Below are 72,089 nucleotides of genomic sequence, written 5' to 3'. Positions count from 1 at the left end.
TCTCGTCCACGGAGTTCTCGGTAGACAGTGTCGATAGATGCGGGGTCTCGAAGATGGCTATTGAGCTCTGCAGTCACTTTAGCCACCATAGTTTTGTATTGATTTGACACACTTTGTCTTAGCGTACGACGATCTCTGTCATTTAGTTTTGATTTCCGCCCAATACTACGTCTACACGATGGTGTCTTTTCATGCTCTGTGTAGACTGTCCTGACTGCTGAAACAGTTGCTCTTCATACATTCAATAAGTTGGCTGTCTTGGTTAATGATGCTCCAGCTAGTCGGGCCCGCACAATCAGTCCTCTTTGGAACTATGTTAAGTCTTCCATTGCACGTTGACCTCGGCCTCTGAATGCAAATACGAAGTGTAAATAACCTTCTCTGATGCCTAGTCCGTACTGAACACGTAGAGTCCAGTGCGACTCGTGCCGTACCTGCGTTGTAGACCATCAAACACAAACATCCCATTAACAACCCGGTACACATTATTTTGCCTATTCCCTGTACATTCAAAGATCGTCGCACGGTATGAACGAAGACGTCCAGGATCGGAGGATGGAGTACTACTTAGGGTTTGAAGGCATGCTTCGCGAGGTTGTTGACGCAAACACACATGAACTCGTAAACTCAATACAGCAGTAAGGGTGCATATCACCAACTCCCATTGACCATCATGCTCATCTGCACCTACGATGGGTAACTCGATACAAATACTTTCAGAAAAAACTTCCTAACTGAAATCTATATTCAATGTTAACAAATTTTACCTCTTCGAAATGCATTACTTGCTATTGCCAGTCTACGTTTTATATCCTCTCTACCTTATCCATCATTAGTTATTTTGCTGCCCAAATAGCAAAATTCATCTACTACTTTACGTGGCTCGATTCCTAATGGAATTCCCTCAGCATCATCTGATGTACTTCCGCTACATTCCTCTACCTTTTTCTTTTTTTTCTTTTTTTTCTTTTTTTTTTTTTTTTTTGATGTTCAGCGGATATCCTCCTTTCAAGGCACTGTCCATTCAGTGCAACTGCCCTTCCAAGTCTTTTGCTCTCTCTGGCGGTGTACTGGGGTTGGCAAAATATTGTCCTTTTGTATCGGCCAGGGACGAATCTTCCCGCTAGTGCTGGTATAAGATCCACCACAAATCTTACAAAATAAACAACAGGAGGAAAAGAAGCAAAAATACACCCCTGTAGCTAGGATGGAATGTCTGTTGTGCATGACGTTGTACACAATGGTAAGGAGCGATGGGCTACAGACAGATAGGGGAAATGTCGTCGTCGGAAAGCTGGACAGGTGCAGAAGTGATTAGCGAATAAGTTAACACAATAAACAGAAGATATACTTAACTTTTATCTCTCGAAGTGTATGATGAATCATTACAAATGATGCAGCCGGCTGCTGTGACCGAGCGGTTCTAGGCGCTTCAGTCCTGAATCGCGCTGCTGCTACGGTCGGAGATTCGAATCCTGCCTCGAGCATGGATGTGTGTGATGTCCTTAGATTAGTTAGATTTAAGTAATTCTAAGCCTAGGGGACTGAAGACCTCAGATTTTAAGTGGGGCTTTGAGCACTATGGGACTTAACATCTTAGGTCATCAGTCCCCTAGAACTGAGAACTACTTAAACCTAACTAACCTAAGGACATCACACAACACCCAGCCATCACGAGGCAGAGAAAATCCCTGACCCCGCCGGGAATCGAACCCGGGAACCCGGGCGTGGGAAGCGAGAACGCTACCGCACGACCACGAGATGCGGGCAGATTTTAAGTCCCATAGTGCTTAGAGCAATTTGAACCATTTGAACAAATGATGCAGCAAGAAACACAGGGCTATTACAAATGATTGAAGCGATTTCATAAATTCACTGTAGCTTCATTCATTGACATATGGTCACGATACACTACAGATACGTAGAAAAACTCATAAAGTTTTGTTCGGCTGAAGCTGCACTTCACGATTCTGCCGTCAAAGCGCTCGAGAGCGCAGTGAGACAAAATGGCGACAGGAGCTGAGAAAGCGTATGTCGTGCTTGAAATGCACTCACATCAGTCAGTCATAACAGTGCAACGACAGTTCAGGACGAAGTTCAACAAAGATCCACCAACTGCTAACTCCATTCGGCGATGGTATGCGCAGTTTAAAGCTTCTGGATGCCTCTGTAAGGGGAAATCAACGGGTCGGCCTGCAGTGAGCGAAGAAACGGTTGAACGCGTGCGGGCAAGTTTCACGCGTAGCCCGCGGAAAATTGGCTCATGCCACAACTGGAGACCGACAGCGCCGACTTCATCTTTCAACAGGATGGTGCTCCACCGCACTTCCATCATGATGTTCGGCATTTCTTAAACAGGAGATTGGAAAACCGATGGATCGGTCGTGGTGGAGATCATGATCAGCAATTCATGTCATGGTCTCCACGCTCTCCCGACTTAACACCATGCGATTTCTTTCTGTGGGGTTATGTGAAAGATTCAGTGTTTAAACCTCCTCTACCAAGAAACGTGCCAGAACTGCGAGCTCGCATCAACGATGCTTTCGAACTCATTGATGGGGACATGCTGCGCCGAGTGTGGGAGGAACTTGATTATCGGCTTGATGTCTGCCGAATCACTAAAGGAGCACATATCGAATATTTGTGAATGCCTAAAAAAACTTTTTGAGTTTTTGTATGTGTGTGCAAAGCATTTTGAAAATATCTCAAATAATAAAGTTATTGTAGAGCTGTGAAATCGCTTCAATCATTTGTAATAACCCTGTACAGTCCAGCTGATACAACGACAACAAGGATGATGCTCTCTCTGAACTAAAGCACAAATGATGGTATTGGAGCCATGACTAGACAGTGTCTGCATACCACCAAGTAGCGAAATGGCTCCAAGTGGGAGTGGGCCATGTGGCTGCCGCCAACTGTCCTGTACCACGGCGGCAGGCTGCGCTCGTAGTACGGAACTGCTGGAGGTGTGGCTCAGTGGACGTACACCAATGGTTGTCTATTCTTCGGCGTCTCGACTCTATCCACCACCGTAGATTACGTTTAGTGTCTGGAGCTTTTTACACCAGCCCTGTGGAAAGCCTATATGCTGAGACTGCTGAACCTCCGCTGTCCAATCGGCGAGCTGTCCTTCTGAGTCGTTATGCTAGCCATCTGTCTTCCATGCCTGCAAATCCTGCCCATGACATTTTTTTCGACGCCTCCTTGGATTTAGAGTATGCTGGCTGCCCTTCCTCCCTGCTACCTACTACCTTCCGTCAACTGCTCCATTTCCCAAGGATGGTACGTACCCCTTCTCTTGTTTATCGTCGGGCGTTTGCTGCTCTATGCGCACAAATGAAGGATGCCACATTTATTTACACTGATGGCTCAAAAACATCGTTTGGTGTTGGGAGTGCCTATATTGTTGACAACACCCCAAATCGATTTCGGCTTCCCGACCAGTGTTCGGTGTATACTGCGGAGCTTTACGCTGTTCTCCAAGCTGTCCAATACATCCGTCGCCATCAGCGGATACAGTATGTTATCTGCTCAGACTCTCTCAGCTCTCTCCTCAGTCTCCAAGCTCTCTACCCTGTCTACCCTCTGGTCCACCGGATTCAGGACTGCCTCCACTTGCTCCACTTGGGGGGCGTCTCTGTGGCGTTCCTCTGGATCCCAGGACACGTTGGTATCTGTGGAAATGAGGCGGCCGATATAGCGGCCAAGGCTGCAGTCTCTCTTCTTCAGCCAGCTATTCGCATGATTCCCATCGCCGATCTACAGAGTGCTTTATGTCGTCGTGTCGCTTTTTTATGGCATGCAGATTGGTCGACACTTCCCAATAATAAATTGCGGGACGTGAAAGCTCTTGCCTGTGCTTGGACCTCTTCCTCCCGAACGCGTCGTCGGGAGGAGGTAATTTTAACTAGACTCCGGATAGGGCACTGTCTTTTTAGTGGTTTTAAGCTTTCCTTCTGTTTTTGGTTTCCCCACTTTTTTCAGTTTTGCTCCCATTGCTGCTGGTTTCCTGTTTCGTTTTTTAGCTTTTCCCCAGTCACAGACGGGGCGCTAATGACCGTAGCAGTTTTGCGCCCTAAAACCATAAAAAAAGAAGAAAACCAATGGTTCCGCTGAATCCCGCACGACCGCTATGGGAAACTTGCAGTTCCAGTGCCAACTTTGAGAAGCCTGTGGGGTGGTATCGATATGTGATATCATAGTGTGTAACACCACAGCCTTTTTTCATGTAATATACATAAGTAATTGTAAGCTTAAAATCATATGTTTCTATATAATAATAATTTTCAGTTGGAATAGTAAAAGATACCTCTGAAGATAGCGTAAAGTGGTGAAAAATGTTTATGTAAAGACAGTGTCTCGCATGAGACGGAATTTTTCTCCAGCTTCTGTGTGTGAGGTGTACTTCAGAGCTCTCGCTGGATAGGACATCGGATTTAACAGAGCAGTGGAGAGCTTCAATGGAGGCTTTTATTGTGTCAGCGAGTGTTGCCAGCTACGTTGCTTGGGTCTGCTGAAAGAGTAACCTCATTACGGGAAGTGGACAGCGTTCCTGACGGCGGAGTACGCGGCTCCACGCGTTGCGGCACGAACTGAATTATTTTTACCTGCCCAGCCGGCCAGCCGGTCAGCGTATGCGAGGCGAAAGAGGCCGCCGCGCCGGCGGGTCGGAAGCGCCGCCGGCCGGATGCGAGGGACGGGGCTGCCCGGCCGATAATCGAGTTGTCCGCCCGAGCGAGCACCGCCCCACCAGTGGGCGCGCCGCTGCCGCCACCAGAGGGAACGGTAGCGGCGCCCACGGTTACCCTACTTGTTATTGTACACGGCTGTAGCAGTTGTCTATCGTGGACCCGAGATACTGCAACTGAGGTCCTGAACGACAGGAAAATCTGGTCGCGTTCGAATATCATGACTACAAATACACATTAAAATTGCTACACCAAAAAGAAATGCAGATGATAAATGGGTATTCATTGGACAAATATATTATACTAGAACTGACATGTCATTACATTTTCACGCAATTTGGGTGCATAGATCCTGAGAAATCGGTACCCAGAACAGCCACCTGGCCATAATAACGGCCTTGATATGCCTGGGCATTGAGTGAAACAGAGCTTGGATGGCGTGTACAGGTATAGCTGCCCATGCAGCTTCAACACGATACCACAGTTCATCAAGAGCAGTGACTGGCGTATTGTGACGAGCCAGTTGCTCGGCCACCATTAACCAGACGTTTTCAATTGATGAGAGACCTGGAGAATGTGCTGGCCAGGGCAGCAGTCGAACATTTTCTGTATCCAGAAAGGCCCGTACACGATCTGCAACATGCGGCCGTGCATTATCCTGCTGAAATGTAGAGTTTCGCAGGAATCGAATGAAGGGTAGAGCCACGGGTCGTAACACACCTGAAATGTAGCGTCCACTGTTCAAAGTGCTGTCAGTGCGAACAAGAGGTGACCGAGACGTGTAACCAATGGCACCCCATACCATCACGCAGGGTGACACGCCAGTATGGCGATGACGAATACTCGCTTCCAATGTGCGTTCACCGCCATGTCGCCAAACACGCATGCGACCATCATGATGCTGTAAACAGAACCTGGATTCATCCGAAAAAATGACGTTTTGCCATTCGCGCACGCAGGTTCGTCGTTGAGCACACCATCGCAGGCTTTCCTGTCAGTGGTGCAGTATCAAAGGTAACCGCAACCATGGTCTCCGAGCTGATAGTCCATGCAGCTACAAACGTCGTCGAACTGTTCGTGCAGACGGTTGTTGTCTTGCAAACGTCCCCATCTGTTGACTCTGGGATCGAGACGTGGTTGTACGATCCGTTACAGCCATGCGGATAAGATGCCTGTCATCTCGACTGCTAGAGATACGAGGCCGTTTTTATCCAGCACAGCGTTCCGTATTACCCTCCTAAACCCACCGATTCCATATTCTGCTAACAATCTTAGGATCTCGACCAACGCGAGCAGCAAAGTCGCGATAGGCTGCAATCCGACCTTTATCAAAGTCGGAAACGTGGTGGAACGCATTTCTCCTCCTTACACGAGGCATCATAACAACGTTTCACCAGGTAACGCCGGTCAGTTGCTGTTTGTGTATGAGAAATCGGTTGGAAACTTTCCTCATGTCAGCACGTTGTAGGTGTCGCCACCGGCGCCAACCTTGTGTGAATGCTCTGAAAAGCTAATCATTTGCATATCACAGCATCTTCTTCCTGCCGGTTAAATTTCACGTCTGTAACACGTCATGTTCGTGGTGTAGCAATTTTAATGGCCAGTAGTGTATTTCTTTACTTCTTCCTTTGGAATTCGGAACAAGTGTGCTTCACAGTTTTTCTGTTCCAGTGTATGTATTTTCTACGTTAGAAATTCTGAGAATAAGAAAATTTAACACTGGACAGAGGTTTCGAGGCAACCAGTTCAAAGCAACATCGGATAATAGACTTCATGTGGTTCAACAGTCACCTAGAGAAATTGGATGTACATGCCTTCAGTACACTCACAAGCATTCCTTGCCTAGGTGAAGCCTAAATAAAGGGATCTGGCAAATACAGATCATCTTAGGAGATATCGCCAGCGTCTCTCACAGAATCCCGACAAAAGCTGTAACAGGCGTATTGGGTAGCCAATACTAGAAACAGTATTTTTTAGGCTGACGGTATTGAAGGTAAGTGTAACGGATACAGTAATAGCATCCAATGATGGTGCAGTTTCTACGATTCATGTTCTCAAAAAGTTATATGAACAAACTGGAAAGAATATGATTCCTGCTACAACTGTTATTGTTCGTATATGAGTAACCAAAGTGGAGAGATTTGTAGAAACTGCAACCAAGGATACTAGGATTTATAATAGTATGAAGAGAAGGAGGATGGAAAATAAAGAAGCTTATGACCAACAATAATAAGCGACTGAAATGTTTTAAAACTGCATAGTCCTAACCTAAAACGTTCAAAATGCTTTCCCGAATAAACCTTTTAGTTTGTACAAATTTTGAGCTACCTCTGCTTCATAGATTAGTAATACTGTGAGGAGGAAGATAATGTCAGACATGCAGCCCATGCAACATTAATAAAATTTGTCAGCTGTATTATAACACATTTATTGTGTAACGACGGTTCGTTCTTAGGGCACCTTTAGGTTGCTTTTATTTAAACAAAATAGGAAATTAGGCTAAAAAATTGTTCAAATGGCTCTGAGCACTATGGGACTCAACTGCTGAGGTCATTAGTCCCCTAGAACTAGTTAAACCTAACTAACCTAAGGACATCACAAACATCCATGCCCGAGGCAGGATTCGAACCTGCGACCGTAGCGGTCTTGCGGTTCCAGACTGCAGCGCCTTTAACCGCACGGCCACTTCGGCCGGCCAATTAGGCTAAAGCCGCAGCACCTTAACAAATAATTGAAGCCACACACAATGCCACAGCCTGATACTAAATTCTCGCCGAGTTGTAGTTAAGACATTATATAAATGGTCTGGTTGTCGTACGTAATGTTAAAGACCAAACCCAGAAACAATTATCTCGAACATACTCCCGATCGTCTTGCGGAACTATGGCGAGCAGAGACGGCTTGGTGCGTACACTAGAATGTCCATACACGGCCGGACCACGACGAAGGCGAATGTAAATATCGTACGTGGCCTGTGTCAAATGCGATTATCGATCGTGTGATCATAATCGTTACAAGTGATGATAAAATTGTGAGTACATAACTGTTATTAAAGGGTAAAACACCACTGCCCAATTAATCAAAACAGTTGAAAAACTGATGCGAACAAAGGTTAAAAAACAATTATCGACAACAACAAGAGAACAGGTGACAGTGCTACGCAAAGCTGAGCCGTCATTCGGCAGGTATGGCACTAAATGAATAAATTACGAAACACAGAAAGTGATTATGTAAAATTTGTCAGGAACGATAATTACGATCTTACAGGAAGGTCATGACTCATGATTAAGGTAGTTACAACTGATTTTGCATTGTCACTGAACATGTAAAACGAACACTGTCCCACATATCTCTCCTCTACCTTAACGCAATTATCTGAGCAATATGGCAGAAATACCCGTTCACGTCATTGCAAATTCCTTTTTGTCCCATTCCATCGTTGAGCCACTTATCGAAGTCCTTCTCAGTAGCAGGAACCCGACTCTGGAATAACCTCCCGCATTGTATTAGAGAACTGAGTAACGTCTCCAGCTTCAAAAGACAATTAATAACAAGTCTAGTAAAGCAACAATAAGCGTTACCATTGCCCCTGTACGCACTCGCCACCCTTACTCGGTACATCCTTCTTCCCTACCAGTTCTTCCTCTTTACCCGGTGTTCTTAGGTGGTACAGTTTCCTTAAATTTCCTTTCCCCACGACTCGCTACATCAGAAGAGATCTGTCTAATACAGCTACGATTTATTTTTATATCTGCCCCTATCATTAATACCATTATTATTACTATCATTATTATTATCATTATTAGTGACAGCAGGTGCAGTAGTACAAATACTGCCATCATTTACTTTATCAGTTCACAGTGAGTATAATTTACTCAAATTGCCATTTCGGAGACTCATATCATTTTAATAATATTTTTATATTAAAATTGTTACTTATGAGGAAACCATGATCTATAAAATTACTCTATGTGTAAAATCCTGTTTCGATGAAGGAGAATGCCTGATTGCCCTAATCAGGTCAGATTACATAAATAAATAAATCAATCATTACAAGAGCTAAACCAACCAACCTGACGACATTCATTGAATGTTGTTAGTAAAATTATGAGCGATCTGTGTAATACTTACTACACTTATTTGCAATGAAAGAGAAGAAATTTCTGTGGTTAGACAAAGCTTTATAATCATTAGGCTGATAAAAGCTTGAGCGACTAATTGTACAGTCAACTGAGAGGTAATTATGTACAATATAACAGAACAAGTAATTGTAATCATATAGAATGACCGTGACTGCAGAATAAAACTGTAACCACCAGACAGTCTGCAGAATGTTTGTGATAATTGTTCCTGGATTTGGTCTTTAAATTACATGTGACAACCTGGCCATTTATAACATGCCTTTAGCAAACTCGATAATGATAAAATATAGGATTGTTGTGAGACTGAGTTGCTTATTTTATTTGTCAAGGTGCGATTGGTTTAGAATAACTTCTTGTTTTGCGTAACTGCAGGGATCCTGAATATGTTATAACACAATAAATGCTTAATAATACAGCTGACACTGTTTTCATTGATAATTGGAATCAGTAAGAGAACAATGCTTTACCTCGATAAGTTACAAATTGATGGACAATAGAGAAAGGAAGAATGTGACGTGGGCTGTTTGTCTCAATCATCTGTAACATATCCTTCCCTGGCCGCTCATTTGTGGTCTTCAAGGTGGCCTTTGCGTTCACCAGAACCAGTATCCGGGAGAAGGAGGTGTTCTTCAGCCTACGGGTGAGAGACAACTCTTTCCCTAAAAGCGTGTGTCCACTATTATGTAAATTTCCCGAAATTACTTACAGAACGTATTTCTGCAGGTTCTTCAACGTGGAAACACTCCTAGCAAGATGACTTCCAAAAGTTTCGTCAACTTCCAGCAATAGCTTCCGCAAGTTAACTGAAACAGTTTCCTGTATCTTGCTGCAAGCGCTCGCTCAACTGTGTAGTTGCAGGAGACATTTTTCAAATTTATGGAAATTTTGTGTGTTCAGTACCGGTACAAATGGTTCAAATGGCTCTGAGCACTATGGGACTTAACATCTATGGTCATCAGTCCCCTAGAACTTAGAACTACTTAAACCTAACTAACCTAAGGACAGCACACAACACCCAGTCATCACGAGGCAGAGAAAATCCCTGACCCCGCCGTGAATCGAACCCGGGAACCCGGGTGTGGGAAGCGAGAACGCTACCGCACGACCACGAGCTGCGGACGGATGAGAAGTCCTGTGCCCTGTGGGGCGGAGATGGCGTTTTCGCAGTGTATTGCAGATGTTGCGAGAAGCCGATCCTTTGTGTTCAACCGAAATATTTTTCCTATTACCGAAATTGCGATAGTGTGTTCCAGTACGGAGGAGTGGACTTAGTTTGCTACTTCCCGATGTTATCGTAGAGTGTTGCCTTTAAGTGAACGTGCACGTTCTCAATAGGCACACCCCTTAAATCAGATCCAGGAGCCAGTAGTTAGTTGTTCGGTAATGGTCCTTCAGTGAGCGAATTAAACTCCTGACAGACACTCTGATACAAAAAATCCCACGCTCCACGAAGGAATTATGCGAACGGGACGGAAATCGGTAGCTGTGATGTACGCACACAGACAAACAAGTGATTTCAGAAATAGTTGGTCATTTATTCATTTTATAAACTGAACAAATCAGTAATGCGTTGGTCCATCTCTGGCCCTTATGCAAGCAGTTACTCGGCTTGGCGTTGATTGATAGAGCTGTTGGATGTTCTTCTGACGCGCATCGTGCCAAATTCTATCCAATTGATGCGTTAGATCGTCAAAATCCAGAGGTCGTTGTAGGGCTTGCCCTTATACTCCAAACGTCCTCAGTCGGGGACAGATTCGGAGACCTCGCTGTCCAATGGCTGGTTTGGCAAGCACGAAGATAAGGAGTAGAAACTTCAACCATGATTGGGCTGACATTTCCTTACTGAAGTGTTACCTCAGGATGGATTACCATTAAGGACAACAAAATGGCGGGTAGAATATCGTTGACGTACCGCTGTGCTGAAGTGGTGCCGCAGATGACAAGCAGACGGGTCTTTCTAGGAAAAAAATGGCGCCCCAGACCATTACGCCTGGTTGTCGGGCACTAAGGCGGACGACAGTCAGGTTGGTAGCCCACCGATGCTTGGGGCGTCTCCAGACAGGTCATCGACCTGGAATCTCATTCACTGGAGAAGTAACATCTTGATCGATGAGTCCCTCTTCGAATTAAGCCCCGATGACCACTGAAGATGACAGCCTTCTATGGCAAGCCATAAGATGTAAGACATTTTAGCAAGGAACGTCCGTTCGCACACGACGAGAGTTTCTCCCATATATCTCCCATATATCTCCTCAATTGAGAATGTTTGGAACATTCTGGGTAGGGGCCCTTCAACCATCTTGGGATTTTGGCCATCTAAGTCACCAATAGGACAGAATTTGGCACGTTATCCCTCAGAAGGACATCCAATAACTCTGGAAATCAATTCCAAGTTGAATAATTGCTTGCACAAGGGCTAGAGGTGGACCAAATTTCTTACTCTTGAATAATTTACTCAGTTTTCTGAGATTCGAAGCATTTCTTTGCCTTTATATGAACATCACATTTAATGATGTCCATTCTGTTCGGATAATTCCTTCATGGAGCGTCTTTTGTGTGTGTGTGTGTGTGTGTGTGTGTGTGTGTGTGTATTTTGCGTTTCCATAATATGGAATAAATTTTTGGGGTAACTCACTCTTAGGAAAATAAATAAATAAAAAGATTTGATTGCACAAAAGCGAGCAGTAAGGATAATATGTGGCCTTCAGAGAGATCATGAAGGTACTTCTTCGAGGATCTTGGTATTTTAACTACGTCGTCACAGTACATATATTAGCTAGTGAAATTCGTCGCAAGTAGTCCATCACGATTTGATAAGAACAGTGTCCATACCTACAATACTAGAGGGAAAACTGACTTTTATTCTCCATTATTAATGTTGTCAGTGACTCAAAAAGCAGTTAGTATATGCAACAAGAAAATTTTTCGATCTTTTCTCCAACAACACAAAATGTGTAACATCTTGTTATTTCTCGTAGTTCATGTGTAGGACTATGAAATACTCTGTTCATACTAACATTAACACTAATCACGTATGCATATATAAATTGACCCGTTCCACATCTCTTTGATAAAAGAATGGTTGAAATTATCTATGGAATATGTAACTAATTAACGACACGGATTTGACGAGGCTGAATTGGAGCCAATAAATGGTGTTTGTTTCAGTGCAAATTCGAGAGTTAAGTTTTTGACTTTGAACTGTACTATGTTTTCTTGTTGTGGTGATTATCTTCCTAGTAAACAGTTGGAGGATATGTACTGTACAGTTAGCGGCAAACAGCGATCGAATCTCTGAATCTTTCCTGAAATTAGTTCGATAGTAAAAGCGTTATTAGTTAATGATATTGGAACAGTTAAAAGTTAAATTATGCCTTGTGATTTAAAGCGAGGCCGCCTGTCCTTATTGATTTGATAGTGTAGCAGAGGTGATAAAAATTTATATTTAAATCATGGGAACAGTAAGCCTTGTAATTTGTCTCGGATGCCACAAAGTTCTGGGTTCGAGACCTGGTCCGACACACACACACACAGTTTTGATCTCCCATGCATTTTAAAACAAGCTTACATTTCAATGTAGAATGAAATATTCATTTCGACGCTTTCAGGTTATGTAAATCTACATCAACAGTTTCGCGACTGCGCTTCCCAGTACTCGTAAGAAAACCACAGTGGTTGATTCAGGTGCAGCAACAGCAGTGGCGTAAATAACGTAACTGGTGATAAGGAAAATCTTCAGCTTTGCTCAACTCCACTGAAATCAACTCCACACAATTTCAGCGGCTTGCATGTCCATCGTTTACCACAGTTTTTCGTCAGGGGAGAGGGCTTAACAGTTTAACGTGTAATATGAACCAGGTGTCGTCCCGTTGAGACTTGAACTCTAGATGAAAGGTAGACTGAAAATTTCTACGGTCCGACTGGGATTCGACCCCATGACTTGCCGATTTCCACCCTGCGCTTTATCACCCCGCAACCAGACGTGACGTTTTACAACGAAACTACAGGCATACATAGAAATAACTTTTTTATATGATACTGTGGTTCATGGTGTGGGTTCCTGTAGTCATGTCCTAATTCATGAACCACGGGCAACGTATGAGTGGCCAAGTAAGTGGTCCCGACAGTCGGGATACCAGCTACTTTGGAATAAGGCTGGGCATCTCGGACATATTCTGAGTTGTGGTCACCTTTGTGCTCATACGGCAAAGACTACCAAATCCACCGGTTAGTCCCTCAGCCGTTAGGGGTAAAACCCAATGGGACTCGGGGCAAGTAAGGCTAGCAACCTGCTTCCCTGGTACTTTAAATATGATGCTGGCAACAATAAGAGCAAAATACCTCGGACCTTTGGAGGTGACGGAGTCCCACCTCTAACTGACAAACCAGGGACTCCTAAGATACGACTTGGCAAACAAATGGTAATGAGATGGGGAGCTATTAATATCAATGGGGGCTACTCTGGGAAGAAGGTAAAGCTGGCAGAGGCTGCAAGTAAGATGGGGCTGGACGTTTTAGCTGTTTTGACATTCGGGTAAGGGGTGAGAAAGAAGAGGAAGTGGGAGAATACAAGGTCTACCTGTCAGGAGTCAAAGCAGGAATAGCACAATGGGGTGTAGGGCTTTACATCAGGAAATAAATGGAACCCAGCGTAGTTGCAATAAGGTATGTAAACGAACGACTGATGTGGATAGATTTGACAGTGTCTAGCAAGAAAATTAGGATTGTGTCAGTATATTCGCATTGTGAAGGGACAGATCAAGATAAAATGGATATTTTTTATGAGGCACTCAGTGATGTAGTTGTTAGAGTAAAGGACAAGGACAGTGTTCTGCTCATGGGTGATTTTAACGCCAGGATTGGAAATCGAACAGAAGGGTATGAAAAGGTTATGGGTAAATTTGGAGAGGATATGGAGACCAACAGGAACGGGAAACAACTCTTGGATTTCTGTGCCAGTATGGGCTTAGTAATCACAAACTCCTTTTTTCAACATAAGAAAATTCAACGGTATACCTATGAAGGCAGGGGAACCAGATCTGTCATTGACTATATAATAACAGATCAGGAATTCAGGAAGGCTGTGAGGGACACACGTGTATTCAGGGGATTCTTTGATGACACTGATCGTTATTTAATCTGCAGTGAAATTGGGATTGTGAGGCCGAAAGTGCTGGAGGTCAGGTCCATATGTAGGAGGATAAGAGTGGAGAAACTTCAGGATAAGGAAATCAGGCACAAGTACATAACAGCGATCTCAGAAAAGTACCAGTTAGTTGAATGTAGTCAATTACAGTCATCGGAAAGGGAATGGACAAGGTACAGGGACACAGTACTAGAAGTGGATAAAGAATGTCTTGGAACAGTAGTGTGTAAAAGTAGGATGAAGCAAACAGCTTGGTGGAATGATACAGTAAAGGCAGCCTGTAAAAGGAAAAAGAAGGCGTATCAAAAATGGCTACATACCAGAACCCAGATAGACAGAGAAAGTTATGTTGAAGAAAGAAACAAAGCTAAACAGATAATTGCAGCATCCAAGAAGAAATCGTGGGAAGACTTTGGAAACAGGTTGGAGACTATGGGTCAAGCTGCTGGAAAACCATTCTGGAGTGTAATTAGCAGTCTTCGAAAGGGAGGTAAGAAGGAAATGACAAGTATTTTGGACAGGTCAGGAAAACTGCTGGTGAATCCTGTGGATGCCTTGGGCAGATGGAGGGAATATTTTGAAGAGTTGCTCAATGTAAGTGAAAATGCGATCATTAATGTTTCAGATTTCGAGGTAGAATGGGATAGAAATGATGATTGAAATAGGATCACATTTGAGGAAGTGGAGAAAATGGTCAATAGATTGCAGTGCAATAAAGCGGCTGGGGTGGATGAAATTAAGTCGGAACTCATCAAATACAGTGGAATGTCAGGTCTCAAATGGCTACACAGGATAATTGAAATGGCCTGGGAGTTGGGACAGGTTCCATCAGACTGGACAAAAGCAGTAATCACACCAATATTTAAACATGGAAACAGAAAAGATTGTAACAACTACAGTGGTATCTCTTTAATCAGCGTTGTGGGTAAAATCTTCTCAGGTATTGTTGAAAGGAAAGTGAGAGTATTAGTTGAGGACCAATTGGATGAAAATTAGTGTGGGTTTAGGCCTCTTAGAGGTTGTCAGGACCAGATCTTTAGCTTACGGCAAATAATGGAGAAGTGTTATGAGTGGAACAGGGAATTGTATCTATGTTTTATAGATCTAGAAAAGGCATATGACCGGGTTACTAGGTGGAAGTTATTGTCTGTTCTACAAGATTATGGAATAGGAGGCAAACTTTTGCAAGAAATTAAAGGTCTTTACATGGATAGTCTGGCAGCAGTTAGAGTTGACGGTAAATTGAGTTCATGGTTCAGAGTAGTTACAGGGGTAAGACAAGGCTGCAACCTGTCTCCACTGTTGTTCATATTATTTATGGATCATATGTTGAAAACAATAGACTGGCTGGGTGAGATGAAGATATGTGAACACAAAATAAGCAGTCTTGCATATGCGGATGACTTAGTTGTGATGGCAGATTCGATTGAAAGTTTGCAAAGTAATATTTCAGAGCTTGACTATGGTATGAAGATTAGCATCTCCAAAACGAAAGTAACGTCAGTGGGAAAGAAATATAAACGGATTGAGTGCCAAATAGGAGGAACAAAGTTAGAACAGGTGGACGGTTTCAAGTACTTGGTATGCGTGTTCTCACAGGATGGCAACATAGTGAAAGAACTGGAAGCGAGGTGTAGCAAAGCTAATGCAGTGAGCTCTCAGCTACGATCTACTCTCTTCTGCAAGAAGGAAGTCAGTACCAAGACTAAGTTATCTGTGCACCGTTCAATCTTTCGACCAACTTTGTTGTATGGGAGCGAAAGCTGGGTGGATTCAGGTTACTTTATTAACAAGGTTGAGGTTACGGATATGAAAGTAGCTAGGATGATTGCAGGTACTAGTAGATGGGAACAATGGCAGGAGGGTGTCCACAATGAGGAAATCAAAGAAAAACTGGGAATGAACTCTATAGATGTAGCAGTCAGGGCGAACAGGCTTTGATGGTGGGGTCATGTTATACGCATGGGAGAAGCAAGGTTACCCAAGAGACTCATGGATTCAGCACTAGAGGGTAGGAAGAGTCGGGGCAGACCGAGGAGAAGGTACCTGGATTCGGTTAAGAATGATTTTGAAGTAATAGGTTTAACATCAGAAGAGGCACCAATGTTAGCACTGAATAGGGGATCATGGAGGAACTGTATAAGGGGGGCTATGCTCCAGACTGAACGCTGAAAGGCATAATCAGTCTTAAATGATGATGATGATGATGATGATGACTGTGTGCAAAGGTCTCGCGTTCTATGCCTGACAAGTATTAGAATTTTTATATGTCCCGTAATACTTTTTCCACCTCTGGCAGTGCTTATTAATGAGAAACGTCGAGTTGCACCGTGGTAGGGAGTCCACATATAACTGTGGGTCTACCCAAATAGATGGCTGGGTAGGTCACATCAAAGGTCAGCAGAAGGCAATGACATCCCACTATCAATAATATGAAGCTTAGTAATACACTGTCATATTCAAACCAACCTATGACTTGCGACTACCGTAGATCCCTTCTTCAGTGTGGAATGACACCAAGCCTGATCTGCCAAAATACGAAACGGTTAGCGAGGGGATCATGGGTAGGTGACGGTACGCTAGTAGTGTGCAATCGGCTGGGAATTTGGGTCGGATGGAAAACGTGCTCGGATCTCCGAGGTGGTTAATGCAACCAGTCGCGATAAGCACTAGATCCGGGTTCGAGTTTCGGTCTGGTACCAATTTTCGCCTGTTATTGATCCTCTTCAAGCCCCAATTGCGGCTTAAGTCGTTGTGAACCCTTTAATAGTATTTATATGGAAGTTGGATCACATAAAGTATCTGTTCTTTCGGTCATGTCTGAAAGCACAGACACCATGGTGTCCGTTCTTTCACACATGAGTGAAAGAACAGACGCCACACGTATACACACTAAGACAAAATTAAACGACACACTACGAAGGAATCATACTAATGGAATTGAAACAGGTAGCCAGTAACGCGTATTCGCCTCTGACCCTTATGCAAGGTGTTAATCGGCATGCATTGATTTATAGACTTGTTAGACGCCCTCCTGAGGGATACTGTAACAAATTCTGTCCAACTAGCGCGTTAGACCGTCAAAAGCCCTAGCTGGTTAGAGGGTTCTGCCCATATTGTTCCAGACACTCTCACGTGGAGAGAGATCCGGCGACCTTGCTGGCTAATGTAGTGTCTGAGCCACAACGGCTTTCCATGAAGAGCATTAACTATCGCCGGCGTACATCTGTACCGTAAGGGTGCCGCAGATAACAACCAAAGTATTTCTGCTTTGAAATGAAACGGCACCCCAGACCATCACCCCTGGCTGTTCGGCCGTATGGCGGATGACAGTCAGGCTGGCATCCAACCATTGTCTGGGTCTCTCCAGACACTTCTTCACTGATCATTGGAACACAGTTCGAAGCGGCACTCATCAATGAAGACAGTTCTACTCCAGTCAATGAGATTCCAGCCCGAAGACGTGTGTGGAGACTCTGTGGACAGCAGTGGGGTACCAACATGACTGTCGCCTGCCATACGACCCGACAACCAGAAGTGATAGGTGCCATTTCTGTTCACAGTAACACCTTTGGTTTGTTGTCATCCGTGGCACCCTTACAGCACACCTTTTGTTGCCCTTCATGGCATACCAATCTGGCCTTATATTTCAGCAAGATAATGTCAGCCCACGCCCGATGAGAGTTTCTATTGCTTGTCTTCATGCATGGAAAACCATACCTTGTCAATCAAAGTCTCTGTATTTCACCTCTATTGAGAATGCTTGGAGAATTACGGGCAAGGCCTTCCAGCTAGATCGGGTTTCTGACGATCTAACGCCCAAATTGGGCGGAATTTGGCACGATATCCCTTAGGAGGACACCAAACAACTCTGTGAATCAATGTCAAGGCGATTAATTGCTTGCATAAGGAACAGAGGTGGACTACCATGTTACCGACTTCTCTTCAACAAATCATCAAAATTTTGTAAAACTGTAATCATTTGTTTGTCTGTGTATGTACTTCACATCTAACTTTTTTCGCCCCATTCGGATGATTTCTTTGTGGTGCGTCGTTTCTTTCGCCTTAGAGTGTATATGTCAATAAGTAGCGACGACCAAAGATCCATTCTATCAATCCGGATGCACACCAAGCCTGATACTGTGCGGGAGGTTGACATCACAAGTGAAGGAATCATGGGTAGGTGACGCTACGCTAAAAGTGTGAAACAGGCTGGGAATTTGGGTCGGATGGGAAGCGGGGTCGGATGGGAAGCGTTTGCGGATGGCAGAAGTGGTTAAGGCAACTACTCCCGTTAAGCGGGAGGTTTCGTTTCGAGTCACAGTCTGGAACTAATTTTAGCCTGTTGCCATTAATTCATTGTTGTGATTCTTTATCTACATATATACTCCACTAGCCACCAAGCGGTGTGTGGCTGAGGGCACAATTCGCGCCCCCCAGACTCCGATGATATAGTTGCTGAACAGTTCAGAGAAATTTGAGTCTCGTAACAAATAAATACCCCACTCTTACGGTTATGAGGACTTCAACCTTCCCTCGATATGTTGGCAAAAATACTTGTTCAAAACCGATGGTAGGCAGAAAACATCTTCCGAGATTGTCCTAAATGCTTTCTCCGAAAATTATTTCGAGCGGTTAGTCCACGAACCGACGCGAATTGTAAATGTTTGCGAAAACTCACTTGTCCTCTTAGCCACAAACAATTGAGAGCTAATAGAGAGCATCATGACTGATACAGGTATTAGTGATCACAAGGTCGTTGTAGCTAGGCTCAATACCGTTTCTTCCAAATCCACCAGAAACAAACGCAAAATAATTTTATTTAAAAAAGCGGATAAAGTGTCACTAGAAGCCTTCCTAGGAGACAGTCTCCATTCCTTCCGAACTGACTATGCAAATGTAGACGAGATATGGCTCAAATTCAAAGATATAGTATCAACAGCAATTGAGAGATTCATACCTCATAAATTGGTAAGATATGGAACTGATCCCCCATGGTACACAAAACAGGTCCGAACGCTGTTGCAGAGTCAACGGAAAAAGCATGCGAAGTTCAGAAGAACGCGAAATCCCGAAGATTGGCTAAAATTTACAGACGCGCGAAATTAGGCACGGACTTCAATGCGAGATGCCTTTAATAGGTTCCACAACGAAACATTGTCTCGAAATTTGGTAGAAAATCCGAAGAAATTCTGGTCATGTGTAAAGTACACAAGCGTCAAGACGCAGTCAATACCTTCGCTGCGCAGTGCCGATGGTACTGTTACCGACGACTCTGCCGCTAAAGCGGGGTTATTGAACGCAGCTTTCCGAAATTCCTTCACCAGGGAAGACGAATGGAATATTCCAGAATTTGAAACACGAACAGCTGCTAGCATGAGCTTCTTAGAAGTAGATACCTTAGGGGTTGCGAAGCTACACAAATCGCTTGATACGGGCAAGTCTTCAGGTCCAGCTTGTATACCGATTAGGTCCCTTTCAGATTACGCTGATACAATAGCTCCCTACTTAGCAATCATATACAACCGCTCGCTCACCGATTGATCTGTACCCATAGATTGGAAAATTGCGCAGGTCGCCCCAGTGTTTCAGAAGGGTAGTAGGAGTAATCCATCGAACTACAGACCTATTTCATTGACGTCGGTTTGCAGTAGGGTTTTGGAGCATATACTGTATTCAAACATTATGAATCACCTCGAAGGGAACGATCTATTGATACGTAATCAGCATGGTTTCAGAAAACATCGTTCTTGTGCAACGCAGCTAGCTCTTTATTCGCACGAAGTAATGGCCGCTATTGACAGGGGACCTCAAGTTGATTCCGTATTTCTAGATTTCCGGAAGGCTTTGGACACCGTTCCTCACAAGAGACTTCTAATCAAACTGCGGGCCTATGGGGTATCGTCTCAGTTGTGCGACTGGATTCGTGATTTCCTGTCAGGAAGGTCGCAGTTCGTAGCAATAGACGGCAAATCATCGAGTAAAACTGATCAGGTGTTCCCCAGGGAAGCGTCCTGGGACCTCTGCTGTTCCTGATCTATATAAATGACCTATGTGACAATCTGAGCAGTTCTCGTAGGTTGTTCGCAGATGATGCTGTAATTTACCGTCTAGTAAGGTCATCCGAAGACCAGTATCAGTTGCAAAGCGATTTAGAAAAGATTACTGCATGGTGTGGCAGGTGGCAGTTGACGCTAAATAACGAAAAGTTTGAAATGATCCACATGAGTTACAAAAGAAATCCGTTGGAATTCGATTACTCGATAAATAGTACAATTCTCAAGGCTGTCAATTCAACTAAGTACCTGGGTGTTAAAATTACGAACAACTTCAGTTGGAAAGACCACATAGATGATATTGTGGGGAAGGCGAGCCAAATGTTGCGTTTCATTGGCAGGACACTTAGAAGATGCAACAAGTCCACTAAAGAGACAGCTTACACTACACTCGTTCGTCCTCTGTTAGAATATTGCTGCGCGGTGTGGGATCCTTACCAGGTGGGATTTACGGAGGACATCGAAAGGGTACAAAAAGGGGCAGCTCGTTTTGTATTATCACGTAATAGAGGAGATAGTGTGGCAGATATGATACGCGATTTGGGATGGAAGTCATTAAAGCAAAGACGTTTTTCGTCGCGGCGAGATCTATTTACGAAATTTCAGTCACCAACTTTCTCTTCCGAATGCGAAAATATTTTGTTGAGCCCAACCTACATATGTAGGAATGATCATCAAAATAAAATAAGAGAAATCAGAGCTCGAACAGAAAGGTTTCGGTGTTCGTTTTTCCCGCGCGCTGTTGGGGAGTGGAATGGTAGAGAGATAGTATGATTGTGGTTCGATGAACCCTCTGCCAAGCTCTTAAATGTGAATTGCTGAGTAGTCATGTAGAAGTAGATGTAGATGTAGAGTCATATTCACTCCTCCTCCCCCTCTCCTCTGTTCCTCTCGCGGATCGCGCGAGGGAAAAAAGACTGTCTGAACGCCTCGGTACGAGCCCTAATTTTCCTTATCTTTCAATGGTGATCATTGCACGATTTGAAAGGTGGTGGTAATAATATGTCCTCTACATCCTCGGTGAAGATCGGATTTAGGAATTTAGTGAGCAGCCCCTTCCGTTTAGCGCGCCATCTCAAGTGTATCCCACTTCAAACTTTCTATGAGATTTGTAACGCTCTCGCGATGGCTAAATGTACCAGTCACGAATCTTGCAGCTCTTCTTTCGACCTTCTCAATCTCTTGAACCATATCCGACTGGTAAGGGTCCCATACAGACGAACAATTCTCTAAGATTGGACGAACTAACGTATTGTAAGCTATTTTGTTGTTGAAGGACTGCATCGGTTCAGGATTCTACCAATAAACCGCAATCTAGAGTTTGCCTTACCCGTTACTTGTGCAATCTGATCATTCCATTTTAGATCATTCAGAATAGTCACACCCATATACTTGATGGATGTTACCGCTTCCAAACACTGGGCATTTATTTTGTACTCGTACATTAATGGGGATTTTCACCTTGTTATACGCAGTATGTTACACTTACTAATATTGATAGATAACTGCCAGTCATTACACCACGCATTTATTTTCTGCAAATCCTCATTGATTTGTTCACAACTTTCGTGTGATACTACTTTCCTGTAGATTACAGCATCATCGGCAAACAGTCTAATACCGCTGTCAATACCATCAACCAGATCCCTTATGTGAATCGTAAAAAGCAGAGGACCTGTTACGCTACCCTGGGGCACACCTGAAGTTACGCTTGTTTCAGTTGAAGTCACCCCGTTCGGGTCAACATACTGCTCCCTGTCTATTAGAAAACTTTCTATCCAACCACATATGTCATCGGATAGACCGTAAGAGCGCACTTTTTGGAGCAAGTGACAGTGCGGAACTGAGTCGAACGCCTTTCGAAAGTCGAGAAATATGGCATGAACCTGGGAGCCATTATCTAGAGCCTATTGTATATCATGCAAAAAGAGGGTCAGCTGTGTCTAGCATGACCGCTATTTCCTAAAACCGTGCTGGTTTTTTGCAGATGAGCTTCTCAGCGTCTAGAAGGGTGATTATGTCTGAACACAAAATATGTTCCATGATTCTACAACAAAACGATGTCAGTGAAATTGGCCGGTAATTATGTGCATCCGATTTTCTACCCTTTGTATATATTGCTATGATTTGGGCCTTCTTCCAGTCCCGTGGAATTTTCCGCTGTTCCATTGATCTCTGATTGATGATGGATAAGAATGGTGCTATATTTGTAGCGTAGTCAACATATAAGTTGATACCGTTTGGGCCAGATGCTTTCCTGGCGTCTAAGGATCTTGATGTTAGCTTTACCTTGGTTTGCAAGTCAAAGCTTATAACATTACGATACGAAAGTCTCAGTGCTTGCAAGAATATCATAAGTCTGCCAGCGTTGTTACTTTCCGATTTAAGGAAAAATTTAACAGACGAAAAGACAAACCCAAAATCTACTGTTCACGATTCGTTGCGTTGGCTCACTGTGTATAACAACTGTGTCTTCATCTGGCTGCCGAAGACGAGATACAAAAATCTCCATATCACAGTGATTTAGGTTTTATGGACTGCGCAGCAGCCCAATCCGAACTTCCTCGTGCTTTCCTACATATCCTTCTCCTTCCCATATTACCAGACTCCAGTCCATTCCCTTTTTCTTACTCTTCCCTCTCCTATTTAGCCCAGCCATGTCCTCTTTTCTTTCACTCTTCCTCAGTTTCTTCTCTTGTAGTAAAATTGCGGCCCAAACGAAAAGTACGCCCACGGCGGGTGCTCCTGTTTCCTTACCTTGGTCACATCACTGAGGAACAAACAAAGAACAATTAAGTGGGAGAAAATGAAGCCAGCGTTAGAGAAACCGTGTTGTGTGCTAGTGAACTCCCACAGTGACGTCTGGGGCGCCGTCGGGATGTTTATCGACAGGGGTGTCCCGCGCCCGCTGCCCGCTGCAGATGACCGGCACAGATTAAGCGAATCGCGGGTTAGCGGGCGACCTGTTGCTCGCCCGTGGCCGCCCCTGTCCGGCAGGCAGCAGCCGGGATCACCCGAGGCCCGTCATCTTCGCTCCCCTAAGCTAATTTCCCGCCCAGTAAGAACGAGCTACTTGTTGACTGCGCCAACGCTGCGAGCGCTCAGATTCAATAATTACCGCTCTATGGGGAGTGGGGGCTCTTCTACAGAATCAATTCTTGCCAAGTTGCTAGTCGTCCGAGGTACAGCCAGGGACGGCTACTAGTAGCTCTTCACACCCCACTGTTCTGTCAAACCACCTGGGATTTAAACAAGTGAGCACCTACGACGACAATTTATACTGCAACTGACATAATCACAAACGCGTCATTGAAGCTTTGCATGCAAAACATTGCCCATCATCAGCATTATACTAATTTACTTAGAATACTTGCACCCCACTTTGAAGAACATCAATACCATTATTCTCTGAAATTTGTTGTTGAAATTCACTTGTTTGAAAAGAAAATTCTTGCACACACATTCTTATTCATGTGTTTTTAATCTATTTCTTGAAATTTGTTCAGTTATATACTCGCTCATTACCGTTCATTTACTTAGCATTTTTACGGTAAATCATATAATTGTTGACGCGGTTGGATTAATGGTTGGTGCATCTGTCTCTCGTACCCAAAATTTTGTGTTCAAAGGCACTTGAGGTCGTTGATTATTTTTTTCTCCCCTGACTATAGAGAATCATAGAATCCTTCGTAACTTAGATAACTAAAGAGAAAGTACAGTTGTTAGAAAATATTATTCACTGTGTACGAATTTTCAAAAATTTTTTTAAAAAGAATGTAGATGTTCCATTACAAATTCCGCATTTTTTTCAACCGAAATTGGCCAACAAAAAAGTTGCATTACTTATTGAACGTTGCTCGTAGTAGGTTTCAAACTGGGCTCAGACTTGGCGCTACAAGAATTTTTGCTTAGTGTAGCTTTTCTTGCTGCTCACACGAAGTCAAGCCCTGAAATGGGCAAAGTTTTGGAAAGGATAAGTAGAAGTAGGTCATGTAGAATGTCCAGAGAAGCATATTATTTGCAGAGAAACATTCTTCTCCCTAAGGAATATAGAGTGTTGCAAAAAGGTATGGCCAAACTTTCGGGAAACATTCCTCACACACAAAGAAAGAAAATATGTTATGTGGACATGTATCCGGAAACGCTTACTTTCCATGTTAGAGCTCATTTTATTACTTCTCTTCAAATCACATTAATCATGGAATGGAAACACACAGCAACAGAACGTACCAGCGTGACTTCAAACACTTTGTTACAGCAAATGTTCAAAATGTCCTCCGTTACCGAGGATACATGCATCCACACTCCGTCGCATGGAATCCCTGATGTGCTGATGCAGCCCTGGAGAATGGCGTATTGTATCACAGCCGTCCACAATACGAGCACGAAGAGTCTCTACTTTTGGTACCGGGGTTGCGTAGACAAGAGCTTTCAAATACCCCCATAAATGAAAGTCGAGAGGGTTGAGGTCAGGAGAGCGTGGAGGCCATGGAATTGGTCCGCCTCTACCACTCCATCGGTCACCGAATCTGTTGTTGAGAAGCGTACGAACACTTCGACTGAAATGTGCAGGAGCTCCATCGTGCATGAACCACATGTTGTGTTGAACTTGTGAAGGCACATGTTCTAGCAGCGCAGGTAGAGTATCCCGTATGAAATCATGATAACGTGCTCCATTGAGCGTAGGTGGAAGAACATGGGGCCAATAAAGACATCGCCAACAATGCCTGCCCAAACGTTCACAGAGAATCTGTGTTGATGACGTGATTGCACAATTGCGTGCCGACTCTCACCAGCACAATCATGATGATTGTGAGAATTTACAATTTGATCACGTTTGAATGAAGCCTCATCCGTAAAGAGAACATTTGCACTGAAATGAGGATTGACACATTGTTGGATGAACCATTCGCAGAAGTGTACCCGTGGAGGACAATCAGCTAATGATAGTGCCTGCACACGCTGTACATGGTACGGAAACAATTGGTTCTCCCGTAGTACTCTCCATACAGTGACGTGGTCAACGTTACCTTGTACAGCTGCAACTTCTCTGACGCTGACATTAGGGTTATCGCCAACTGCACGAAGAATTGCCTCGTCCATTGCAGGTGTCCTCGTCGTTCTAGGTCTCCAGTCGCGAATCATAGGCTGGAATGTTCCGTGCTCCCTAAAACGCCGATCAATTGCTTCACACTTCTTCCTGTCGGGACACCTTCGTTCAGGAAATCTGTCTCGATACAAACGTACCGCGCCACAGCTATTGTCCTGTGCTAATCCATACATTAAATAGTCATCTGCCAACTACGCATTTGAAAACATTGCACTGACTGCAAAACCACGTTCGTGATGAACACTAACCTGTTGATGCTACGTACTGATGTGCTTGATGCTAGTACTGTAGAGCAATGAGTCGCATGTCAACACAAGCACCGAAGTCAACATTACCTTCCTTCAATTGGGTCAACTGGCGGTGAGTCGAGGAAGTACAGTACATAGTGACGAAACTAAAATGAGCTCTAACATGTAAATATTACAAATCGGTCATACCAAATCAATCTATACAGAGTGTTACAAAAAGGTACCGCCAAACTTACAGAAAACATTCCTCACACACAAATAAAGAAAAGATCTTAGGGGGTGGTGTCCGGAAACGCTTAATTTCCATGTTAGAGCTCATTTCAATTTCGTCAGTATGTACTGTACTTCCTCGATTCACCGCCATGATTTCATACGGGATACTCTACCTGTGCTGCTAGAACATGTGCCTTTACAAGTACGGCACAACATGTGGTTCATGCACGATGGAGCTCCTGCACATTTCAGTCGACGTGTTCGTACGCTTCTCAACAACAGATTCAGTGACCGATGGATTAGTAGAAGCGGACCGATTCCATGGCCTCCACGCTCTCCTGTCCTCAACCCTCTCGACTTTCATTTATGGGGGCATTTGAAAGCTCTTGTCTACTGAACCCCGGTATCAAATGTAGAGACTCTTCGTGCTCGCATTGTGGACGGCTGTGATACAATACGCCATTCTCCAGGGCTGCATCAGCGCATCAGGGATTCCATGCGACGGAGGGTGGATGCATGTATCCTCGCTAACGGAGGACATTTTGAACATTTCCTGTAACAAAGTGTTTGAAGTCACGCTGGTACGTTCTGTTGCTGTGTGTTTCCATTCCATGATTAATGTGATTTGAAGTGAAGTAATAAAATGAGCTCTAACATGGAAAGTGAGCGTTTCCGGACACATGTCCACATAACATAATTTCTTTCTTTGTGTGTGAGGAATGTTTCCTGAAAGTTTGGCCGTACCTTTTTTTAACACCCTGTATATTAGTTAGAAGAGATGAAGTAATAATCTTGCACACTGAGCGAGAATACCAGCGGGTCATAATACCTACAGCACTCAATCAAAAGTGCTCATCACATTTCATGGCGGACACTGGTTAATATACCGAATCAAACGTCTGGTGTGATGCCACGCATCTTTCAATGTGTAGTTGTTAGCAGTAACGCATATTGTTAATTATCGTACATGAGGCCAACGTATTTATTAAAAAAAAGAGGAAACAGTCAAGGCCATCACAAAAAGTTTTGCTTCAGGGTTACTTCCAAAGAGAGTGGCCTACAGTTTACTATGGCGCCATTCATTGAGTTATGGGACATAATCAAATATTGCGTCTCTTCACTGCCCCAATCCTTCCACAGTCGAACGGAGGAACGGAATTTCTAGTGTGAATGTTTAAACGGAAAAATGAAAGGAGTCATAAAGAGTCCCCCAATGCATGACGCTCTTACCGTTTTTCGTAGCACTTAATGTCAACACTGTAGCAGCAAAAACACCGGCCGGGGTACTTCATGTGAGACAACGCAGGAGCCAATTACGTCCTCAGCTGCATCTTTACTCCAGGTCTGCAATGCGCCACCGGTACGAGAAGGGTGTCCCGCTGAGGGAGCGATACTAAGGAAGACTCATAACGGTACAAACCGCGATCTGCAGGGCAGAAGGTCGCCCCCCGTATGACGTCAACAATGAGAGCCAAATAAATGCAGCCACAACTATCTAACGATGAGCCCACTTACACTTTTCTTTGATGTTTACGGTTAAAATTTCAATAGTTCGCCGGCCGGAGTGGCCGTGCGGTTCTAGGCGCTGCAGTCTGGAACCGAGCGGTCGCAGTTTCGAATCCTGCCTCGGGCATGTATGTGTGTGATGTCCTTAGGTTAGTTAGGTTTAATTAGTTCTAAGTTCTAGGCGACTGATGACCTCAGAAGTTAAGTCGCATAGTGCTTAGAGCCATTTCAATAGTTCACATAACGTCTTCTTACACATACGGCAGGTTTTGGTAAAGTGAAAAATGAGGAGTTGCTACACCTTGACTCGAAGTGCAAGGTGAAACCCCCGCCCCTGTAACTGGATAAGTCAGTTTGAAGATTAAACGGTGGCAAGGTCACATCACCTCCAATAGGACTACGCCCAGTAAACTAACATTCAGGTTGAGGACAGCATTATTTTTACCAGGGACCGATACACAGTTTCATTGTCACTTCGAAAAAATGAAGCTGCGACCGGTACTCTATGTATTCATCATTCAGCGCAATACCTTTTTCACAACACTGGATGACTTGGCGGAGACGCTGCCTGTAGATGTCTGCATTTTGGCTAGTCAGTAAATAATTCATCTCCAAAATTATTTCGTCATCAATCTGGAAACGCCTGCCATGTAATGAATTCTTCAAACGAGGAAAGAGGAAGAAATTGGATGGCAAGCCAGGACAATACAGGCGGAGAGGGGGCGGAAGATAAATTTGATAAGCCAAAGAACCTGCATGTACGTTTTCCGCACGGAATGAGATGGGCGTTGTTGTCTGGCATAAACTCTCCTTTGGAAAACTTTCCGCTGTGCTTCGTCTTGACATTCCTCGTAGCCTTGTCAGGAGATTACGGCAGTATGCTGCTATGACTCTTTGCTCCTTATGAGCACAATCTATTATCACCACACCATGACAGTACGAAAAACACTCAGCACCACCTCGTGTGGTGACAGCTGGAACTTCGTCGTGTCCTGGCATAGGATAGAAGAAGCATGTGAGAACTTAAAGGGGAATTTAGGTCAGTCTACAGTTTTCGAGCGATATGGGATAAATGCGGAAAGACAAACTGCGGTGATTGCAGGTGGTTGCATGGATCAGCGTCGAACATTGTTACAGGATACCTACGAAATGAGCGGATCTTGGAACTCGATGGGATACTTGTAGGAGACTCAAGGAACTCAAGGTTCAGTAATAATGGTTTACTAAACTACTACACTGAAGGCTATTTCTAAGCACAAAACAGGTAAAGAATTCGACTGTTGGCTCAACGGAAGTCATTGTGAGTAGATGGAGTGACTGTTAAGACATGTATGAATCACTAGCGGCCCCGTAACGTACAAACATTTGAGTAGGATTTTAAGTGAGAAAATAAAACGTGAGGTTACATGCGTCTTGCGTCGAGCGACACGGAGTTACTGCCCCGACGTTGTGACTCAAGACTCTCTGACTATGAAAATCCGCCGTTTTTAAGGGATTACGAATGAAATATACACAACACTGGTATGATATTCTACAATATCTATTATTTGTCAAATGAAGTGGTTTTCTGCTGTTATACCATCGTCAGGTACAAAGATAATTATATGGTGCAGTGAAATTTTGTTGGATCGAAAATTTTAAACTAGTGCAAATACATACAGTTTATCATCATTTCCAGAGATGGAAACTTAAATGATAGAATTAGGGATAAAACAATACGGATTTCTACATAAATGTAATGCAAGACTATTTAAGCGAGATAAAATATGTGACACATTAACTAATGAACTACAGACAAATTACAACAGTTGTACATAGAAGAAATTAAATGATCAGTAAACTTCGGTGAGATATTGCAAAGATGTAGCTGAACCCAATAATCTTGTCTTTAATAGGTCCTCAACTAAAAACAGATAAGATATGTTAGTGATATTAAGCAGGTGAGTGAAGCAGCCGTGATTATACAAAGTACATATTTTTAACATAATGAGAGAAATAATAGTATCTGAAATAAATGAAATGGGACATGTGGGTAAGAGGGATAATTTACAACACGGCTTGGATGGGATTATGAGTAGTATCTGCTGTTAGAAGTGGCGATTAAGGGGGCTGTGCCTGGTCATTCGTTACTAATCTTGGGTTGATGAACATGTGATTATAATTTATTTGTTCGTAATTTAGGCTCTATTAAAAAGATTATTTTGTTCAGCAACAACTGTGGGCTATGTCACTAAAGTTCACTGTTCAATTGTTTTCTTCTATGTACAACTGTTGTAATTAGTCTGTATTCATTAGTTAATGTGCCATGTATTTTATCTTACTTAAATAATCTTACATCGCATTTACACTGAAATAATCCTTGTTTTGTTACTAATTCTAACGTTAACATTTTCATCTTTCGAATTGGAGATACTCTGTACATTTACTAGTTTAAAATCTCTTATACAACAATATTGCACTGTGCCACATCTTATTTCTGTACCTGATAACGGCGTAAAAGCCAAAAACCGGTTCGTGTATCAAATATACTGTACAATATCATACAATTATGTGTGTTTCATTCACAAGGTATAAAATATTTTACTAAGAACCGATGGAACAGTCAGTCACTGTTTTTAAAGATTAAGGCGGAGCCTGTTTCCCCCTATCTGCAGACAACCCGCCAATCCACCGTTAATTTGCAGGTATTGTAGCGTTGCTCTTGGGGGGGGGGGCGAAAAGAAAGAGAATTCTTATTTTATATTTTTTTGAAATATGTCGAAAAAGTGAATATTTTGGTGGGCCACTTGGCAACAGAATCAGGGATTGATTACACTATTATAATAAAATACATTGAGCATTAAATACTTGAATAAGAGCAGCAGATTGATTTATCTGAGATCGTTCAGAAGAAACATTATCATTTCTGTACATTTTTATAGTCGCGATGTAGTCATGCCCGGAACAACACTAAGGGACCAGAAGATTTATAGACTTTAAAAGAAATGCAACACTACACATTTTTTTTAAAAAAAGAGCTGATTCAGAAATAATAGTATAACGATAATTTTCCTTCTGCAACATGCTGTGTTCAGCCCATAAGCGTGATCGTAATTTCTAGTGATGAACTAACACAAAATAATTAACATTCAAGTAAATAAGGAGATGGAAATCATCAAGGTTAATTTACTAAAATAAGCACACTTATCTCTAACACACGTTTTTTTAATGCTACGTACCTTTTCGTATTAAATTACAGTAGGTGACCATTGTGGTTAAATACTTCATACCTAACAGTAAAAATGTCCTCTTTATGCTGTCTGTTCGTAATCAAATACAACAAACTAAATGTTTTTTGATTGGAAAAATAACAATTAGCATATTTACTGAATATTTTCACATAAAATATAAAATACCGATGCGGAACGCAGCAAATCCGCGTCCGCCTTTCATGGAATACAAACAGTAAAAGATGAGGTGCCCAATGCCTCATTTGTCTTGAGACAACAGAATTCTTTTTTATATCATTAATCGATACGTGTATATAGAGACTGACAGGCACAGCGCAAGAACGGCAAAGATAAAGAATAATAGATTCTGTCGCTGCTATGCGATGGTTCATTTCTTTTACTTTACAATTGTTCGATAACTTTAGGCTATCAGGCGTTTACTATTGAGCGTATATTAATATTTGTGAGGCGAAAATTACTAATATTACAGTATATAATGCGTGGCTCTGCACCTCCATGGTGCCTCTGGCCAACGACGTTCAGTTTCTTCCCCTACTTCTACTCTGTAAGTATGGATGTTTTATGCCCTTTACACTAATAAACTTCATGTCTGGTAGCATAAACGTTCAGCTGAAAGCGAAACGTCAGTACCCTTCCTAGTGTGGCATTCAACAACAGTGTTTCACGTCACTTGCTCCTCCCTAAGGACGGAGATTTCTCCCAATGGAGTGGGGACCACTGTTCCAGCAGATTTACTCATTCCCCGTCTCACTCAAACCTCTGTGAATCCACTGACGCTACTGTTCTCAGAAGCAAGGATCATGCCTGCTGGATATGCTAAGAGGTGCCTGCTTGCGACAACTGTGGCAGCCTGCAACAGCGTCTAGACGGCATATGAATTACCTGTTCTCTGAAGCTTTTGCCCGGGAGCAACTGGCTTCAGCGTCTGCCATTTGCAAGCCCTCCCGTTGCTATTTACGTCCTCTAATCTACCGTCTACGTGTGCCACCTTCCTTATGTGGCTGGTTTTCGGCCTTCGAGTGCTCCAGCTGGCTTTCAACAGCATCGGGCTTAACAGTGGATAATACTGGAAGTCTTCAACTCACGACACTTCGCCTACTTCTGCGGTAGTGAGCCAACATGTTACCACGGCTAAGTTTATTCCTTTGCATCGGTGTCGTAGTGACACACCCAGCACTTGTTCATGGCAACTAGGCGACTAAAGTAACCTGCGTTGTCCTGACACAGCTCCAAAATTTCCGTTGCTGCCACATATCACCGTGCATTTTGAATGGCTGTGAGGACTCTGGGAACCCAGCAGATGGCGACGTTTCTAATGTTCAAAATATTGTGGAAAATACTGAAATCCACTGCATGACTGATGGTTAGTTTTTCCACTATAGCCTCGACCATGATGCGTCGGTCTTTGAGCAATTCTTTTGCTGTTACCGGTTTTTCACAAGGAGATGGTCTGCCACTTTGTTCTGCTTCATCCAGAATTGTTTGACTAGAGTGGAAGCATTTGTGCCACCTAAACGCTGTGCCATGCTCTGTTCAAGAATCACAAGAGCAAAAGGTATACTTCGAAAAGGCCTGGAGATACGGAAGGTTTCAGTTAGATTGCATCATCATCAGGTAGAGATTCCGAAATCAGACATTGGATTGTGAGTCATAACCAGGACCAGATACAGACTCAGACCACAATTTTGTAACGATGATGAGTAACCTGAAGATCAAGACAATACTGAGGAAGAATCAATTCGCAAAGAAGTGGGATACGAAATACTTAGGAATGAGGACATAATGCTTAAAGTACTCCCATAATCAATAGTTCAGTAGGCAGTGAGGTAGGCAGTACAGCTGAAGGACAATCACAGATGTCTGAAATAAAAGCACAGATACAGGGAAAGTAACTGCCCAGAAACCACGAGTAAAAGAAGAAATACTTCAGTTGATCGACGAAAGTAGAAAGTTCAATAATGTTCAGGGAAATTCAGGAATACAGGAATATAAGTCATCTAAGAATGTAACAAATAAGAAGTGCAGGGACCCTAAGACGAAACGGCTGCATGAAAAATATGAATAAATCGAAAAAGAAATAATCGTCGGAAGGAGTGATCCAGTATATACAAAAGTCAAAACAACCTTCAGTAAAATTAAAAGCAAGGATGATAACATTAAGAGTGAAATGGGAACCCCACTGTTAAATGCAGAAGAGAGAGCAGATAGATGGAAAGAGTACACGGAAAGCCTCTATGAGGAGCAAGACTTTTCTGATGACGTGATAGAAAAAGAAACACGAATCAGCATAAAAGAGATATAAGATTCAGTATTAGGATCAGATTTAAAAATAGCCTTCAAACATTTTAGTTCGGATAAGGCAGAAGGATCGGTAACATTCCATCAGAATTTCTAAAATCACTGGGGGATGCGGCAACAAAACGACTATTCACGTTGGCGTGTAGAATGTATGAGACTGGCAATATACCATCTGACTTTCGGAAATACATCATATACATAATCCCGAAGATTAAAAGAGCCGGTAAGTGGGAGAATTGCCACACCATCAGCTTCACAGATTATGTATCCTAGTTGCTGACAATAATAGTACACAGAAGAAAGGAAAAGAAAATTGAAGATCTATTATATGACGATCAGTTTGATTTTAGGAAAGATAAAGGCACCAGAGAGGCAACTGTAGTGTTGTGGTTGATAATGAAAGCCAGACCATAGAAAAATCAAGTCATGTTAACAGGCTTTGTCGACCTGGAAAAAGCGTTCGACAATGTCAAATGGTGCAACATTTTCGAAATCCTGAGAAAAATAGGGGTAAGCTACAGGAAAAGACTGCTAATGTATAGTAAGTTCAAAAGCCAAGAGATAACAGTAAGAGCGAAGTGCTCGGATTAAAAAGCGTGTAAGACAGGGATGTGGTCTTTTGGCCCTACTGTTCAATCTGTACATTGAAGAAGCAATTATGAAAATAGAAGAAAGGTCCACGAGTGGGATTAAAATTCAAGGTGAAAGGATATCAATGATAAGACACGCTGATGATATTGCTGTCCTCAGTGAAAGTGAAGAAGAATTAGAGGACCTGTTGAATAGAGTGAACAGTCTAATAAGTATGGAATATGTGCTGAGAGTAAATCGAAGAAAGACAAAATTATAACAAGTAGCAGAAATGAGAACAGCAAGAAACTTAACATCAGAATTGGCGATCACGAAGTACACCAAGTTAAGGAAATCTGCTGGCTTGGCAGCAAGATAACAAATGACGGACGAAGCAGGGAGAATATAAAAGTAGACTATCACTGGCAAGAAAGACATTCGTGGGCAAGAGAAGTCTACTAGTATGAAGCATAGGCATTAATTTGTGGAAGAAATTACTGAAAATGTATGTTTGGAGCACAACACTGGTATGGTAGTGAAACGTGAAGTGGAAAAACCAGAACGGAAGAGAATCGAAGGATTTGAGATACGGTGCGACGGAAACATGTTGAAAATTGGATGGACCGGTAAGGTAAGAAATGAGGACGTTTTGCGTAGAATCGGCGAGGAAAAGAGCGTATGGAAAACACTGACAACAACAGGGGACTGGATGATAGGACGTTAAAACAGCAGGGAATAACTTCCGTGGTATTAACAGATAGCTGTAGATGGTAGAAAATGTAGAGGAAGACATATATTGAAATACATTCAGCAATAATAGAGGACGTAGGTTGCAAGTGCTACTCTGAGGTGAAAGATCGGCGCGTGAGAGGAATTCGTTGCGGGACGCATCAAACCATTCAGCAGAATGAAGAAAAAGAAAAGTGCTGTACGATTGAACTAATTCTGCTTGACGTGTTGCGGTGTTGTCTCGTTTTAAACTCTTTAAAAGATACTACACCTTGTCAGAGGGCTGCGCTGTACTGATTACTGCTCTACCAGAGCGCTACGATACTGTGGCATGGATATTTCAGATTTCACTAGTACTGCAGACATAAATCTGTGAACAAACAAAAATAAACTACGTAACTTGTTTTTTACAGGTGATAATTAAAACTGTATACCGACCCTTCGAACATTCCGAATCAGTCGGGCAGCACTTTACTTCTTCCCGTATATGGCTCCTGCACTCACCATGAGAGGAATGTCAGAGAAGTTCGAGCTCATAGGGGGGCTGCAAGGTCCCTTCTTGATACCAGGCTTCCATAAAAGTTTCACAGTTTAGACAAAAGTTCACAGAAAGCGGTGCAGACGATGTTCAGTACAATTGGTCGTACCTTCGCGCTCAAGACTGCGTTTAGTTAAATTTTCCTTGGATTAGGTTAATGAATCGACTCGTAGTATTTCGTCCTACCTGATTCCTGTAAATCTCTCGCTGATGTTCCTCAAAGCAGTCCTTACAACACACTGCTTTCTTTAGAAGTTGCAAGTAGGCAAACTGTGAATACAACAGGAAATGCGGGTAGCTGATCTAAATTACATACGTCCCGGGATGCCATTATGGTGCATTAATTTGCGAATACCGTAAAAACTCTTAAACGATTCATCCCGAAAGTTAATGAAATTCGATAGCATGGTGAAACAGAGTGTCACGGAACAGTACTTCTTATCACCGACTAGCAAGATTACTCAAACTTGGCAGTTATTTGTACGTCGTCGGTAACTTAACAATATTCATTTGCTTACTAATTGGTTTACACATAGTGGTATTGTAGTATTAAAGCTCTGATTACATCTAAGCTGCTCCTAGTATTTGATGTGTCAGAAGTGGGCTTTCGTAACTAATATTTAATGAGAAAAATTTAGATTTTCGCGCCAAAGTATATGTGGTTCCCCTACGTACAGATCGCGAAGCAACATCATTTCTCATGACTCGTGTGCGTCCCCGAGCTCCAATGACTCACTACTGCCCTACCCTTAACCGATGCGGGCGTGGGAAAGAGTTTGTCACTCGCTACCACTGATTTTGCAGTGCCGCCTACGGGAGCGATTTACTTCTGCTAACTGCAGCGTCCCAATAAAATGTAAAATTTAGAGAAACAAAATGTTATCCAAACGACTTTACGTAAATATGGGGCCAACTGCGACTCTAACACAAACAACGGGCAATGAAAGTGCTGAGAAGTACTCTTCTGCTTGCAGAGAACAGATTTGTATTAAATCTGGGGTATGAAAAGATCTTCGAGATGGTATGTAGTACATAGAATAGTGTGGATTAGAACCTCATGTATCATAGTGTCTAAAAGATGAATTCCAAAGGAGAATTTTTTCTCTCTTTTTAACAAGAAGAAGAAGCAAATGCGACTTCCCTATAGAGTACGAACGCACAACAGTGCATCCGCGTCGTAGAAACCAGAAGCTCTGAACTGTATATACCTAGACAAGCATCACTAAGAACTTTAGTTGTTACATTTCCGCGGTTACTTTTTGCCAACATTTAGCTTATTTTATCGATTTATCGTAAATTTAGAGACCTGTTATCTAATATTTCAAAACAGGTCGTACATATTACTGTTTTCGTTTGTTATCTTTTCTGTAGTTTTTTTTGTTTTGTTTTTACCTCCAATATTTGACACGAAATAAATACTTAAACGAATAATTTGAGGTTGAAATGTAAATCAATTTTGTTTTGTTTTGAGAAGAATGTAAAAATACGATAGGGTAGAGGTACATCTAGTCTCCCCATGTTTAACCAGTACCTTGCAGCTCACCGATTGCGACTGACGGTGAATACCAGGGAATTGTTTCTTCGAGCTGTTGGTCGCCAGTCACAACAAAGCGGGTTATAATTAGTAGTAGAGAAATAGTATTGCTAATCCTACTCATTGACATTAGGTACTCAAGTAGTTGCTTTCTTGGCTCGATTATCGGCACCTTACACTAAATTAACTCTAGTGTTCGCTATCTTTACCTTTTATTTGAGAGATATGTACAGTTTTTCAGTACATTTTGGAATGTTATGTCTCATTCACGATCATAGCGCTTTATATACTGTTACGTATCGTCTCTCTCCTCCTCATCCTTCTCATTGCCACTGTTTTCTCTGCCACTGTGAGTATCGCTGTCGGTCCTTGGAGATCGTTGTTACGATGCTTGTAAGAATGAATATTATGTCGTGTCCACGGATACCCCAGAAGAAGACAGTGCGTTCTGTGGAACCCTCCTCGTTACATATGCGTGTAGGTGTCTGTCTCAGCCTAAAGCGATTTAACTGCGTGGGATAAGGGCAGTGTTCAGTTAAATGTACCATACCGCGGCTGGAATCGATGAATTTCATTTTCAACCGCTTCCTTATGTCAGGGACGAAGTCGTTGTTGGGGTTGTTTTTTGGGAAGAAGACCAGACAGCGAGGTCATCGGTCTCATCGGATTAGGGAAGGACGGGGAAGGAAGTCGCCCGTGCCCTTCGAAAGGAACCATCCCGGCATTTGCCTGGAGCGATTTAGGGAAATCACAGAAAACCTAAATCAGGATGGCCGGACGCGGTATTGAACCGTCGTCCTCCAGAATGCGAGTCCAGTGTTTAACCACTGCGCCACCTCGCTCGGTGACGAAGTCGTACAGTCTGCGTTCTTTATTACTCGCATGTCACTCACCTTGCCACGTATCCAACGCCAGAGTTTAAGGTGACGTGCCCTCTGTGTCGGTACACCAGTTATTGTATGCACATTATCTAGCCTCCCCATGTTTAACCAGTACCTCGCAGCTCTGTATTTGATAGTACTATCTATCTGGCATATTCAGAGCACCGCACAGTGCATTCATGAGGTGGTGCCGAAGGCTCCTGCTATCCTAAGTAGGACACCCCTGCTCTCATCTGACTGAAGCTTTTTTGGTGACCAGGATCAGTCTGTGTGCCCACTTACTAGCTGAGAATATGAGTAGTGATTCGAAAAGCGCACAGTGGTATGATCGTATGGCTGCTAGAGGAAGTCTGCACCATTTGGAATGTAGTCTCACCAGTTTAGGTAGTTGCCAACGGCCTTGCCGCAGTGGTAACACCGGTTGCCGTCATATCACCGAAGTTAAGCGCTGTCGGGCTGGGCTAGTACTTAGATGGATGTCCATCCGGTCTACCGAGCGCTGTTGGCAAGCGGGGTGCACTCAGTCCTTGTGAGGCAAATTGCGGAGCTACTTGATTGAGAAGTATCGGCTCCGGTGTCGGAAACTGACATACGGCTGGGAGAGCGGTGTGCTGACCACATGCCCCTCCATACCAGTATCCAGTGAAGCCTATGGGATAAGGATGACACGGCGGTCGGTCGGTACCGTTGGTCCTTCATGGCCTGCTTGGAAGGAGTTTTTTTTTTCTTTTTAGTTGATTTAGTTACCAATATGTGCCATTTGCCTGACTGTTAGGTTCACCTGGTGTGACTGAGACGATGGAAGAAAACAGCCACAGCTTATTAAAAGAAATGCGCCCTCTCAACTGTGTCTGGAAAGGGCGTAGCAGCGTTTTCGATAAACAGAGAGCCAGACGGCCTTTATTTATTAACACGTCCTCTCATCAAAAACGTCTGTTGATGCTACAGACCGTCGGCGCGTGCAAAAAAGCAAAAATAAAAAAAGTAAATAAAAATGGAACGCCAAAGAGCGACGCTGAATAATGGTTTCAAAAGACTGGACAGCAAAAGGAAATTGAGAAAGTGGGCTGCGCTGCAAATGGCAGGTGTCCCTCCGGGGGCAGAACCGCCACAGCCGCGGACGGAATTAAATAAAACAGAACTACACGAATGCTTTTTTCCTTCTCTTCCCGCCCCCGCGAGCTCCGGCGGCGCGCATTCTCGCAGCCGGTGATTAATAGCCCACCAGCCGATACCCGCGGCGGAGGCGCCGGCAGCCAGGGGGGCCGTGCGGTGCGAGTATCGATTGGCGGCGCGCGCTGAATAAATGCGACCCCGCGGCGAAAAGGGGCGGCCTGTCAGCGGAGGTCTTGAGCGCTGCTGATGCGTCGCCTATCCCGCCGCCCATATGCCCCGCCCACCCGCACCGGCGCCACTCGCCGAATTCGTACGGCTTCGCCCGCCGGCGGTGGCTGCGGCAGCGCGTTAACAAATGGCGGTATTCAGGCCGGCGCCTATTCGGCCATCTGTCAGCGGTCTGGGGCGCCTCGCGGCCCGAGGACAACGTCCTCGCCTCCGCCTCCGGGCCTCCTCCGCCTCCGCCGCCTCCACGCGCCCTCCCGCTGATAACGCCCGCAGTCGGCGGGGTCCGTGGCTCATCTGACGCCGATACTCGCCGTAATGGCGGGACTCGTTACGATAAATGCCCCTGCAGATAGCAGTCGGCGGTGTTCGGGCTGGCCCTCCCTGCACGCAGCTGACGACGGTGTGCGGGCGTTCGTTCGCAGGACCGGCTCTCCTCTAGTTTCACACCTCCACAAGCACTCCATCAAACCTGTCTCTTACTACATGATAGCGTCGTTCGTCATGGCGCACACTCCCTCTGTCTAAACCCATTTCACACGAGCGACTTTCTTGTCTCGATAGACTGTAGGTGTTCTGCAGCACCCTTGCCGTGCTGTTCCTTGTTATGATGCGAGTCGGTAACTATTGTATCCCGAGGAACCAAGTGTTACGTCCTCGCTGCTTATGATACAGGTAGGGATGGTGGCCAAAGGGATGTGCTTCCTTAGGAATTTGGACAGACAAGCTAAAGGTAAGTTATGTAAATGGAAGATGGTGGTACGGTAGGGAGAAAGGAAAGAAAAGGGAAAGATCTAATGATATCAGCTGCATCGGAACATTATGTGCAGTCAGTGGCGACGAGTGAAAATGTGTACGCTGGCAGGGGTGGCCGACCGGTTCTAGGCACTACAGTCTGGAACCGCGTGACCGCCACGGTCGCAGGTTCGAATCCTGCCTCGGGCATCGATGTGTGTGATGTCCTTAGGTTACTTAGGTTTAATTAGTTCTAAGTTCTAGGCGACTGATGACCTCAGAAGTTAAGTCCCACAGTGCTCAGAGCCATTTGCACCATTTGAAAATGTGTGCTGATTCAGAAATTGAACCCGAGTTCTTCCGCTTACTAGCAGCTGCGTCAACCACCGCGCCAGCCAGACGCGGTGTGTGTGTCGCAACTGAATGGACAATCTCGGCCCAGCTCTCGACCGACCCACATTTCGCACCTAGCGCCAACTATCCGCATTGCACGTGCTAGTCCTCCATGTTCGCTACCTTGAGATACCCGCAGGAGGTAGGACGTGATTGTCCATCCGAACTGAAGATGGTGAATTGATTGCCCATCGAGGCGAATCAGTTATGTCAATACGTGGTGTCTGTTCTTCCGGATATGTCCAAAAGAAGAGACATCACGCGGGGTCCGAAGCTGTGATACATATTACGCAAATTGAAAGTGGACGGGAGAGAGAGGAAAGGGAAGGAAGGAACTCATGATATCAGCTGCATCGGAACTTTATGAGGAAGCGGTGGCGACAAGTGAAAATGTGGGCCACATCACGACTCCAACCCGGGATCTTCTGCGTACTAGACAGCTCTGTTATCCACTGCGGTATCCGGACAATGTGTTTATCGGAAATGCGTGGACCATCTCGATGCTCACCCTAGCTGATTTTCACTCTCACCTAGTGCCACCTCTCCAGAGCCTCCGTCCATGACTTTCAGGATTGCTAATCTTATACACTAGTGGCCATTAAAATTGCTACACCAAGAAGAAATGCAGATGATAACCGGGTATTCATTGGACAAATATACTACACTAGAAGTGACATGTGATTACATTTTCACGCAATTTGGGTGCATAGATCCTGAGAAATCAGTACCCAGAACAACCACCTCTGGCCGTAATAACGGCCTTGATACGCCTGGGCATTGAGTCAAACAGAGCTTGGATGGCGTGTACAGGTACAGCTGCCCATGCAGTTTCAACACGATACCATAGTTCATCAAGAGTAGTGACTGGCGTATTGTGACGAGCCAGTTGCTCGGTCACCATTGACCAAACGTTTTCCATTGGTGAGAGATCTGGAGAATGTGCTGGCCAGGTCAGCAGTCGAACAATTTCTGTATCCAGAAAGGCCCGTACAGTACCTGCAACATGCGGTCGTGCATTATCCTGATGAAATGTAGGGTTTCGCAGGGATCGAATGAAGGGTAGAGCCACGGGTCATAACACATCTGAAATGTAACGTCCACTGTTCAAAGTGCCGTCAATGCGAACGAGAGGTGACCGAGACGTGTATCCAGTAGCACTCCATACCATCACGCCGGGTGATACGCCAGTATGGCAATGACGAATACACGCCGTGATGTCCCCAAACACGGATGCGACCATCATGATGCTGTAAACAGAACCTGGATTCATCCGAAAAAATGACGTTTTGCCATTCGCGCACCCAGATTCGTCGTTGAGTACACCATCGCAGGCGCTCCTGTCTGTGGTGCAGCGTCAAGGGTAACCGCAGCCATGGTCTCCGAGCTGATAGTCCATGCTGCTGCAAACGTCGTCGAACTGTTCATGCAGATGGTTGTTGTCTTGCAAACGTCCCCATCTGTTGACTCTGGGATCGAGACGTGGCTGCACGATCGTTACAGCCATGCGGATAAGATGCCTGTCATCTGGACTGTTAGTGATACGAGACTATTGAGATCCAGCACGGCTTTCCCTATTATTTCCCTATTACCCTCCTGAACCGACCGATTTCATATTCTGCTAACAGTCATTGGATCTCGACCAACGCGAGCAGCAATGTCGCGATAGGCTACAACCCGACCTTTATCAAAGTCGGAAACGTGATGGAAAGCATTTCTCCTCCTTACACGAGGCATCACAACAACGTTTCACCAGGCAACGCTGGTCAACTGCTGTTTGTGTATGAGAAATCGGTTGGAAACTTTCCTCATGTCAGCACGTTGTAGGTGTCACCACCGGCGCCAACTTTGTGTGAATGCTCTGAAAAGCTAATCATTTGCCTATCACAGCATTTTCTTCCTGTCGGTTAAATTTCGCGTCTGTAGCACGTCATCTTCGTGGTGTAGAAATTTTAATGGCCAGTAGTTTATTTCCACTGGAGTTCGAAGGCAACTGTACATGTGCACTAAAGGTTGTAGGTAAATTTCTCATCGAAGCGAATCAATTACATGAATGCGTAGTGTCTGTTCTTTCCGTTCATGTAAATGATTGGTTGACACACGTTTGCTTTAAATAAATATACTGTACTCAACTTGTGGGTGAAGAAGTGCTGCAATGTTGACAACTCGGAGCAGACGTAGCTGGCTGTAAGCAGAGGCCCGACACGGTCGCGCGTTTCAATACGCTGAACGTCTGCTGGTAGAGCTAGCTTTCAGCAGCTCGGTGTAATATTCGGCACCAATAGGAGACTGTTGCCCAGGTGCCCACCGCTTATAATAGCATCCTGGCGGTCCTCACTGGTCGGTGGCCTGGAGGTTCTATGCTGGCGACGATGTTCACAGCGCTGCTCACGTCCCCAGCAGGAAACTTCGAAGCGCCTACTCCGGCAGTATTGATGGGCTACGATACTTCATACCTGACCAAGTCCCGCCTGTCACAAGTGGTCGTATTCGTCTACACGTCAGCACCAGATATGCGTGTGTTGCGACAGCTGTCTGCCGAGCATTTTGGCACGTGAAGGATGAAAGTAAGCTTGTGAGAGGCAATCCTTGAAGTCTGGTAACAATGTAGGATGAAACAAAGAAAATAGAATTAATCAGTCTGCGGTGGAGTGTATTTTTCGCAGGGAACTGCTCTACCAACTGAGCTATACAAGAACGACTCACGTCCCTTCTCACACCCTTACTTCTGTAAGTACCTCCTCTTCTATATTCCAAACTCAACAAGGTTCTATGTAACACACAGATAGGAGATGAAGTAGTTGCAGAGGTAAAGCCGTGAGGACGGGTAGTGCTTGGGTAGATCAGTTGGTAGAGCACTTACCCACGAAAGGCAAGGCTCATGTGTTCGAGCCCTGGTAGGGCACACAGTTTCAGTTTGCCAGCAAGTCTCAGTATCAACAAAGTTTTAATAGACAAAGCAAAATCCATAGCTGATGGTTTCTACAAAGGTCGTATCGTAAAGTCTTCACACCACTGAGAAGTGAAAACAGGAAGAACGTAGATCCAGGAACCATCTGTGTAACAACTGTAAGTTGTCGTAGCTGTGTTTAGAAAGTACCAGAGCCACAAGCGCTAATACATTTCATGCCCAAATCAGTAACCGTATTGAAAGCCGTCGAAAGCCGGACATAAGTTCCGCCGAAAATTTTGCGAAAGAACTAACTGTGTTCAGAAACGACAGACTGAACACAGTTGCTGGTGGCGTGTTTTTGCTTTTAGAAGTAGTTTATCTTGTAGCGAAACTGAAGTAGATAGTTCCGGTGCGTTAGTATCGGTAGAGGTCATTCCTGTCAACCAGAATAAAATAATAATAGGAGCCTTTTACCTACCTCCAAACTCATATGATACAATTGCTGAAAGGTTCAAAGAAAACTTGAGTCTAATTTGAAACATGTATGCGATTCATACAATTATAGTCGGTGGTAACTTCAATTTACCCTCGATATGTTTTGGAAAATACGTGTTTAAATCCGGAGGAACTGATTAAACATCGTCCGAAATTGTACTAGACACATTGTCTGGAAATTACTTCGAGCAGTTAGTTCATGAGCGCACTTGAATAGTAAACGGTTGTGAAAACACACTCGACCTCTTAGTAACAAATAATTCTGAGCTGATAACGAGTATCAAATCAGATACAGAGATTAGTGAACATAGGATTGTCGTAGCGATAGTGAATAGCGTAACTACCAAATCCGCATAACATAAACGAAAAATGAATCTTTTCATTAAAAAAAAAAAAAACGATAAAATTTCGCTGTACGCCTTCCTGAGAAACAATATCTAATCCTTCCAAATTAATAAAGTACCGGTAAGTGTAGACCAGATGTGGCTTGAATTCAAAGAAATAGCATCAACAGCAGTTGAGAGATTTATACCAAATAACGACGGAGCTGATCCCCCTTGCTACACAAAATGGGTCTGGGCACTGTTGCGGAAACAACGGAAAAAGCATGCCAAATTTAAACGAACGCATGATTGTCGATCTTTTACGGAAGCTCGAAATTTAGCGCAGACTATAGTGCGAGGTGCTTATAACAGTTTTCATTACGAAAGTTTGTCTCGAAACTTGGCAGAAAAATGGTTCAAATGGCTCTGAGCACTATGGGACTCAACTGCTGAGGTCATTAGTCCCCTATAACTTAGAACTAGGTAAACCTAACTAACCTAAGGACATCACAAACATCCATGCCCGAGGCAGGATTCGAACCTGCGACCGTAGCGGTCTTGCGGTTCCAGACTGCAGCGCCTTTAACCGCACGGCCACTTCGGCCGGCTTGCCAGAAAACCCAAAGAGATTCTTGCCGTATATGAAGTATGCTAACGGTAAGACACAGTCAATACCTTCTTTGCGCTATGGCAACGAAAATACTATCGATGACAGTGCTGTTAAAACATAGTTACTAAACACAGCCTTCCGAAATTCCTTCACCAAAGAAGACGAAGTAAATATTCCAGAATTCGAATCAAGAACAACTGACAACATGACTAACTTAGAAGTAGATATCCTCGGGTAGTGAAGCAACTTAAATCACTTAAGAAAAGCAAGTCATCCGGTCCAGACCGTATACCAGTTAGGTTCCTTTTAGAGTACGCTGATGCAATAGCTTCATACAACAATCATATACTTGTACAACCGCTCGCTCAACGAAAGATCCGTACCCAAAGACTGGAAAGTTGTACTGCTTCGTTTAAATTTCAGTAGGAGTAATCCCCTAAATTACAGGCCCATATCGTTAACGTCGATATGCAGCAAGATTTTGGAACATATAGTGTGTTCGAACATTATGAATTACCTCTAGGAGAATGATCCATTGACACAGTCAAGACAGATTTAGAAAACATCGTTCTTGTGAAACACAACTAGTTATTTACTCACACGAAGTGTTGAGTGCAATTGCCTGGAGCTGCCATTAAACTGGTTGGAGTTTGTCAGCTACTCGACTGTTGAAGGAATCAGTCATATTCGGGGAACTGTTGGGTTCCCATATTGTGCACTATATGGTGAGGCCTCTTGTGACGGGCAGTAATTTTGTTCACAACCTTGTGTGAACACTACTGCTGGTTGCGTTTGGGCCTGCTTTGGACTTGTGTAGTTTCTCCAGTCTGCTGCTGTGAGCCAAAGGTGCTCGTTGGTGTTCCGATACTTGGATTTGTATGGCCAATTTTCAGAAGACATGTTTGTGATTTATGGCGAAAGTGTATTAAATTTCAAATTTGTTGTCTACTCCCCACATTACTGGCTTGCTGTATGCGCAATACAGACCTTCTGTCGTACATTTATTATGTTACCTGCCCTGCTTTTTGCGTCATGCTTCTCAGACTCTTTGTCTTGTATTTCATTAAAGTAGCGCTCAATCTAGTTACTGTATTATCTAGTATTTTATGGTAATAGTGTTATTCACTGATCTCCAGCCTTTAAGTCACTGATGGTTTGGAATTCATTAGAATAGTGTTTAGCACTTAATGCTTGCCTAGTTGGTTTAATTCGCCGAGTTACTGCATCTTATTATAACACTGTTTAACGCCTTCAGTGTATATCAAACTTATTTTATGAATTGGTTTTGTATTTAATTAGAATGGTGTTTAATTCTGCGGATATGTATGTGTTACAGGAGAGATTAGCCATCATTTAATGCATTATTTACCAGGGACCTAATTGTATGCTTTACTTGATCAGATGACGAGTGACATTACCAACCTATTTTGTAATAAACCTCGGGAAAATTTACCTGTTTTGGTTAGGTAATTGGTCAGCTTATTACATTAAGTTCGTATTAACTCGTCATTTCCTATTTTCCGAACTATCCACCTATATGATAATCATCTTTCCATTTGTTTATCAAAGGGTTGCTGCTCACCGGGTTTAGTTGGTTCCGTCGGCTGTTGCCGCTGTTTATTTTCCTCTAACCTCTGAAATTCGGGGCTTGGCTTGCATTGGTATTTAATACATGAAATGCAGATATAATGCAACCGATGTCTTCTACATCCCGTTTGAATGAACCTAAGTGACATCATCTAGAGGCTGCCTTTACTGTAAGTTTAATCTGATGTTTTGCTCCGCCATTGCGCTGTAAAACCTCTCTGTTTTTAAACTTAAGATCCTACAAAGTGATTACTATTTCCTGTGCACCCTGAAGCTCGTTCATCAATTGTAAAGTTGTTACATAGCCGCCGGCCGTTAATTCTGTTTGCCCGTATTTGTTGCACATGCTGTTAAGATTCCTTGTGGTGTAATTCTGTCCTCTTAAGTTTGGCGGTATCATCGGTAAACTAGTCTTTATGGACAAGGCATCATGCACCTTAATGAAAATTGTATGTGATATTGTATTAGTGGAAATGACCTCGCTGCGGTAGATATTTATCACTGGACCTTAAGCCGTTCAAGCATTTGCTAAAAACAATTTTTTGATTGTTCTTGACCTGTAACTCTTTTTTAACCGCTTGTATTGCAGCTACTTAAAACTTTAAATTATTTTGTCTTCATCATTAAAGGCTCTTATTGTTGGGCCTTAAGCCGTTTGTGGAGTTGCTAAGTTTCAGATAATGTTCCAGAATTATCCGTTAATGAGCAATGCCCTAGGGCGCTTAATAATTTGGTGGCAACTGGTTAGTAACTGGGTTATTTTGATAATGTCACTTTAGTCCTAATTCGTGAAGTTATCTTTGTTATTATTATTACTATTATTATTATTATTATTATTATTATTATTACTATCTTACTTTCATGCATTTCAAGGGCTGTATTTAACCGCTCTTTTTCTCTACCTGTAAACAGTTTAATTATGTTTTCTGTTATAGTACACTTCTTTTTGTGATCTATGATCCCAGTACCTTTCCACACTCCAACCAACTCGCAAAGGCATCAAGAACTGTACGCTCGGCACGGTAAGTAATAATAGACCTCACTGCTCCACTCGTGACGTGCTTAGCAGCTGATTTACATTCAAGCACTTGTTAAGCACCCACAACGAGTATTCAGTTTTTATCATAATGTTGCCTGTGTAAAACAGGCTTAACTCTGCCAGCTGTCGACACAAAAGAATGAATACCTACATGCAGTGCAGTATCACTCAGAGGGCACAAGTACAGGTCTGATTAAAAAACGTAAGACGAGTAAATAGTAATACAAAACCAACATCATTTCACAACACTCTTTCACATTATAATATCTCGTATTTTTGTTTTCTGTAAAATCGCCGAAGTAAATACCAGTCAGCGCCTGGTGAAATGCTAGTTGTCTGTGTGCTTATACGAGACAGTGTATCTGTTGGGCCATTCGTCTGAAGCGGTTGTGGACTGAATATTCCGGTTGAACGGGTTGAGGGTGGCAACACCTGTACTTATGATACGAGCTTCAGAAGTTTCTTCCACGTTGTAGTCACAGGATGAGATGGTTACAGCATCTGTGACCATTCAGCTGAGCTTTCGACATGCCCCTGTGGGTGCCAGAATGATTCGCATCTTTGGACAGACCAATAGGTCACTTACTATGGGCACATATACATTTAACAGAAGGTGTCGCATAATTGATATCTAACAGGATAAGAGTGTCACCAGCAAAGAAGTGACATTGATATTGCACTCCACAAAAGAGAAAGAGAGAGAAAAAAAAAGAACAGCGTGGTCACCTAACAGTGAAATGAAGAAATAGTCCACACTAATTTTTATTGTAAAGTCCCCTGATAACATATACATGAATAACAAAATTATAAAAGGGCCTACTGAATCTCAACAAGTGCTGACTACATGAAAACTGACAATTACTGATAGGACTAATCGAACACCTGAATGTGGAATCAAAGACTGGATAGTTTAGATGAGTGGGGAAAACAAAAATCTACGAATGGTTTGTGGGAAAACAAATCCGCCGTGGACAGACAGTCCAATAAATATCAAATCTTGCTCACCTAGCCTACAGTTTCTCACCATATCCTGCACTCAGTAGCAAGCATTGTGATCTGCTGCCCTCTCCAGGCCCAGCCTTTCTCCTCACTCCATGTTCACGCAATACCCATGCTCTAATGAAAAGACTCTGAGAAAGCTGTCCAATTTTTATGTTAGCAAGACAACTATCTACCCTTCTAACAAAAGTTTTATCAAGTTAACCCACCGTTTCAGTTGCGTCTATGCAGTTCTGAAGAACTTCTGAGCTGCACTCCAGCTCTTCAGCTAAGTTTTCTACTCTGGCCAGTGTACTGGTCTCCACGTCCTGATTTATCAGAGTCTGATGTCCTGACTTCGCTTTTCTGATATTCGTTTATATTAAACAACGAGAGCCCTCTTACAACTTTTAGGACAAAAATTTTTTCGCCCCGTATAAGTGTAGTAGGATTACGTTTAAGGGTTAGTCAGGAAGAATCAATACGCAAGGAAATGGGATACGGAAATATTAAGGAATGAAGAGATACGTTTGAAGTTCTCTAAGGCTATAATACTGCGATAAAAAAATGGCTCTGAGCACTATGGGACTTAACATCTCTGGTCATCAGACCCCTAGAACTGAGAACTACTTAAACCTAACTAATCTAAGGACATCACACACATCCATGCCCGAGGCAGGACTCGAACCTGCGACCGTAGCGGTTCCTAGAACCGCACGGCCACACCGGCCGGCTGCGATAAAGAATAGCTCATTAGGCAGTTCAGTTGAAGGAGAATGGACATTTCTAAAAAGGGGTTCACGTAAGTTGGAAAGAAAAAAGCGTAGGTACAAAGAAGGTAGCTGCGAAGAAATCATGGGTAACCAAAGAAATACTCCAGCTGATCGATGAAAGAAGGACGTGCAAAAATATATCGGGAAATTCAGAAATCCAGAAGTGAAATTGCATTAGGAGTGAAATAAATACGAAGTGGAGGTAAGTTGCGCACATGGCTGCAAGAAAAGCGTGAAGAAATCGAAAAGAAATGATTGTCGGAAGAACTGACTCAGAATATATAAAAGTCAAAACAAGCTTCTGTGAAATGAAAAGCAAGGCTGTTGACATTAAGACAGCAATGAGAATTCCACTGTAAAAAGCAGAAGAGAGAGTGGATAGATGGAAAGAGTACATTGAAGCCTTTATGGGGGGGGGGGGGAGGCGGGGGGGGGGGGAGACTAGTCTGATTTGATAGAAGAAGAAACAGGAGTCGACATAGAAGAGGTAGGAGATCCAGTATTAGAATCACAATTTAAGAAGCTATGGCAGACTGAGAGCCGTTGCATGCTTTAGTCATAAATATATGTCTGGGTATGATAAATGTCGTTATTTTTACACAAAGAGATCATCTCAACAGCTTTCAACTCGTGAGCTGCACCCTTAATTTTTATACATGAATTAGTGAATTTACTCATGGCACTTTTGTTGCCTATGCTTGTGGTCACTTGCAGAACTCAAATAAATAATCAAATTAATTAATTTAATAACATTTGACGTTATACTGCTGGTGTGCCCATGTACTACCAAAGTAAAATAAAACGGTGAATAGTTGAGGAACTGGGGTAGCGTGAATGAAAACAGTAGCGTATTTAAGTTTACAAAATAATGAGAAGTTTTATTAATTCTTTTGTAACCACAACTAGCTGATAAATCTTACACAAAAATGACAAACACAAATCAGAAAAGGAATGGTGTTTTATTGGCGAAGCGTACTTTGGGATGGAAGCTGTACAGATTCTCCCCTGAATTAATCCATTTTGCAACGCAGTCTGACTGTTTACATGAATCCACTGTGAGACCCAACTCTATTCAAAAGGAATAAACTACGACCAAGTGTACCACAAACAATGATTCACCTGAGAACAGTGAGCTGTGACTTTCATTTAACAACCCTACGCCGGTGCAGCTATACTTTACCGTTTCGCCGTGATTCAGGCGGTAGCAGACAATGGCCCGCTGTGGGTGAGGAGCTGTGCACTGCGGCAGATACATGTTCTGACGCGTCCACGAAAAATGCGCAAACTACGCGGCCTAGCATTCTGATTATCAGAACGCGGGAAACTTCCCTATCAGATCCCTGAAATCGAGGCAGATTTCAGTGTGAGAAGCACGCATTCACTGATCTGGCCAACTCATTTTCACTCATAGGCACGAAGGAGCATGTTGGAATTGTCTAACGTCAGACGGCCAACTCAGGACGAATAAGTTTACCCTTGTGACACACTCTTAGCCCACCATAAGATACAGACCGCAAGTCTCACCCACTAGGGAAAGACCTGAAGTTCTCCCTCATGGGAGGACCAGAAAATGAAGAAGGCAGAGAATAACAACCGATTTCCACCAAGCCTCGGTCTGTGATCAAAATTAGCAAAAAACGAAACCGCCCCGCATTGCACAAACTAATCGAAATATCTTCTACTCATGGAATCTCTGCTCTTGATTGTTCTTTTGGCCTCATAGCCAATCCAGACACAGCAGCGGGGTTCCCGCACTAGGTGGGGGGGGGGGGGGTCAGAGGAGGCAGAGAGGAGTAAATCAGCGACTCAAAATCTCTCTTGTCCCGAAAAAGAAGATTTTAGACTAGGTAGGCGTCATTCTATGGTAACCCTGGCCATGTTTCGGCCAAACAGTCCCTCATTTACAGGGAGATCTAATCTTTCTGGGCCGAACACTTCCAATTTCTGAAAGAAACTTGTTAAGCTTTCCAGAAAGTCCTGCCTGTGAAATATGTTTTTGCTGCTCGCTAAAATAACCTGGAGAGTTACTAGCGTCCGGGGATTCCGGTCTTGCCTCCCCTAAAGATGTGCACCATCTGGTCTGTCAACATCGTCCCAGTTTCTGGCATGAGACTGCACGGAATTTTATGACCTTCCCACCGTTTGCACAAAGTCTCAGTTTACAACATTCTCTCTTTAATGGTTTTCTCCGCCCACTTTCAGTCAGCCTTTGTAATGGACTGTCGAGTGAACCAGCGTCCTCCTGTCTGTCCATAAGCAGAAGGAGAAGAGTTCTTTGGCCAGAAGTCATTCTGGAGGTATGATCCACTGAACGCTCCCGGAATCACTCACACATCCAGGTCAATGGAATCAGTATTTATGGACCTCAATTCATCTCTCTCCCTGCTTTCTTTCACCTCCACTGTGGGCCCTCTGGTACAAGTTCTCTACAAGTTACATATGCAGTATATTCGGCCCACAATTTCCTCATGTAATGCTGGTGAACATTGAGATCATGACCCAAAATATGAAGTTTATCTGATTGAAAACGTTGCTGAAGTGAGATAGTGGTGTGTCACCTCTCAGGACTTAAGATGAAATAAGGCAGTAGGAATAGGTAACATTTCACCAGAATTTGTAAAATCGTAAGAGGATGTGGCTACAAAACAATTATTCACATTGGTATGTAGAATTTATGAGGCTGGTGATATACATCAGACATCCAGAAAAACATCATCGACACAATTCCGTAGACAGCGAGATCCGGCAAGTGCGACAATTATTGTTCAATCAGCTTAAGAGCTTATGCATCCAAATTGCTGACAAGAATTATACATAGAAGAATGGGAAAAAAACTGAGATCCTGTTACAGGACAACCAGTTTGGCTTTAGGTAAGGTAAAGTGAGACAGTCCTGATGTTGTGGTTGATAATGGAAGCAAGACAAGAAAAATCGAGACATGTTCATAGGATTTGTCGATATGGAAAAAGCGCTCGGCAGCGTCAAATGCTGCAAAGTGTTTGAAATTCTGCTAAAAATGTGGGTAAGTTATAGGGAAGGACGAGTACTATATGAAGGGCTTATTTCAATACTGGTACAAGTCAATTTTTGTTCATTCTGAAATACAGAGTCCTAAAGTTAAAGGAGCGCTGAAAAATCTGCAGTTGATATACCAGAAATATTCCAGTATATATACTTGAATATTTCTGGTATCTCAACTGCAGATTTTTCAACTCTCATTTAACTTTAGAACTCTGTACCTCAGAATGAACAAAAATGGACTTGTACCATTATTGAATTAAGCCCTTCATATAGCATGTACAAGAACCAGGAGGGAAGAATAAAGGCCGCTTCTCACACATCAGGGGCATGACTGTGCATACAGTAAAGAGGACAATAAGAAATTTATTTCCATCCCCTTTTTAGACAATATGTCCTATTGGATCAAACGCTTCTTGGTGAACAAATGTAAATCTGAGGCAACTAATGCCAACGGCCTTGCCGCAGTGGTAACATCGGTTCCCGTCAGATCACCGAAGTTAAGCGCTATCGGGTTCGGCTAGCACTTGGATGGGTGACTATCCGGTCTGTTGGACTCTGTTGGCAAGCGGGGTGCACTCAGTCCTTGTGAGGCAAACTGAGGAGCTATCTGACCGAGAAGTAGCGGATCGGGTCTCGTAAACTAACATAAGGACGGGAGAGCGGTGTGCTGACCACATGCCCCTCCATATCCGCATCCAGTGACGCCTGTGGGCTGAGGATGACACGGCCGCCGGTCGGTACCGTTGGGCCTTCCACGGCCTGTTCGGACGAGTTTAAGGCAACTAATAATAAAGACACATGTCGTGAACGCTATCAAAAATGATGAGGCTCTGTTCTCAGATTCAGGCATTTATAAAATGATCTGCAGCAGTTGTCCCAGTTACTACACTCCTGGAAATTGAAATAAGAACACCGTGAATTCATTGTCCCAGGAAGGGGAAACTTTATTGACACATTCCTGGGGTCAGATACATCACATGATCACACTGACAGAACCACAGGCACATAGACACAGGCAACAGAGCATGCACAATGTCGGCACTAGTACAGTGTATATCCACCTTTCGCAGCAATGCAGGCTGCTATTCTCCCATGGAGACGATCGTAGAGATGCTGGATGTAGTCCTGTGGAACGGCTTGCCATGCCATTTCCACCTGGCGCCTCAGTTGGACCAGCGTTCGTGCTGGACATGCAGACCGCGTGAGACGACGCTTCATCCAGTCCCAAACATGCTCAATGGGGGACAGATCCGGAGATCTTGCTGGCCAGGGTAGTTGACTTACACCTTCTAGAGCACGTTGGGTGGCACGGGATAATGCGGACGTGCATTGTCCTGTTGGAACAGCAAGTTCCCTTGCCGGTCTAGGAATGGTAGAACGATGGGTTCGATGACGGTTTGGATGTACCGTGCACTATTCAGTGTCCCCTCGACGATCACCAGTGGTGTACGGCCAGTGTAGGAGATCGCTCCCCACACCATGATGCCGGGTGTTGCCCCTGTGTGCCTCGGTCGTATGCAGTCCTGATTGTGGCGCTCACCTGAACGGCGCCAAACACGCATACGACCATCATTGGCACCAAGGCAGAAGCGACTCTCATCGCTGAAGACGACACGTCTCCATTCGTCCCTCCATTCACGCCTGTCGCGACACCACTGGAGGCGGGCTGCACGATGTTGGGGCGTGAGCGGAAGACGGCCTAACGGTCTGCGGGACCGTAGCCCACCTTCATGGATACGGTTGCGAATGGTCCTCGCCGATACCCCAGGAGCAACAGTGTTCCTAATTTGCTGGGAAGTGGCGGTGCGGTCCCCTACGACACTGCGTAGGATCCTACGGTCTTGGCGTGCATCCGTGCGTCGCTGCGGTCCGGTCCCAGGTCGACGGGCACGTGCACCTTCCGCCGACCACTGGCGACAACATCGATGTACTGTGGAGACCTCACGCCCCACGTGTTGAGCAATTCGGCGGTACGTCCACCCGGCCTCCCGCATGCCCACTATACGCCCTCGCTCAAAGTCCGTCAACTGCACATACGGTTCACGTCCACGCTGTCGCGGCATGCTACCAGTGTCAAAGACTGCGATGGAGCTCCGTATGCCACGGCAAACTGGCTGACACTGACGGCGGCGGTGCACAAATGCTGCGCAGCTAGCGCCATTCGACGGCCAACACCGCGGTTCCTGGTGTGTCCGCTGTGCCGTGCGTGTGATCATTGCTTGTACAGCCCTCTCGCAGTGTCCGGAGCAAGTATGGTGGGTCTGACACACCGGTGTCAATGTGTTCTTTTTTCCATTTCCAGGAGTGTATATTGGACAAAACGGCAGAGCAACCAATGTAAGATATAAAGAACCTCTACCGGGTAGAAAAGCTAGTAATGTACACAGTTCCACCTTAGCATAACATTTATTTATTGCTGGTCAAACTTTGAAGGATTTAGAGGATGTCGTGATCCTAGCCAAAGAAGTAAAATGGCGTAGATTATATTTCCGGGAAGAGCTCAAAATTTTGAAACATTTAGAGAAAAACAATGGTTAAATTTCGAATGGTTAGTATCAACTTGGACGTAGACATTTCCTTGGGACAATTCTGGTCGAGTAGCCATGTTTACCACACATATTGCGAACAGTATGCTATGTTTACCTGAACCTGCTGGCTCCTTATGTGCCATACGGCTTTAGTGTCACACTTTTATACCCCTCGGCTCTCCCTCTTTCAACTTTTTAATTAATATGTTAATTATAGTAATGAATATGTAATTGTGAAACGGCACACGCTCCTCATTGCAGCTATGCGCATACGGGGTGAGGGGAGGCACGAACTAGGAGAGGCGAGCTAACGCCAGGGCCTGTACTCTACTCCTGCCGGCGCATGTCACTAGCTGTGTAAGTGACATACTTACTCTCTGCGGGATTAGATTCCACATGTTATATTTATATTTCATATTTAGACGAATTTTCACTTAGCACTTTACACGTTGTGGGAGCCATCGTCAAATATATGGTATTTAAAAAAGAATTACGACAGATCTCTACAGTAAGGAGCTACTACTTTACACCATGTAATTTAAATGGCGATTAAGTGTGATTAAAACAATAATCTAGATCGCAATAACATTTTTTTTATTATTACCAGTTTCGGCTTAAGTTAAAGCCATCTTCAGACTTCTTGGGCCGCCTGCTGCTTATGCTGGAGACACCTCGGTTATTATCGCGAGACCACGGGAGTACTCTGACAATTAACTCCCTAGACAATGTCGTCTAAATTTATGGGTGATTAAGAGGATGATACGCACGTTCACTAGACCGAGTCAACGACTCTCACATCGAACATAGGTAATATATGATTCTACCTGAGAATGCTTTACTAACATTATTTGTAAGCGTTTCCCATGATTTGGCTAGTTGCAGTGATACAATGTTGACTTTTGCAGAGGTAAAGGCACCAGAGAGTCACCTCTTGACGTTTGCGGTTGATAATGGAAGCAAGACTAAAGAACAATCAAGACACGTTCATAGAATTGTCGACCTGGATAAAGCGCTCGACAATGTAAAATGGTGCAGGCAGTTCCAAATTCTGTGGAAGACAGAGGTAAGCTATTGGGAGAGACGGGTAATATACAACATCTGCGAGAGCCAAAGGGGAGTAATAAGAGTGGACGACCAAACACGAAGCGCTAGGATTGAAAAGGGTGTGAAACTGGGATGTGTCTTTCGCCCTTCTGTTCAATCTGAATATCGCAGAAGCAGTGATGGAAATAAGAGAAAGATTCAAGAGTGGAATTAAATTCAAAGTGAAAGGATATCAATGACAAGATTCGCTGATGGCACAGCTACTTTCGGTGAGAGTGAAGAAAAGTTACAAGATCTGCTGAACGTAAGGAACATTGTGATGAGTACAGAATATGAACTGACAGTAAATCGAAGAAAGACGAAACTAATGAGAAGTAGCAGAAATGAGAACAGCGAGAAACTTAACATCAGCGTTGATGGTCACGAAGTAGATGAAGTTGAGGAATTCTGCTACCCAGGCAGCAAAATAACCTATGATGAATGGAACAAGGAGGACATAAAAGTCAGTCCAGCAGTAGAAAAAAGGGTATTCCTGGCCAAGAGAAGTCTGCTAGTATCAAACATAGACGTTAATTTCAGGAAGAAATTTCTGAGGCTGTGCGTTTGGAACACGCATGGTAATTAAATACAGACTGCGGGAAAACCGGAACAGAAGAGAATCGAAGCATTTGAGATAAGACGCGACAAGAAGAAGGCAGGATGGTAGGACATCTGTTAAGACATGAGGGAATCACTTCCATAGTACTAGAGGGAGCTGTAGAGGGTAATAACTATAGAGGAAGAAAGAGATTGGAATACACTAAGCAAATAATTGAGGTCGTAGGTTGCGAGTGCTGTCCTGAGATTAAGAGGTTGGGAGAGAGGCATTCCTGGTGGGCCGCATCAAACCAGTCACAAGACTGATGAGTTAAAAAAAAAGTGGCATCAGAAAGTTAGTTCATCACTTTGCAAATCGAATAGAATTCCCGACCACAGTGTAACTCCACTGCTTCTCACGGAAGACAAAGATCTCTATCTGACTTCCCCAGCACAGGTTCTCGGAAGGTGACCCATTCGTAGGAACCGAAGTTCTTTTGAAATGTGTTTTGGTAGAATGGCGATTCTTGTAAAAACTAATATTTGCACAAGCACCGGTGTTTGTCGTGCTACATTATACGACTTCTGTGAATGTAGGCCTGGACCCCATATTCCGCAGGGTGCATTATGCGAAAAACTGCCAGGATGCGGAACCCATGCGCCCGGTCCGAAGAGCGCTTGCGTTGCGGTGTGTACCTGCCACTAATGGGTGCTTCGTCCCATACCACTCTATTTTTTCTCCGAAAGCCGAACCGAAACCGAGTCACTGCCCTGGGCTTCTCTCCCGATGCCGACTCATTATGGATCCAGCTAAACTACAGAAAATATCTCATATAAATCAGCTACTGGTAAAGAGGAGGAATTAATAAACAAATAGAAGGCTTGATCCTACCAATCACTGACGTTACCTGTTACAAGTGTTAAGCATCCCATTAACTGATGAGAATAGATCCATGGTAGTGATGACTTTAAATTAATGATTATGAATGATACATAAGACATTTTAGTCCAGCAACGGTCTGACGCAGTTCACTTCTTCCCCCCACTTAGAGTGCACATGAGGGCATATTATGGGAACGTCTGCTTGGTTGGTGTAACAGATATATAGTAGCCAAGGAAAAATTAGCCTAAGGCAGGAAACAAGGAGGAAAGCATCAAAACAGTGAAAAGACTAGTGATTTCAAAAGAGTAACGCGTTTCACAACCTATACTGTGAAATGCGGGTCATGAAGCTAATTTTCTACATGATGGGCAGCGTATTCCTTGTAATCTTCGTCACTGATGTTTGTTGAAGCTTTCTGTCGTGATCTTTTGTTGACTCCAGAAACTGGTGATGAAGCTTCCAATTCCTCTTTGAATCCATCTGTCTCTTCTGTGGACCTCACTTGGCAGAGTTGCCGTATTGATGAATATGACCCAACGACATGTGGAGCAGGGATTTTGTATGTAGTAATGTCCATCAGTAAACTACAAATCTTTAGAATCCTTTAATCCTTAGAAACAATGTCTTATCTTTCCGGATGTTCACTCGCATCACATTACATTGTTGTAATTCGGTGCAAGTCTCTATATCAGACACCGATCACTGTCAAGGCTTCTTCCATGTGTCACAATGGTGTAACGTCGATGTATATCACGCCCAACACGGTAATTCTGCCGCTGGGATCATAATACTGCTGCCCCTGTTACAGGTGCTAAGCGTCAGTATGTCAGTGACTTAGGGCAGCCAGTTAATATGGATTCAGGGATACATGGCTGTCAGCATAGTCTTTGTAACTGCTTTTGGTCTACGTTATCGCATTTGTTTCATGTAACTTTTATTATTAATTCACTATGCTTTTCTTATACATCTACAATATTTAATGTGACATATTGATTAAAGGCAAATATTTTCAGATAATGAATACTATTTGGTTTCTTTTCATAACAGGCCTCTTAATGGTACTCTTCCGGAAATTCTTAGAAGTTTAATGTCCGATCTTTTGAATGTCCTGCTTTGAGATAAAAAAGTAGTCAGAGCACCATAGTTAACAAGCATAAAACCCTTAAATTTAAGCAACTGCTATGGTTGTACGTGTGATTATGGATCTTGGTAACTGATCCTGGGCCTTTCCGCTGAGAGCCAATCCGTAAGTTTTCTGTGGCTGTATCTCCACATCCCAGTCCACCACATATTGACTATAACTTAAACACTGATATTTGCAAGATGGCTTCATAGTATGTGTGAATTTCTATACCATCTGCAAATAGCAGTAATCTTCGTAAGTGTTTGTTTCAAAAGTTATTCTTGGCTGGTTCAAATAGCTCTGAGCACTATGGGACTAAACATCTGTGGTCATCAGTCCCCTAGAACTCAGAACTACTTAAACCTAACTAACCTAAGGACATCACACACATCCATGCCCGAGGCAGGATTCAAACCTGCGACCGTAGCAGTCGCGCGGTTCCGGACTGAGCTCCTAGAACCGCTAGACCACTGCAAAAGTTATTCTTGTGTTAGTCGTTGTTTTTCAGCATTTCATTTTATGCCCTATGTATCTGTTTAAAGGTATTGGTAAAACTCCACACCGGCGTTGTTATTTAATACCACTTTTATGAATAAGCCTGTCTGGTTTTCGATAATGGTCTTTGTCCTATGACAAAGTTCATTTAAGGCTTCTAAAAGGCGCTTTGAGGAACATTTCTGTCATAGCATCTCTCATATTTTTATCTATTTACATTGTCGGATGCTTTCAAAAATGGCTCTGAGCACTATGGGACTCAACTTCTGAGGTCATTAGTCCCCTAGAACTTAGAACTACTTAAACCTAACTAACCTAAGTACATCACACACATCCATGCCCGAGGCAGGATTCGAACCTGCGACCGTAGCTGTCTCGCGGTTCCAGACTGTAGCGCCTAGAACCGCAAGGCCATCGGATGCTTTCGCTGTAACTGTAAAGGATGAGTAGGTTTCAGTTTGCAGTCTTTTAGCTCTTAATCTACTGTCCGTAAATAATAGAACACCTCTTGGCATTTCTGGTATTGTTTGAAAAACTTCAGCACAATCCCAAACACCGGGAAATTTATGCGTTTCCCAGCACATATAATAGTTTCTAGACAATTGCACAAACTTGTAGTAGTACCTGTTACAGTGGTTGTCTGCCATAACTAAGTAGCTCCTCAATGATACGACCCACTCGTGATGCTTGTCTAATTCTCTGTTTCATAAATTATACTTCAATTTAAACTGATACATTGTCAAAAAATGTTTTATTGATGTTCCTCTGTTTCAGGCCCTTTTTTAATCATTGTTGCATTATAATTCTGATAAAGATCTATCCACTGCTTTTCAGGTATCGATTTAACTTCGCACCATATTTTACATTTCAGTTTATCTGTCTCTCGTGCGTTATATAGCAGATGGTACAAAAATAATGACCAGTAAATATATTTTATGGCGTGCTTGATGAAAACTCTTTATTAGTTACGACAATTTTGTTACAGAGCCATTATATCAAAATAAAATGGTATGTAATTACTCCATAATTAATTATCGATTAGCGGCCAGAATAATCCACCTCTTTTCTGCTTAAATGATTTTTTCTCTTAAACAAATGACGCAATAAATGGTTTACAAAAAATGGGATTTACACTGAAAGTTGAGGAAATTGTTTCAGTAAAGTAGCGTTTAGTTGGTTCGAAATTAAGGTTCAGGTCTCATCAAACATTGCCCCAGTAACCACTTAAGACAAAACTGTGGACATTTGGCATAGTCGGAGCCGTTCCACAGTTCTTAAAACAAGGGCTCTCTGCTGCGACGTTGGGAACAGTTACTGACCGTATCTGGTTTCATACCTTTTATAAAGGATTCTGTGACTTTTCTGTTACTACTGTAGTTCCGTTGTGACTGTCCACACAGCCGCGTAGAGTGACCCCGCGGTTTGAGGCGCAATGTCACGGACTGCACAGCCACTCCTGCCGGAGGTTCGAGTCCTCCCTCGGGCATGGGTGTGTGTGTTGGTCTTCGCATACGTTAGTTTAAGTAGTGTGTAAGTCTAGGGACCGATGACCTTGGCAGTTTGGTCCCTTAGGAATTCACACACATTTGAACATTTGTCCACACAGTCGGGTACACACATCTCCAGCAACTGTGTCTTGATGTAGACAAATTCTTTTGAATGTTCATCAATAATGCCAACCTTCTAATCGTCTAACAGTAATGATTCTAGTTTGCCGATTGAGTTTTCTGAACAGATCGTCTGACTTACATGACACTGTCTGTGCTGTGTCATCAGTGTGTTTTTTTCCAGATCGATTTGTTACACATGTGATGACAGTTAAATTTATGTTACCTGAATACGATGATTAATGCTATGAATGATTCTAAAAAGGACTAAGATAGAACATATGCATCTTTGTTATATACTCTACGTCCGACTTTGATGACAGTGAGACTAACGTTACCAGATTACTATGATTCATGTTGTAAATACTTCTGGTAGAGACAATGATGGAATGTATGGATCAGTGTTAAAAACTTTACGTCCCTGATGTAAAATTTGACATCTCTGTCGTTTCGCGTCACATGTGCATAAATTAAAACGATAATTTTTCAGTATTTTCTAGCCTACCGTGTGGAATGGTGGTTCGTCGCCAGGACCAGAAAGTTCTTGGTTTTACGTAATTATGTCATCGACTGGTGATTTACAGCTAGAATGGATCACTATATTTGGGGTGAATATCGTATCATTACCTCGTTTCGCGGCAAACGAGGATAAAATGTTGAATATATGTGTTACGTTAAGGAACTGTTATCTTGTTGTCTAATGTTGTTAGAAGATTGTTCGTCTCATGCCGAAAAGGTAAAAATCTCTCACTTCATTCGGGTAAAGGCCAGTCTAAGCCTAAAGTTTGCACTCACCTGCATATCGGACTAGAAATGGTTGCTAAAAGTTGTTAACAGTACCACTACTGCGTACTTGACGTCTCTTCTGGTTTGCGCAACGGCCAGTTGATGTCACTTCACTATCTACCGACAATAATTACAGTTCTTTAGTTGCAAAACCTTGCGAGAATATGTCTGTACCGGAGAAACATTCATTCATTCATTGTAAGTCTCCTCCAGAAATGAAACATAACATTAACGTTTAACTGTCACTACTTAGTAATCTGTAAGCGTTTAGAATTAGATAAATCTACTCAGTACTGCGAAGTCCTTGATTTTACACTCACTATCCACACCTCTTGAGTGTTTGGCACACAGCTTTATTTTGTTGACACTCTTCCAAAATCCATCGATAATTTGTTCCATTTTTATATCGTTTAGCATTCCATTGCATAACTCTCCGTACCACTCAACTTCCGCGCAGTGTCCCAGTCCAGACGTTTTCCTTAGGATCATTTCCATCCTTCTTCCTTCCTCTTTTAATTTTTAAGTATTTCTTCGTTCCTAAATCTAGCACTGCAGATGTTTTTCTCCACAATCAAAACTACCCCTACACGTAGATCTATACTCCGCAAGCCACCTTACGGTGTGTAGCGGAGGGTACTTTGTGTACTGCTGTCTGTAACCCCCTTTCATATTCCAGTTATTCGCAACTTTAAGCGGGAAGAGCGATTGTCAGTAAACCTTCGTGCTAGCTCGAATCTCTCAAATTTTATCTTCATGGTCTATTCACGAGATATAAGAAGGAGGAACTAATGAATTAGTTGACTATTCGTATACTCTAGGAACTTTCACTGTAAAATCCACTGTGATGCATAAAGCCTCTCATGTAGAGCCTGCAATTGCTATTTTAGCTTGTCCGCGAAGCTTTTGCACTTAGTAAATGAAATTGTAACGAAAAGCGCTGCTCTTCTTTGGATTTTCTATATTACTTCCATCAGCTCTGTCTGGTACGAATCCCAGACTGACGTGTTATTCAAGTACTTGTCGAACGAGGGGTTTGTTAGCTACCTCCATGGGGGGGGGGGGGGTTGTACTTTCCGAGGACTATTAATCTCTTTCTTGCTTCCACTTTACCTACGATTGGTTTCTTGTGATCGTTCTATTTTAAATCACTTCGTAAGCATACCCTTAGATATTTAATGGATGTGACTACTTCCAGAGACTGTTCTGAAATCGTGTGATCATACATTAATGGGTCGTTCTGCCTATTTATCCCCAATACGTTACATTTCCTTAAGTTGAGGGCCAGTTAACAGTCGCTGCACCAAGAATCAATCATCTGCAGGTCTTTCTGCATTTTGCTACAATTTTCTAGCGTTGCGACTTCTCTATGTACAACAGCATCGTCCGCGGAAAACCCCATGAAACGTCCAATTTGCACCTCAAATATTGTGGAAATGGAAAGCGGTAATGATGTGCGGTTTTTACAGAATGAATTGGTAGTCACTGACTCCTACTTCTAGCCCATCAACAGATTGTACTAACACTTACGGAAAATATTTTTTGTGCAAAGATACGCTTTAAATGGTACAATGCGTACTGACATCAACAATGTAAAAGTAAAGTAAATTAGAATGTCGGTGGCGCCTGTTGCAGGTTTCAAGTGGGAGTCGTTTGTGATGTATCGTATTCTGAAAAGTTCCCACACCGACAATTGCACAATACTTGTGGTAGCATACACTAAAGAACAAAACAAGTGCTTAAACTAGTTATGTGGATTCTGGCAAGCAACGAGACAACTGTGTTTAAAATGGCCACTGGCAACGGCAATACATGCTTCCAATCTGGTATTGAACGACTGCTGCACGTGTGCTCGCTCCGAGCGGGCTGCAGTAATGAGGCGTTCCATTACATCGGGTGTAGTTGGTGTGTCCTTGTAGACAGCGTCTTTCAGCTTTCCCAATAGAAAACAATGTCTACGGGCGTCATACCTGGGGAATAGGCCGGCAAGGTACAGGTCTTCTGCGTCCAACCCAATGATTTGGAAACAATTCGTTAAGACATGATGCAGTACTTCATGCTCTGTGGGTTGGACAGCCATGATGTTATTGCCACCGATTCATCTTTGTATGCACAGGAAAGTCTTCCAGCATCCGTGGAAGGAGGTTTGTTAGAAAGTTGCAGTACGTGTGTGCGGTCAGTGTTCTGTCTATGAGAAACGGACCTACGAACTGATGGTTCACGTTTACACCCCATGTACGCTGATGTTCCATCTGACGAAGCCAACGGAAATTGTCAACAGACTAATAATGCATATTTCGGCAATTTTTTGACCATGATTGGCAAATGTAACTTCATCATTAACGCATGATACATCTGGAGAATCATGTCTTAATACCCATCTAAAGAAGTTAACACGATTCTCATAATTGTTTCCATAAAGCTCTTTTTCAAGCGAGATATGGTAGGGATGGAACCTATGTCGATGGTGAATTCGTGGGTCTTGTCTGACTCATGCCACTTCCTCGTGCGATTCCGCGGGAGCCAAGGTGTGGATCAAAGGAACAGCAGGAAGTAAATCAATTTCCTCTCTTCTGTCATCAATTGTTACCTTCTGTTACGCTGACTAGGTGTTCCACAACCACTTTCGCGTAACTGGTTGAAGGGATCGATACATTATTGACAAGATGCCTCACGTCTATTACGGTATCTTGCCGCACACACGGCAGAAGATCGAATTACATCAATCCTACACTCTGGCTACATCATAAGCGTATCGGCTGTTGCTGCATTGGTAAATCCCATAGTCCACTCATGACCTATTGCTTGGAGTGTCGCACACTGAGTAGCGAGTCTCAGTCCTCTCAAGGAACACACAAACACACTGTAAGGAAAAACAGCATCGTACAGCTACGCAGGTTGAATGGCACAAACAAGTGTCTGTATGCAAACTTCTCCAATTTACTGCTTTCTGGGTATTGTGGACGAACAGAGCGAGCTGGGTCTCACATGATCGTTATTTTCGGAACTCATGCTGAATCCTACAAAAGAGGTTTCCGGTCACGAAATATCATAATACGCGAATATAAAACGTTCCAAAATTCTACAACAGACCGACGCCAAAGAATTGGTCTATAGTTTAATGCCTCTGTTCGACAACCCTCCTTGAAAGCAGGAATGATCTGCGTAAAATTTCTAATCACTAGGAACGTTTCGCTCCTACAGTTGCATACAGAACAGTGCCGTTAGACGAGAAGCGAGTTCTTTCGCCTACTCTATGTGGATTTGCGTTGGTGTACCGCCAGGTTCAGTGAACTTTCCTCTGTTGAGCAATTTTAGTTCTTTTCTATCCGACGGTCCCTTGATTCGATATATGTCATTCTGACATTTGTGCAGTGAAACAGTTTTCAGAACAGACGTTTAGTAGTTTGGTCTCCTTTGTGTCATCCTCCGTTTCGATACCACTATGGCCATAGAGAGTTTAGACAGATGGCTTTAACCAGTTTACTTATTTAACATTTCATTTCCACTCCATATCATTCACTGCCATACACACTGCACTCCAGATAAAACTGTTCTTGAATCCATTTCTTAGTTTCTAAGATATGACCACATTTTACTTTATTTCCAGTTTTGCTATTTCACATACGTGAAGTGAATGTTTTAACGTTGCACGATATAAAATGTAAATGTAAATGTTGTGTGACTAGGGCCTCCCGTCGGGTAGACCGTTCGCCGGGTGCAAGATTTTCGATTTGACGCCACTTCAGCGACTTGCGAGTCGATGGGGATTAAATTATGATTTTCTTTGACCACTTTTTTTTATTTCACAAAAACAGTAACAAGAATGGGTGGGTTACAATGAAATGACATAAATAAGGTGATAGATAATTGAAGTCATAAATTACAACATTCAGAGATGAGGAATGATACGCAGTCTTCAGCAGTAGCACACATTTAGCACCTCCACTGTCAGCTTCAACTGGTGGCAGTTCAGCAAGCACATTTTCTTCTTCTGCTGCCTGAGGTTCCTCATCATCATTTCCCAGACCCAAATTAATCATTCAGTAAATCCTTGATGTGTATTCCTTCGAGAGTAAATTACGTGGACAGATGAGCAGTCCCGAACAGCGACATCGCAAAGTCCTTCTCTGCCTTTTTACTTTTGTTTAGGACAACACAACACCCAGTCCCTGAGCGGAGAAAACCTCCGACCCAGCTGGGAATCGAACCCGAATCCTTAGGATTGACATTCTGTCGCACTGACCACTGAGCTGCCGGGGGCAGATGTTGCAGGATGTGCGGAGTAAGGAATGAGTGGTACGTTCCCACGCTAGCTAGCAGAGGCAGTTTATCCACGTGGCGCTTTCAGAGCCAGTGGGATGGGGTGCCGATGCTGAAACCGCCCCTGCTTCTGTAAACAGATACGTAGCGAAAGTACATCTATTCTGGCGCGAATCAAGTAATTTTTATTAAAAATATTTGCTAACAAAAATCAGACATTAGGAGTCGTCTACAGGTCGTAAATACTACCTTTCAGTAATTTTACAATGCGAGGAAACGTTGATATTAATAAATAAATTAATAACTTTACCATAATCGAAGATGTACGATTTTATACGAACTACATCGTAAGTACACTTAAGTTACAGCTTATGCGCCATAGCCGGCAGTCAACGACAGGATGTCTTTCGAACTAGTAACGTTAATAGTTAGCTTATAATCACTGTGTGCTAGCTCGTTTTATGGTGTTTCTTCCAAAAATCTCGCCATAGTGACACCCCACGTGAAAATTATCTGGACAAAAATCTCCCCGCTTCATTTCGTAAAACAAGGACAATAGTATTGCGCTTCCAGAATCAGACGGCGCTGCTACTGCTCAGTAAGGGGACATAAAACTACGAGAGCATCTCCACATAACAGGTAGGAAGAATTCCTACGTGGCGGCTCACTAGGTCAGTTCAAGGACGGGCTGGCTTAATCATCGCAAAACTCAGGAGGGAGAACGTAGCCAATTATACTGTACGCCACTTATACGACCATTTAGGGACTCACCGGCTAAACTGAGACATCTCTGGAGGTTTAGCACGAGTGGGGGGCTCTTGCAAGTTGTATGAAAATGCTTTTTGTGTCCACTACTTTTCATGTTTCCAAAAGTCACGTCACACTGTAACAACTTTCTCACGTTATTACGGAGGTATAGAATACCGCACAAGTCAAATTTTACTTACGGCACTATCTGTTTGTTAGGAACAACGATCTGACGGTGGCACAGATTTTCAGAAATGCTTCTGGGCAAGGAACCTAAGATAATTTTTGTTGCGTGAAAACGGACAGCCTCCAATACTATAATCCTTCTGCAGACTACCAGGTCCATGGAAAATAACACATTTTAACTATCTAGAATGGTGACTGACTTATTACACACTTCTGTTTATTGCAGACATACTCACAGAATTTCGTTAAATCACAGCCGATTCCCGCCGTATGCTTATTATCTTCAGATTTTCAGTCATATTCGGCATAAGGCAACCAATGTATTCGCGACATGCTTTGTGTGATACTCAACGAAACATGCGAACGCTTTGTTTGCTAAATACCATCAATAACGAGGAGGAAGAAAGGATATTGAGCCCTTAAGGATGAGAGATTATATGATAACAAAATCCAGTCAGCAGAATGAAATTTTTATTGTGGAGCGGAGTGTACGCTGATATGAAACCTCCTGGGAGATTGGAACTATGTGCAGGGCCGATACTCGATCTTGGGGCCTTTGCCTTTCGCGGGCAAGTGCTCTACCAACTGAGCTACCCAAGCACGATTCACGACCCGTCCTCAGAGCCTTGTTGCGTGCACTGCCTTGGTAGAGAAGGGTGTCGTAAAGAAGTTGTATCCTCTCCTCAGGCAATCTGGCTCACAGCTGTTGAAAATGGTCCTTGATGTACTGGATACTGGTGGTGCGACAAAGTTGCGTCCGAGATGGTCTCACACACGTTCTGTTGAAGACAGACTTGTGCATCTTTCTGACCACCGGAGTACATCGACAACACGTATACAGTCGTTGGGACATGTTCCATACGCGGAAGAACATTATCCTGTTGAAATATGGCACCACTTTGTAGTCGCATGAGAGATAACACATACGGTCGCAGGACGTCCGTGACGTAGCGCCGAGCCATCAGATTTCCCTCAATCACTGCCAGCAGGTGACCTGAAGTCATATCCGATGGCTCCCCACACCATGACACCAGGAGTGACATCGCCGTGCCTCTGTAGAACATGGGAAGAACGGAAACCGCTTTGAAGAATGGGGCATCTCTCCAGGTCGTCGCCACCTCGCTGACGATGTTCATTCGGGGTGGTGCGCAACGGCGATTCGCTGCCACCATTCATAAGCAGTCCGTGCTGGTCATGTAGCCAGTGAAAACGCAACCGTTTGTGGTGCTGTGTAACCATTGGCTTCTGATGGGACGGTTACTCCATAAATCTGCTGCTGCTAGTCTTCGACCAACAATGCAGGACAGCAAAGAGTGCTGCAGGGGTCCATTATGTGTCCTCAATTGTCAGGCGCAGGTATGAAGGGGTCACGATGTGCCTGGTGCACAGTAGGGCGATTCGATCTTGTGGTGGTCAAATGTGGTCGTCCGTAACCTTGAAGATGAGTATGCCTGCCCTCACGTTCCCATGCAGTCCAACATCAGCCCAGTATTACTTTAAAATGCCCTACAAATCTGCATACTGCACGATTCGACCAGCTAGCCAAATGGAGACACACTGATCACATAACATCTGTATCTGTTCACGCACCTTACATACCTTAGCAGATGTGGCAACAAAACTAAAGACGAACAACAGTAATGCACCTCGGTGGCCATTCCAACCGTTAAAGAGAGCTGGAACTCTAATAATTGGCATACCAGCCGAGGGTGTGTACCGACATCGAACTGTATCTTCTCTGTGCTTTACTTTCTATGTCACGCAGTATACGTGTTACCGGTATATGCCAGGACCGCAGCTACTTACCACTGTTGTCCCACTTGTAGGTTGAGGAAGGTCTGAAAGAAGGGGAAAAAATTCGGGACAAAGTGACAAAAAGTGCTAAGGGAAGAGATCCTAATGTTCACACATGACGTAGCCCTACTGACAGAATATTAGAAAGAATTACAAGTCTTGTAAGTAGAAATGAAACGTTGGTAATGCTAGTGAACCATCTTCTAAATTTCTACTAGAGCTTTTAGGTAAGTCATTTGCATACCAAAACTTTTCCGTTACAAACAAAGATGAGGTTATTCCCATCCGGTTGTTCCCTGCTGTCGTTCGACGTCAAAAATCTTTATACAAAGATTCCGCTAGAGAAAAGCGACTTGATTGAAGACAATTTCTTTAATAATGGACATCTGATGACAGATGAAACAGTAAAAGTTATCACTTTACTCAGGTTGTTCACTTCATATAATTATTTCACTTCAGTACCCAATTTTTAGACTAGAAGACCGTTTAGCTATGGGAGACTGTTTTGCTTGTTGCCTCGCAGACATCTCCGTCAACTTTTTAGAATTAAAATATTTTATTGAGAACCCTAACTTATACACTCCTGGAAATTGAAATAAGAACACCGTGAATTCATTGTCCCAGGAAGGGGAAACTTTATTGACACATTCCTGGGGTCAGATACATCACATGATCACACTGACAGAACCACAGGCACATAGACACAGGCAACAGAGCATGCACAATGTCGGCACTAGTACAGTGTATATCCACCTTTCGCAGCAATGCAGGCTGCTATTCTCCCATGGAGACGATCGTAGAGATGCTGGATGTAGTCCTGTGGAACGGCTTGCCATGCCATTTCCACCTGGCGCCTCAGTTGGACCAGCGTTCGTGCTGGACGTGCAGACCGCGTGAGACGACGCTTCATCCAGTCCCAAACATGCTCAATGGGGGACAGATCCGGAGATCTTGCTGGCCAGGGTAGTTGACTTACACCTTCTAGAGCACGTTGGGTGGCACGGGATACATGCGGACGTGCATTGTCCTGTTGGAACAGCAAGTTCCCTTGCCGGTCTAGGAATGGTAGAACGATGGTTTCGATGACGGTTTGGATGTACCGGGCACTATTCAGTGTCCCCTCGACGATCACCAGTGGTGTACGGCCAGTGTAGGAGATCGCTCCCCACACCATGATGCCGGGTGTTGGCCCTGTGCGCCTCGGTCGTATGCAGTCCTGATTGTGGCGCTCACCTGCACGGCGCCAAACAAGCATACGAACATCATTGGCACCAAGGCAGAAGCGACTCTCATCGCTGAAGATGACACGTCTCCATTCGTCCCTCCATTCACGCCTGTCGCGACACCACTGGAGGCGGGCTGCACGATGTTGGGGCGTGAGCGGAAGACGGCCTAACGGTGTGCGGGACCGTAGCCCAGCTTCATGGAGACGGTTGCGAATGGTCCTCGCCGATACCCCAGGAGCAACAGTGTCCCTAATTTGCTGGGAAGTGGCGGTGCGGTCCCCTACGGCACTGCGTAGGATCCTACGGTCTTGGCGTGCATCCGTGCGTCGCTGCGGTCCGATCCCAGGTCGACGGGCACGTGCACCTTCCGCCGACCACTGGCGACAACATCGATGTACTGTGGAGACCTCACGCCGAACGTGTTGAGCAATTCGGCGGTACGTCCACCCGGCCTCCCGCACGCCCACTATACGCCCTCGCTCAAAGTCCGTCAACTGCACATACGTCTCACGTCCACGCTGTCGCGGCATGCTACCAGTGTTAAAGACTGCGATGGAGCTCCGTATGCCACGGCAAACTGGCTGACACTGACGGCGGCGGTGCACAAATGCTGCGCAGCTTGCGCCATTCGACGGCCAACACCGCGGTTCCTGGTGTGTCCGCTGTGCCGTGCGTGTGATCATTGCTTGTACAGCCCTCTCGCAGTGTCCGGAGCAAGTATGGTGGGTCTGACTCACCGGTGTCAATGTGTTATTTTTTCCATTTCCAGGAGTGTATTATAAAATACGTTTTTATCGTCGTTATTTTTAGGATATTTTCATGCTCTTTAATGCTCCTATTATCGCCATTCCAAATTTTAGCTTGTTATTTCAATGCTTTGCACACCTAAATGTGTTTCACGCAAGATATTTCGAATAAAGAGGGAATTCCCAATTCTCTTGACTTACAGTTAGACCTTGTGAATAACGTAATTCATTTAGATACATTTCGTATGCTCTCAACTATGATACAACTAATCACGCATAGTTGTGCCATCTGCATCAGCAAAAACTAAGCTTCATTAAATCCATGATCGATTGTCTTTACGATACTCTCGTAGTACAGTGTCCGCTAAGAGACAACGCGAAAATTTAAAATTATTGCTTCCAGTAACCGTTGCAATCCACTGATTGTGGTTAGCTATATAAAATGAAATCTTCAGGAGCCAATAACAACTTGCTAACGAACGGTATGTAACCAAATCTGAAAGATGCTAAACTTTCGTTTTTGGGAAAGATGACATACGAGTTGGCTAAATTATTAAAAAATTAAGACACCCAAAAAGCTTTGACGACCCAAATCAGAACTCAACACATTATTAAATTCATAATGAGCTGGTTTATAAGGATAAATATGCCACTTCCGGAGCGTTTAAATTAGAATGTAACGTCTTCTTGAGCATTTGAAAGCAATGGGATACCAACACCTTCGCTGGGCGGTCACCAGATTTTACGTTACGCTCAAACTGGAAAGAAGCTAAATCTCCTCACAGAACTGTAAAGTCTTAAATATACAAGCACAATCAGTGAATACCTACTTAATGATTAGTTGATTAATAAAAATGAGAATTATTTTGATGATGTAAATTTTCAAAATATTTATTAGCTGCTCTTTGGCTATGTAAGAAGTTTTTAATTTTATTTGACAAGTTACTTTTTATGCATTTATGTCTGCTTTACAGGTATTTTTATTGAGGCCTCCTACTATTTCTGAAGCCTGCTGTAAATGTTTTCTGATAGCATATTCCAACATATTTATTTATTTTTTAATATACTAGTTCTTTAGAGTGTTGTGGACATCACACTAATTTTTATTTTCTGTTTCATGCTTTTATTTAAATTTATATTTTAAAATTACTCTTGCACGACATCTGTGTGAATTTCTGCCACTGCACACGCGGAGCCATGAGCAGTGCTTAACTGTTTTCGTGTTTGTCGTCTTCAACTGAGTTAGTCAGTTTCACTACACTGTGTTTAAGTGAAGACATGTCTGCAATTCACCTAAGAGTGATACTATCGTTGCAACACCGCACTTGGCAGCATGTGTGTATCGAAGGTAATATTTGTGCTTTTAATTCTGCATCTGCTAAAGTACTCTCCTTCGTTTATAAAGATATTCTTATACCCCACGTTTATTGTATAGGTACAAGCTCTGTGTAAGGGCGATCTGGATGTCTGCTTACTTCACAGCGTAACAGCAAACCTAAGTTTTCTTTCTAATCGTGCGTAGATGCTTCGAGCTGTGCGTCAAAGGACCGTACCCTTGCATACCCTTGGCTACTTATATTCCTTTCTTCTTTGTTGTTGAACATCTTATGATGCTCTATGAAGGCGAAACCCTTCGTTAAACAATAATTTTCGCAACCAAGGTTGTTTTTCATCAAAATAATCTTCATACGGTTGTCGTACCAGCCAGCTTGATGAAGTGGGAGAAATGAACAGCTTGGAATGTGGCATAACGCTGAAGAAAAGAACGGAGAATATGAGAATTAATAAAAGTGAGGATTCCTCACCATGAAAATTAGAAATGACATACTACTGCAAGTAATGAAAGAACTCTCCTACCTAGGTTTTTGATTACACAGCACTGCCGAACCAAAGAAGACATTAGAATTAAATTGGCGCAGGCTATCTAGTATGGAACTAAGGAAGATTCCTAAGAATGTCTATCTGGATTACAGCACTATAGGGAAGCAAAACGGGGAGGAGAAAGAAAGTGAAGGCACAGTAATCGTGGTGCTAACGAAGAATGTTAAAAATCATAAAGTACAAAATGAGGAGGTACTAAAATGAACAGATGAAGGAGGATGTTCATGGAAGAGGGAACTGATTTGTGGGACATCTGCTGTGGTAACCAGAAACAACACGGAGCTAGAAGAGTATTTAGCGAAAAAATAGGTACGAATGTAGACTAGAAAGTACAGTGAGCACTACGTAATCAAAAGTATCCGGACACGCCTGTGTAATGCGGAACTGATCACTGGATGCTACGAGGGGCAGGCCCGCCAGTATAAAACAGGTGGGGAATACTGAACTGTCACTAGAGAAGCAGTAACAGCAAAATGGACGAGTACAATGAAGGCTTTCACGACCGGATGTTTCAGCTGCCGAGAATTATTCCGAGTTGTATAGCCGTGGTCCATGGAACTCTTCTATCCCTGACGTTTCGTTCAAAGCTACGTTGGACATCTTTGGAGGTGCTCCTGGTTGTACTGAGTCTTGCCGACCAGTGGTAGTCGGCAAGACTCAGCAGAACCAGGAGTACCTCCAAAGATGTCCAACGTAGCTTTGAACGAAACGTCAGGGATTGAAGAGTTCCATGGACCACAGCCATACAACCCGGAAGAATTCTCGGCAGCTGAAAATGGATCAGCCTGGGGAATTCATTGTCTTCGAACGTGGAGTTATCATTGTATGTCACTTGAGTAACAGACCTATCAGAGACATTGCAATTCTTCTAAAGCTTCGAAAGTTGACTGTTGGTGATGTGACCGTGAAGAGGAAACGCAATGTAATGACCACAGCTAAACCGAGACCGGCACATCTCGTGAGCAAATGTACAGGGACCGTCGAGCATTCCGAAGGATGATCGTAAAAATTCGCATAAAATATGTGGAAGGGATCACTCGATAGCTCTAAAGTGCTACCAACGGCACAATTACCACAGTGTACGTAGCGAATTAAAAAGAATGGGGTACAATGATAGGGCTGGTCCTCATAAG

At 43.5% G+C, this 72,089-nt stretch overlaps 1 pseudogene; it reads left to right on the top strand.

The window, feature by feature from the left end:
- The first annotated feature begins 37,279 nt into the window (after positions 1-37,279).
- On the top strand, positions 37,280-37,397 carry LOC126095924 (5S ribosomal RNA; annotated as a pseudogene).
- The last annotated feature ends 34,692 nt before the right edge of the window (positions 37,398-72,089 follow it).

Source organism: Schistocerca cancellata, chromosome 8, assembly GCF_023864275.1.
Source record: "Schistocerca cancellata isolate TAMUIC-IGC-003103 chromosome 8, iqSchCanc2.1, whole genome shotgun sequence".
NCBI classification, from domain to species: Eukaryota; Metazoa; Arthropoda; class Insecta; order Orthoptera; family Acrididae; genus Schistocerca; species Schistocerca cancellata.
Note: the sequence above shows the minus strand (reverse complement) of the source record. Positions and strands in the feature narration are given on the sequence as shown.